The 72089-nt window shown below is 43.3% G+C and overlaps 2 protein-coding genes across 12 annotated transcripts; both read right to left on the reverse strand.

The window, feature by feature from the left end:
• Positions 1-1075: 1075 nt before the first annotated feature.
• On the reverse strand, positions 1076-6670 carry donson (DNA replication fork stabilization factor DONSON). Its single transcript, XM_040191017.2, has 12 exons — positions 6075-6670; positions 5652-5726; positions 5366-5566; positions 4181-4359; positions 3886-3961; positions 3657-3759; positions 3298-3391; positions 2687-2827; positions 2381-2579; positions 2229-2298; positions 1979-2109; positions 1076-1510 (listed from the first exon to the last, which is right to left on the reverse strand). Exons 1-12 carry the CDS (start codon positions 6522-6524, stop codon positions 1370-1372), a joined length of 1860 nt encoding a protein of 619 aa, XP_040046951.2. The 5' UTR covers positions 6525-6670; the 3' UTR covers positions 1076-1369.
• Positions 6671-9319: 2649 nt separating this feature from the next.
• runx1 (RUNX family transcription factor 1) lies at positions 9320-57572 on the reverse strand. Of its 11 annotated transcripts, none has more exons than XM_078104528.1 (10): positions 57096-57572; positions 54062-54155; positions 36642-36825; positions 31162-31310; positions 30973-31083; positions 28563-28719; positions 22928-23032; positions 21118-21321; positions 12388-12534; positions 9320-11091 (listed from the first exon to the last, which is right to left on the reverse strand). In XM_078104528.1, the coding sequence occupies exons 3-10, from the start codon at positions 36727-36729 to the stop codon at positions 10547-10549; spliced, it is 1506 nt and encodes a 501-aa protein (XP_077960654.1). In that variant the 5' UTR covers positions 36730-36825; positions 54062-54155; positions 57096-57572; the 3' UTR covers positions 9320-10546. The 11 variants fall into 11 exon arrangements, with proteins under 11 accessions (XP_077960654.1, XP_077960656.1, XP_077960666.1 ...); XM_078104530.1 differs by having other exon boundaries at positions 36642-36738; positions 57096-57503; XM_078104540.1 differs by lacking the exon at positions 12388-12534.
• Between the last annotated feature and the right edge of the window lie 14517 nt (positions 57573-72089).

Raw genomic sequence — 72089 nt, forward strand, 5'->3', positions numbered from 1 at the left:
TCTAAATTGATTACTTTTAAGATTTAAGTCTTGAGAAGAAAGAAAAACATTAATAACAACATTCATTAATCGAGGTGAATGAATTTCAAAATCTCTACTACTACTAATTCAGCGGTTCCCAAACTCAAGAATGCCGCGGCCCACTTTGAGATCTGAAAATCTTTTGCGGCCCACCCAAACCTTTAATCACAACTCCGATCAAAACATAAAACTAGGGATGATTAAATGACCTTAAGAATTTAATTTTGATTCAAAATGTATTAACCGACAATGTATGTTTTGTATACCATTTTCTCCGGAGCTCATGTGCCGTGTTTTCCGCACAATAAGGCGCATAAGATACTGCAGTCTATCAGCGCAAATCACTGTCAAAATTCGAGAGCGCAAATCAGGTTGATGCGCCACTGTAGAGAAAAGGGCACCGTCTCCCGCTCTTTAATCTCATGAAGTGCTCGGCAAGAACGACAGCTTTGTTTCTCCGACACGCCCTGAAACAAGCTCCATATCTCACGCGCTTGAGCGCCGCTCAGCATCTCGCCGTCAAAGACCGAGCTTTGTCATGTTTGGCAGAGCGCCTTGAGCGCCGTGTACAACCAGTATGGATCAACCAATTAACCAATCTGTTCGTTTAAATTGTTTGTGCTTCATCAATTAATGTTTCACATAACTAATGTGCCGCATCAAACATATTTTTATATAAATTTCAAACTTTTCAAAGTTGAAAATTAAAAACTTTTTATTTATTTATTGTAAATGACCTCTTGCGGCCCACCATTTTGGGAATCGCTGTACTAATTAATTAGATCTAAATCTATTGACAGCCCTAATTATTATGCAACTAAGCTCTGATTGGTCATCAAAGGTGCTTTTCTAGATGTTTTATACTTACTGAAGGACTGAAGTTACATCGATAACTCCTGATCACTCAAATGTGATGTCATAAGTGAGAAAGTTCAGTACTGTCACCATAACCATTTTTAACCCGGTGAATATTTAAAACTACCCAGAACACTGTCATTACCGTAGAATCCTGATATGGAATTTATCAACCCTTCAATTCTAGACACGGTATTAATTTCTTTGTTTCTGTCAGATGTGACAGTGCCGCAGTTCTTTAATATGACAAAAGAAAATCAAAACGTACACATTAGCTCTGTAATGATGCGCATATCACAATTAAAAACGAATTCTGAAGAATATGATTGTTACAAGACACTCAATTGAGTATTGGTTCAGACGCATGTGTCCTCTTAGCGGCCTCTCTTTTGAGTTTTAAAACCAAGTGGCCACCAGTGGCAGTGCAGCTCTGACCCAGAGCAGAACAGAACGTGCAGTTGTTAGAGAGCTGTTGGAAAACACCGCCCCTCAGTCAGTTCTTCCACATGTAGCTGTAGTTGCTCATGTTGATGTGAGTCAGAGCCGTCTTGCCGAGGCTAGAGGGCTGCTGAAGCTGCTGGATGGAGGAAGGATGGAGGCCACAGCTGGACAGGTCCACCGAGCCACCGGCACACTGCAGACACATAGAAACAGCTAGAATGAGACAGAATCTTTAATCCGAGGAGCCGTTCGCTTACGACGGTTCCGAAGGGGTGGTGACTGGAGAGAGGAGCAAGAAACATCTTTCTTTGCTCTTCCTCCAATGAGCTGAAGTTATTTACATTTCTATTATATAGACTATGATCTGCTTTGGGCTAGTGTGTGTATATATATATATATATATATTCTGACATAAATAACCTCGTGATGATCTCACTGCAGCAGGTGTTGAAGAGCAGTGGAGCTCTTGAGGGATACAGTTGGATACAATCTTTTTACATGATGGAATTATTGAGCATTTTGTTGCAGTTTTTCCTTTCAAAAGATGAATGTTGTTTCTTCATCACACATCAAAAAATTGTGTAATGTAAAAAAAACCTGTGTTGTGACCGATGTGAAACAGTAAGTTTCTGGGATCCCTTCATTAAATGTGCCTTCTTACCTGTGGCTGGGTGGTGTGTGTGTTCATGACAGCAGTAGGTGTGTGAGTGTAAAGAGAAGCTGAGAAGTTCCCTTTCTGCGCAGGCCGAAGGAGGGTGGTAATAGTGTGGAGGGAGGATGGGAGGATGGGTCCTAGAGGAAGGAGCGGAGAACGAGTTAAACCTCTCATTCTAAAATGCGCCCAACTATTGGTTGAGTAAATTAATAGGAAAATGCAACGTTTCAGTAGAGAGATGATGGAAGAGGGGTACCTGTTATCTCCAGACTGCTGATGTCCTGGTAGGTGGAACCAACCTGGCTCTTCACGTTTACACTGCGGGCCTGAAACACACGTACACACACAGATGCAGACCAAGCAACAGCAGGGTATGCGTTTACTATACGCACGCATGTGCACACACACCTTCAGTGTCTGCATCGTGGCTCCTCTAAACGCCCTGGGGGCCAGCAGTGTTGGGGGGAGCCCCGCCTGGGAACCCGTTGAAGCCACCAGGCTCTTACAGTTGATGAGGAAGTTGATGAGGGTGAAGGTGTGCGGTCCCTCCACACACACCATGGACTCCGGCTTGTGGTCCAGAGACACGGTCTGCCCTTCCTTACGGCTATAACGGGGGGTGAAGGAGCCTCGACTGGCTGTTTGTTGCCGATACAAAGCTGAAGACAGCGTGTGACAGACACACACAAAACACACAGAGCAGCAGGAGGATACAGTTGCATGGTGATGCTGTCTGGCTTCTTGATTTTGTCCTGGATGCCCATCTCCTTGAGCCAGGAAAAGCTGCCTTCTTCGTCGTCGTTCTCTCCTTCGTCCCCTGTCTGAGTCTCCTTGCCCTCTTTCAGCTCAGAACACCTACAATTCAAATCATCAGCCACAATCCGAAAACATGTCAGCAAAATCAATCGGTTTTTTGAATTGGGTTTGACCCGTGATACATGCAATGTTTTTTCTTCTTTCATTACATGCATTCAGCGTAGCCTCCAGAAGGTGTGATTATTAATAATCCACCTTGCCGATAAACAGAACTTTAGCAAAACAGGGTTGGACAGTGTTAAGGAAGACTTTTTTAGCTGGGATCGTTTTAGATGTCCGCAGAAAACAAACTCCAGAAAACTGAGGATGCAAAGTCCTGCATTTCCTTTCCCTGCGCTCCCTCAGTCTGTCTGTCACTCTCTCTCTCTCACACACACACACACACACACACTCACACACACACACACACCTCAGTACCTCAACTTTTTGCCTTCTAGCAGCATTCAGATGAAACTGTAATCCCCCCACTCGCACACAAGGGTGGTGTACAGGGGAGAGGACACACTTACTCCTGGTCTTCCTCGTCTCCCTCCTGCACGGTCAGGTTCTGCTGCTCCCTGCTCCTCCTCCTCTCTTCCACTAGAGGGAGACTGAACTCAATGCCTAAACAAGTACACAGGTAATAGTAAGCTCCAAGAGGAATATATTAATGATGCTGTCTCGACCAAAGTTTAAAACTAAATGTGTGCTTTATATTTGTCAAAATTACACAATCCCTGCTTTGACAAACCAGGAATTAAAGGAAACAACAGATATGTCTGGACCTCTACGTGCTGGGTCTCTGTCCTCTGGATGTATTTTACATGGAGCAACATGAATGACTATCTGAAGACGGGAAGCTGAAAGTGTAGGATTCTAAACGACTCACCGTCAGCCTTCATTGCCTCTCGGAGACCCCGGGTCGTAGGAGAAATGGCGGCAGTGATGCTGCTGGAGCCCCCGAGACCGGCTGCCCTGAATAGCACTGTAAACTGACAAAAAGGAACAGATTAGATTAAGGGAATCGAAAGCAATGTGCTCCTGGGAGCGATATGGGGAAAAAAGATGCCATGCACTGTGCTTCCTCCACTGTAAAAACAAAAAGCACCAACACGTACTTGATAGGAGCAGAGATAGAAGTAAGGACACAGTCTGGCCTTCAATAGACTGTAGAGAGACGACAGGCTGACTGACCTGAAGGAGACGAGCAGAAGAGCAATGTACTTGTTGCTTGTTGGTCCCAATTAGCCAAAAAAAGAGAGTTACCCTTCAAGTCTAACTGAAACTAAATTGCATTGTTTTTTGTTGCTTACTAGAAATCCCTTCAATGTGAAGACACACACGTTATTACTGTAGGTCAAATTAACACACCATGTGACTTCACAGAAAAGGAAGCTGGCGCTGCGGGCTCACCATTCACTCATGAGACTCTGCTGCAGGGCTCGGTCTTGTGCCCACGGGGCACTCCTCCCAGCGAAGCTTCTCTCCGCGTTGATCCTGGGAAACAGGGGGATCCAGGGCAGGGAGGGGTGCTGCCAGTACACCAGACTCTGCTGGAAGGCCTGACGGAGCTCAGAGCAAGACCTGGGATCCTGCAAGGAGACACGGGTGGGAGTGGCACCATCACATGTCATCTCCATACAACAATTATGTTTTCATGGTTTAAATTGTTTACTCGAACACCATGGAGGAAGAAGTACTCCTCCGTCTAATGCTTTAAGCAGTGTTTCCCCGTTTTATACAGAAGGGGTGTCATGTTTACATCCTGTCAGCTGTAAAGATGGAGCCGATTTGAACTCCTTTTATATAGGCTACATTATACTTATAACTAATATGTATTATTATGTAGTATATGAGTAGAGTTAGGAGACTGGTTTAACAAGATTATTATTAATTATCACTCACATCAGTGCATTTCTAACGCGTACCCCCCCAAAAAGTAGTATGCTTGCATACAAGCTCTTTGGAAAAGCAAAATTCAAATCGCTTTGGATTGAAGTTGAATATCTGGCTCTACCCATTCTGTACCTCCCCTGCGATTACTCTTATAGCCTCAATAGCAGATAGACTGCAATGGGACTATTAGGAATCACGATAGAGGAGAAGCAAAGAATATGAAGTTATTTTAAAGCCATGCGACTCCATACACAAAACTCTCACTGTGGTGAGCTATCAACCCAAAATCTATACAATGTGGCCGCTTATAATAAAATCTATACCCATCTGCTCCCCTCTCTCAGGTGTTTTTAGGAGGGTCATTTTATATTGCATTATTATTCTTTCAGCAATATTGTAAAAGAATTTCAATATTAATATCAAGATGTGAGATATATTTGCACTAAAAACATACACAGAATGGAGTACAGCGCTTCAGTAGCCTAGTATACTTTGATGGATTTAACTTTTAAATGTAAAACGTGTTTGCGTAGGAGGGCACGCCCCTGGACCGATGGATGCCCTGCTCGCACAGTCCAACACGGAGAGCCAAAGCACCACATTGAATGGCTGTTGAAGAAATCTCTCCATAGACGTGCTGCTACAGCGACACAAAAACACGTACGATTTTCTCTGCGACGCCTCGTGCGGACGACGGACTACCTGCAGGCTGTGAGGCAGAGTGCTGAACTGAGCTCTGCAGTGACGACTGAGCCCCGAAGCCTCCTCCTGGGCTTTGGGCTGCTCGGCCCACGACAGGGTGAGCGGGGAGGTGAAGAGGAGGCGGGTCTTCAGGCTCCAGTCCGCTGGATACTCTGTGCACACGGGGGGAGCTATGGAGGCCGGAGCAATGGCCTGCGGACTCTGGGAGGAGACATTTGTATACAAAGTATTTGAAGAGGTCGAATGCAAGCGGCTTTGCTACTCAGGGAAATGGAGAGGATGAAACCTTCAGCAGCAGGCTGCCGACATCATCTTCTTCTTCTTCAAAGAGAGAGTCGTCCTCAGAGAAAGTCAGACACTTCTAAAGGCAGATGACAGAAAGTATTCACACATCAGTGATATAGAAAATCATATCAATCTGACTTTAACTGCGTTATATGAAAACTTCATGCTGCATCATATTCAAAGTGAAGCCGGTGAGATCAACTAGAAATCATCAAAATATGGGTTGTTAAAGAAAATAAATAGTATCATTTGTAAATACCGCATTTTTCCCTCACGGCCCACAAACATTAATCATGTTAAAGGTGTTTTCTGGTTCTATGACAGTGTTTTTAGGGCCTGAACCGGCCTGATAACTCAATAGTTGCTATTAGAGTGAAGTGATTCTGTACTGATCCGGGACCCATTAACGTTGCCATAAAGCCACCTTGCTGTTGATGTCTTGGTGCTCCTGTAGTTCCGCCTCGGCCAACCGGTCCCTGAAGGCCACCGTTGCCCCCGCGTGGCGCTCCTTCGCCGCTGACATGTCCTCCTCCTTTTCCTCCTCCTCTCCCTCGTCTTCGCTCCTTCGCCTTGAACTGTCCGCAGCTTCCCCACTCCCGTCGTCGTTGTAAATGAGAAACTTCTTCTTGGGGCTGAAGGTATTCTCGATGTTGGCGAAAGGGTTCCTGCGCTTCGTCCCTCGTCCGGAGGGGTTCTGGTTGTTGAAAAGCGGTCCCGGGGAGAAGGGCCTGACGCACGCCCGCGGAGAGCCGCTTTGTCCGGGTGCGCTGGGGCTGGAGAAGACACTGGCGTCGCTGCGAGTTCTTTTCCTCCTCATTCGCATTATTTCAGCTGGTCGCTTGAAACTGGGTGAATAGCCTTCCTGTTGAGACATGGTGAGGACAAAAAGTTTCCCCAAAACCGCCGAATATCAAGGACTAAGTTGAGAAGCGCGGAACCGCTGTCGCTTGTTTTGTTGCGCCTTTCCGCACTGTACAAACTTCCCGCGCAGCTTGCTGACGTGAAGTCTCCCTCTCGTGTTGCGTTTACTTACATAGAAAAGAAAACGGAAAATGGAATACAATTTTAGAAGAAGTGTCTTATCACTTTCCAAGTGATATCACAAGATAAAACACGTCATTTTCACCCAGCAAGTGGCGTTATTGAAGAATAAAATGACAATTAATCACATCGTTGAATTGTAATTGAAAATTTAAATGAGTGGTATGTCTGGGGAAATCACGTTCTTGTTAATTATTACTATTAATTACTATTTTGTAACATCTGAAAAAATATTTTATTGAACTTGATCATTTGTAATTTGCCTTTTATCAAGATTTTTATAATTCACAGTAATTTTGTTTTCCTTGTCACCTTCAGTAATTATGATTATTAGGATGAGGATCCAAATGGATCAAACACACAATGCATCCATCCATCCATCCATCCATCCATCCATCCATCGTCAAACCGCTTATCCTGCACACAGGGTCGCGTCTATCCCAGCCAATCGCAGGGCTACACAGAGACACACAACCATTCACACTCAAATTCACACACCTACGGGAAATTTAGAGTCCCCAATCGACCTGATCCCCAGAGCATGTCTTTGGATTGTGGGAGGAAGCTGGAGAACCCGGAGAGAAAGGGCACTGGGCGGAGTCGAACCCAGGACCTTCTTGCTGTGAGGCGACAGTGCTAACCACCACACCACCGTGCGCCCATCAAACACACAATGTATAACCCAAATCTCTATTATTTTACATTTTATTTTTTTTATAGTTGTTACCCCAACTTTAAACTAGGTTAAAAGACTTATAACTGGCCGCCGAACTTATGGCTTAGTAGTAGACTTGAAACATAAATAATATAAAAATAAATGTCACCTCCACCTCCTCTCACAGTGATTAATAGGACATTATGTAAATGTTGTCTCCCTTGTTAATTTCCCCCTCGTTTGTCATTACTGCAGGTCATCAATCTTATCTGAAGCTCAGCCGGGCGTCAAATGATGGCCGCTGTTGGAAATCCATTCTCGTATGTGTTGGGCAGAAGAGAGAACTGGGGCTATAATAGTCTCTTTTCAATTGAGGGCTAACAATTATTGCACAGGGGTTCTGAAATGCTGTTATTGGTTTTCTTTAACTGTTATTGGAGTGGTAATAACTCACTTTCCCATTGTTCTATTTGAAGCGTGCTAAAGGTAGACACCCTCTGAGGCATCTGCTAAAGCCCAGCTGAAGCCCTTCTCCCCATGAGCCCCTGAACGTTACTCCACCTACAACTTATGTTATTAGGTTATTATTATCTCTTATAAATGTGAGAACCTTTAGAGAAAAATAACTCAGAAACTGCTTTGGGGCCGCATACTTGGTGAAAGCAGAATGCAGTGAGACCACTAGATGTCTCTGCTCCCCCAGGGCTAAATGACTCTGTCTCATCACTACAAACACAGGCAGCACTACTCTTGGATATTCACAATCTCCACACACAATACACTTGTACTTCTTTGAAGTAATTACATATGAATGAAATATCATTTTAAATTCTTTACATTTCTTTTTGGAATTTAAGGGGGATTTTGTAGATTAACTGATGTTAATCCAAAAGTGTAAAAGGGAGAAAAAGGTCACATCATCAAGTTCCATTCAAATTAAAGTGATCTTTTATCTAGATATTTGTTGATATGTTGAGGAGAAAGACTTCTGTCATAGTTAATACAAAGCTGTCTTCATGTTTCTGTGTGACCCTGATTTATAATGTTGCGGAATATTTCCCTCACAAAGGAAGAAACGTTACAATTAAGGATAGTATAATATGTTACCTGTTGGAGGAATAAATCATGTATTTTATAAGCTGCACCCGTTCCCTTCCCGTTTCACCCAAAGTAATTAGTTAATTTTCAAATAGAATAAAAGTCAAAGTAGTTCGCAGGGACCTGAAATTGAATTAGAGGCTCCATCATAGTGAACATAAGGCCTGGTTTCATTTTTTCAAAATAATACCCACTGAGTAACTTGAGCCATACTTGAGGTATGGCTGTGTTTCAAAACAAAGGCCTGCAACTCTGTATTTTGACAGCAATTAGGGATCAATCTATTATACATCTAAGTGTTTATTTAACATCTTTATTCATACCTCTCATCCCACCTCGTCTTACTCAGAACTGGTAATATTGGCTTTGGGATGCGCAAGTAGCAGGACATTTTGTTTATAAACTTGAAAATGATTTTTACAAACCTTTTTCCCCATCTTTTATACATAACAGTCCTGCATACTCATTAACTGTGTCTGAGCAGCCTTGTTGTCCTTGTCTAGAGCTGTTATTTCTGAGCGCCGAGGGGTGAACGGGTTGGCTGGGTCTGTTTCGGTATGTTCTTATCGCTTATTTGGAGAATTGTCAACACCCCAGTTTTTCCCAACCTTCTCCTGCAGGACATCATCTCTCCATACTGCGTATACTCTGCCCTTTATTTGGCAACTTGTGTGCGTCTGTGTGTATAAACTGGCAGACACAACAAGCTGGGGCTTGTCAGTTTGCCTCGTGAAATTCCTACAGGTTCAGGAATAGCACTGGATAAAAGTATGTGTCTGTGTGTGTGGCGGGGTGTTTAGGAATACTCATAGATACAGGTGGCGACATGCAGAAGGAAATTCTAGCGAAAAACAAAGAAACACACAGGACAAGCGTTTTATTTCCATTGCAAGAATGTTTATAGAAATCAAAACCAAATGTGCATTATCAACAATTCCAAAACGAACTCATTTGTGTGCGTGTGCATGTGTGTGTGTGTGTGTGTGTGTGTGCGTGCGTGTGACAGAGAGAGGTAAGAGTGATGAAAGCATGAAAACATGATCAAATCCAGGTCTTAATTACAGACCTGATTATATTTAGTACAGATCAACAGTGGATCATGGGTAAATGTGACACACATACACACACACACATGAAATGCTACTAAGATGGTATTGCAAAAATACATTAAAGGATTTTACGGGTTCTCAATGTTTGCAGAATTCTTTGTGCTTAGGGCCGTGAATAATAAATATGTAATCAATCGACTAGCTCAACCGTTGTAAAGCTAAGATTTGTGAACCATTTAACAGCGTTAGCCCAAATTTGTCCTGGCGGCGTATGACACACACAGTGAGCATCATGTTTCTTTCATTTCTTCAAGAGGAAATGGGCTGAGCTCTGTAAAAAAAAAAAAGCGAGAAGGAAAGAGAAGTGGTTAAGTCATGGGGAAGAAAGAGTGATAGAAAGACGAAGGTCAACACAAACAGGCTGTGGAAATGTGTGCCATGAGTCCAGCGATCCATACACAGCACCAACAACATTATAATGAGGGATGAAGGCTTCCTATTTTACAAAGGAGGCCGAGATCAGTCCGGTGCTGCTGCATGCACTTTGACCCCGCTCCTCTCTTCTCTCCACTGCTCTGTCCTGAGAGTGAGGCCCGGCAGGTTCCGACCCAGGTCTACTCCCCGCGGTGTGGCAGTAAGTCATTCTGCTTGTTTTACGCTGTTTTGTCAGTAGAAAGCTGAAATCTAGCTCTTGGTCAAGTGATGACGTTTTGTACTGGGTACTGCTTTTTCCAAATGTGACTGTGGTTTATTTTTGCTCAATCCCACATTAACCATTAACCGCCACAAATGATGACGACAGCCCCAAATGTAGATTGATCTGCAACTGAAAATAGTTCTGAAGAAATGTAGTAGGTTTGAGTAACGATAAAAACTACAGTGACCAGATGTGGTGGAAATTAAGCAAACCGTTATAAAACAGAAACCACCAATTATTTTGCGTTTACGTTTCCAGCAGTAATCGAGGACCACATAGAGTGCTGATTCATGTGTTCAGTGTCTGCTGTCTGCCGTCACCTAACCAGGTGGTCACTTTGCACTCCCTATCCGGGATCAGTAAGGTCTCCAGACCGCTTCGGCGGCCGCCATGTTTGTTGGGGAACTGCTGTGGCTGGACTCCACCTCCACCCCCACTCCTCCATTCTGATTTGGCAAAGAGGGGTGTAGAAGGGAGGAGCCTGTGGAGGCATTGGTGCACGGTGGCAGGATCCTCGGTGGAGAGCGTGAGTCACTGCTGCCTCCTCCCCCGGCCATCATGGAGAACTGGTATGAGCCGGCGGCGGTGGAGTAATACAGGTGATACGGTGAGGTGGACTGGAAGTGCCCGTTTTGAGCCTGGTGGGGGGTGTTCGCCGGATAGGGCGGAGGCAGGTAGGTGTGATACCTCCCTGCCGGAGTGGTCGCCATGGCTGTCGCCATGGTGATGCCGAGGGCGCCATTAGAGACGGCGTTGTGAGAGGGGGTGTAGGTGAAGGCAGCCGCTGTGGAAGGGTAGTGGACTCGGGGGTCAGAGAAGCGAGAGTCGGGCAAGGAGGGAAGGGAGGAGAAAGGCCGTTCTAAGGTCATCCTGGGGTCGCCAAAGGCCGTGAGGTCGGGACCTGAGAGGGGGCAAAAAGTCAGAGGTTACAACCCACTTATCTACTAGATTCTCTATGGTTGATCTGTGCACACAGGGGCAGACTGGCCAACAAGGATAGCGGGGAAATCTCAGATGGGCAGACGAGGTTGGGCTGGTCAAATACCGGCCCACCTCCATCACCAACCGGCCCTCCCTCGGACATTACTGGACCCTACTATATTGTGTGCTTCAAAGAACACTTTAAATTTACTCTTAATGGCTGAAGCAGTTAATCCTTGGCTGACATTTATATTGCTCCTCGCGATCTGTATGCACACTGATGCTTTCCATCTTCCTTACTTACCTAATCTCTTACGTCAGTTTAACTTTGTTTTAGGTGTCCGGCCCGCGCTACAATTATATCCGTCCCGCAAGTAAATATCATATGTCTTTCAGCCATTTAATAGGATGCACACGGCTGATACTAAAAGTCCCGGAAGGCACTGCATACTTGCGACAAGACAGGCGACTATCAGGTATCTTGCTATTCATGCCAGTTTTCAATTTTGGCCCTTTGTGATTGAGTTTGACCTACACTGCTCTAGCCTACTCAAAACTTGCGTCACCCGGTTTCGGAGTTTGGAGCGCGACCCAACAGCGCGGCACCGTGGAGCTAAAAAGCTCAGGGAGAAAAAGAAGAGAGGTCTACAGGAAGGTGAATAAAAATATTTAAATATTTACAACTTATTTGGGAAACTTGAAATTTGGGAAATCGACTGGTGACACAACTTGTTTTTTTGCTATGCAACTTCAACACCCCTACACACACATAGACACAATAACAGACCCAGCATGCAACACTACTGATACCACTGTTCACACCCAATCGTATGTTCTGTTCTCATTTCTACAATATAGTTCAAACTAATTCTACCCTCGAATTCCAGTGTTTTTATTGTGTGGTCTTTCTCTGTTGACATGCATTTGTCAAGGCTCTATACGTATAACCATCTAATACCAGCCCAGTTAAGCATATTCATCTAGCAAACTATACCTACATTAGAATGTTACAATAGCCTGTAACATTTTAGTCCATGTGTGCAGACTAATTGGTGCATTCGAATATTATTTTAAAAAAAAAGATCTAATTTCTTTTTCATGTTCCACAGTTATATCAAGTGTATGGGTATTTTCCAGGTAGGGCCCTGACTGGTCAATACAAATTATGCATTGAGTGTGCAACGCGCCCTGTATTGAGTGGGCCGTTCTGACAGTAACTCCAGGGCCACTCTTTTCCCGTAGTCCGCCTCTTTGTTCACATGCTTGTGTGCGTTACCTGCGAGTCGCGACGACAAGTCACTGAGCGACGAGCGGCCAGGCGATAGCGGATTGGATGTGTGGACACTGGGCGTAGTTATCTGACCAAGGTAGGGATAGGACTGGTCGTAGGACCATGACGGAGACGGCTGCATCTGTCTGGAGTCTAAGAGAGAGATGGAAGTTTGAAACGTTCAGAGCTGTGAGGGAAAGAGTTTTAGAGCAACGCTGCCTTCGCTTGGAATCAGACAACCGGCACGGGAAAAACTCAATTCAAAGCGGATAATGATTTGTTGCTTTGGTGATGCCATGAAGTAGTTAGAAAAAAATAGTTTTCTGGGAAATTCTGGCAAAAAGTAAGAATTGACTTTTACCAGCCTGCCTGATTGCATTTGAATGCAGTACAAGTAGAATGTTGTAAGATGAGTTGAGGCCGCATATAAGTGTTAACACGCTTACTTCCTCAATGGGCTATTTTAGAGATCTAGCATAACACATCATTAAAGTTGGGGGATGGATTCAAATGCACAATATGGAGCGTGATCTGTGCAGAATAAAGGCTGATCTAAATGAACCAGAGGAAGCCAAGCTTATTGGGGGGTTGTATGTTATTTCATTCAATCCAGTCTTTTTCCCTTCAGTCCAATAAATGACGCCGGTCATACTGAGACTCGCAGACAAGAGTGTGTACATGTAAGGGTTTGTGTGTGTGTCTGTGTATGTGCGGCCAGACGAGGACGCAAATTGTACACAGCAGCTAAGACGCCAATGAAGGCTTTTCAAGTCCAGCCAAGAGCTCTTTCCAGCATTGACATGTGTGTGTGTTTCTGTGTGTGTTTGTGATGGTGAAGCCTAAGGCCCTGTGCCAAGCCCCCTCCTTTTCTGGCGTCTCTTAACACCTCCACACATTGCCATAACGGTTCATGCTGTGCTCAGTAGGCCACATTACTATACTTGTTTTACTTATACACTTGCTGCAGCAAAGTTCACACACACTTTTATTTCATGGAACTAGCTAGTTGGCTGTTGACAGTCAGTGGGATCGACAACACGGGATGAACGGCATTTAACTACAGGCAGTCCACTGGTAGCATTCACGGATTCAGCTGCCAGTTCTGTTTTAAGTTGATGACATAATTAAAGAACCAGCGTAGTGATTAAAGATCATCCACTTTGCCGAACAGAGACACACACACACAAGAAATGATGGTGATCGGATAAGGAAGCTGGTCACCCCGGTGTGCTGCAGTATCGCTACAACCAAGTTATTTTTTAGGTAATTACATGCTTGTTCAAGTCAGAGCTTCCTTATATGCATTCATGTTGTAGGTTTTGTATGCATGAAGTGTCTGCCTGCTATTCTTTATAGTGTTGCGCTGGCATTTATTCATGTAGAAAAAACATGATCCTATTTTCTTTGAAGTTTACTTGTGTTGTATTCTATGTAAGACATCCACCCCCAGCCGCTCTCTCCTCTACCTTCTCTTTCAGCCACACACCCAGGCACACTGGTAGGGGTGGTGGCACAGGTCTACTCATTTCACCCAAATGGAGCTTTTGTCTTTACCCTCTTCCACCATCCACCCAACTGTCTTTCGAATTCCATGCTGTAACAGTTACTCACCCGGTGCAATTAACCATTGTTGTCCTTCACCGTCCGCCAGGCTCCTTGGGTCATTTCCTGGAAGAACTGGACATTCTCCTGTCCAACTTCCCTGACCGGTCTCTCTTCTTCCCTTTTTGTCCAAAACTCTTAAACGTGCGTTTTTTAACCAACTCTCCTCCTATCTCCACCATAACAACCTCCTTGACCCCCACCAGTCAGGCTTCAAGGCAGGCCATTCCACAGAGACTGCTCTCCTTGCTGTCTCAGAGCAACTCCACACTGCTAGAGCCGCCTCTCTCTCCTCTGTCCTCATCCTTCTGGACCTCTCTGCTGCATTTGACACAGTCAACCACCAGATCCTTATTTCCTCCCTTCAGGAACTTGGTGTCTCAGGCTCTGCTCTCTCCCTTCTCTCGTCCTACCTCGACGGCCGCACCTACCGGGTAACCTGCCGAGGATCTGTGTCGAAACCATGTCCCCTTACTACGGGAGTTCCTCAGGGTTCCGTTCTGGGCCCCCTCCTCTTCTCGCTCTACACCAACTCTCTCGGCGCTGTCATTCGCTCGCATGGCTTCTCCTACCACAGCTATGCCGATGACACACAACTAATTCTCTCCTTCCCTCCCTCGGACACCCAGGTGGCGGCACAGATCTCTGCCTGTATGACTGACATCTCTCAGTGGATGTCCGCCCACCATCTGAAAATCAAGCCCAACAAGACTGAACTACTTCTCTTTCCAGGACCTGACTGTCAACTTTGGCAACTCAGTGTTAACGCTCACTTTAACCGCTAGAACCTCGGCGTCACAATCGACAGCCAACTCTCCCTGACTCCCAATATTACTGCAACAACACGATCCTGTAGATACACTCTCTACAACATCAGGAGAATACACCTCTTCTCACTCAGAAGGCTGCCCAGGTACTGATTCAGGCTCTTGTCATCTCCCGCCTGGACTACTGCAACTCCCTCCTGGCAGGTCTCCCTGCCACCGCCATTCGACCTCTGCAGCTCCTCCAGAATACAGCAGCTCGACTGGTCTTCAACCTTCTGAAATTCTCCCACACTACTCCACTCCTCCGCTCTCTTCACTAGCTACCGGTGGCCGCCCGCATCCAGTTCAAAACATTGGTGCTCACCTACCATGCTGTGAATGGATCGGGTCCAGTTTACATCCCAGACATGGTGAAACCCTACATTCCGACCCGCACTCTGCGCTCTGCATCTGCAAAACTGCTCGTCCCTCCCTCACTGAGAGCAAAACACTCGACTAGATCACGACTCTTTGCTGTCCTTGCTCCGAAATGGTGGAATGAGCTCTCTGAAGACACCAGGACCGCACAGATTCTTCACATCTTCTGCCGCAAACTAAACACACACCTCTTCAGACTCTACCTCGACTAAAGACTAACAAATTGTAGCACTTAAATTGTACTTATAACGCCACTCATCTATAGCAAATTGTAAATTGGCTTATTTGAGGAAACGTTCTTGTTTCTTGTTCTTCTGAGTTTGTACCCTATGGTTGAATGTACTTATTGTAAGTCGCTTTGGATAAAAGCGTCAGCTAAATGATATGTAATGTAATGTAATGTAAAATGTATACATCTTTGGATCCTGGTAATCTCCTTATGGGTATTCAGGGATGTTGAAGGCCTTGTTTAGACAACCAATATTGATTCTACTATTAGTACAACATACATTACATTGAAATGTATCATATCCAGTGGTGGACAATACTTGAAACTAAAAAGATGTTTTTCAAATTCTGACGGTTATACGTTTTCTTTTCTTTCTTTTTTTTTTACATAGTAGCACTTCCTGACAGCTGACTCTCATTTCCTCCTTCATGACTTGCTTCCTCACTTACGGACACACGCGCGCACACACGCACACACGCACACACACACACACGCATAGACATAAAAAATGCACATACTGCGTCACTACCACTGAAGGCAGAAGAGGAACAGATACTGTATTTTTGTGCCTCATATAGTATCCACGGCAACCGCAACACACACTCTCACACACATACACAAACACGCACACACAGACCACAATGGATCTCACTAAAACCACAAGAAACGTGTTTTATGCAAGCTGAATGCAAGAGAATGACACACAGTCACTAGAATGTGAGTTAAACAGAGAAAGAAAGCAGGTTAACATAAGGAGGCGATAAAAGGCTGCCTTTACACCTGTAGTTGGGTTCATTCATCCAGACGAAGGGAAACAATGACAGACTGACAGGTAATAAACAGATTTCACAATTAACTGATGGACATAGTCCTAGTTTAGCTTTTGAGATTGCACTTAAATCACACATCTGTTATCATGCACGTTGGTGTCACAAAGGAATGACACCAGAGAGCGGACCGGGATCCACCATTTCAGGCTGTGCTAATCAAACCAAACTGGGTAACTGTGAAAGCATCCACAAACCAAAGATTTAAAAAACACCAGGCCCAATATCACTCCCGGGAAACACATAGAGCAGTGCTCCCCAACCACCGGGCCGTGGACCGGTACCGGGCCGCACCACAGAAAGCTTATATATATTATATATATTTTTTTTGAAAATTGACCGGATTTTCTCCTAATTATGTGCCCTCGTCCCCTGACATATTCCCCACACGTCACCAGCCGTTTTTCTTCACGTTTACAATTGTGTCCTCTTACCGTGCACGGCAGTTTCGCCCACCAGCGAACACAGAGCGCGAGTACTACTCCCCCCCCCGTCGGACCTTCTCGACCGGTCCGCGAAATATTGTCTGACATAAAAACGGTCCGTGAGGTAAAAAAGTTGGAGACCACTGACATAGAGAATAGAAATGGAACACGGGGACTGTGAAATCTATCGGCCATAAAGCAACACTAACCTGGAACCACAGACAGTTTTAAAAATCCTGCACAAGACACATACAGTGCATCCGTAAAGTATTCACAGCGCTTCACTTTTTCCACATTTTGTTATGTTACAGCCTTATTCCAAAATGGATTAAATTCATTATTTTCCTCAACATTCTACACACAACAACCCTTAATGACAAAGTGAAAACAGTTTTTTGTAAATTTTTGCAAATCTCTTAAAAATAAAGAACGAAAACATAACGTGTACATAAGCATTCACAGCCTTTGCCATGACACTCAAAATTTAGCTCAGGTGCATCCTGTTTCCACTGATCATCCTTGAGATGTTTCTACAACTTGATTGGAGTCCACCTGTGCTAAATTCAGTTGATTGGACATGATTGAGAAAGGCACACACCTGTCTCTATACGGTATCACAGCTGACAGTGCATAAACCAAGCCATGAAGTCCAAGGAATTATCTGTAGACCTCTGAGACAGAATTGTATCGAGGCACAGATCTGGCGAAGGGTACAGAAAGATTTCTGCAGCATTGAAAGTCCAAATGAGCACAGTGGCCTCCATCATCCGGAAATAGAAGAAGTTCTTAGAGTTGGCCGCCCAGCCAGACTGAGCGATCGGGGGAGAAGGGCCTTAGTCAGGGAGGTGACCAGGAACCCGATGGTCACTCTGACAGAGCTCCAGCGTTGTTCTATGAAGAGAGGAGAACCTTCCAGAAGGACAACCATCTCTGCAGCACTCCACAAATCAGGCCTGTTTGGTAGAGTGGCCAGACGGAAGCCACTCTTCAGTAAAAAGCACATGACAGCCCGCCTGGAGGACTCTCAGACCATGAGAAACAAAATTCTCTGGTCTGATGAAACAAAGATTGAACTCTTTGGCCTGAATGCCAAGCGTCATGTCTGGAGGAAACCAGGCACTGCTCATCACCTGGCCAATACCATCCCTACAGTGAAGCTTGGTGGTGGCAGCATCATGCTGTGGGGATGTTTTTCAGCGGGAGGAACTGGGAGACTAGTCAGGATTGAGGGAAAGATGAATGCAGCAATGTACAGAGACATCCTCGATGAAAACATGCTCCAAAGCGCTCTGGACCTCAGACTGGGGCGACGGTTCATCTTCCAACAGGACAACGACCCGAAGCACACAGCCAAGATAACAAAGGAGTGGCTTCGGCACAACTCTGTGAATGTCCTTCAGTGGCCCAGTCAGAGCCCTGACTTGAACCCGATTGAACATCTCTGGAGAGATCTGAAAATGGCTGTGCACCGACGCTCCCCATCCAACCTGATGGAACTTGAAAGGTTCTGCAAAGAAGAATGGGAGAAACTGCCCAGAAATAGGTGTGCCAGGCTTGTGGAATCATACCCAAGAAGACTTGAGGCTGTAATTGCTGCCAAAGGTGCTTCAACAAAGTATTGAGCAAAGACTATGAACACTTATGTACATGTTATGTTTTCGTTCTTTATTTTTAACATTTGCAAAAAATAGCAAAAAACATTTTTCACTTTGTCATTATGGGTTGTTGTGTGTAGAATGTTGAGGAAAATAATGAATTTAATCCATTTTGGAATAAGGCTGTAACATAACAAAATGTGGAAAAAGTGAAGCGCTGTGAATACTTTCCGGATGCACTGTAGATAGCACAGGGGTAACTCTGCTAGCATGCTAACAGACTCCTGTCCATCAACAGATCCAGAATCTACCTGTTGCGACAGCTTGGACCGATAACATGGCAGCCAATAAGTTCCTATGCAATTGGACAAATAGCTGGGATTGGCCTGTTTGAATCCAAAGTAAAGGACTGTAGGTCATTTTACAGGCTGGTCTCGCATAGTTCTAACAACAACTTTGCTATTATAAATTCCCGGATGTAAATTAGCTAGAGGAAAAAAATATATATACAGCATATATATAGCCAGTGAGGAAATGTCCCTCCTGAGATGCTGTAAGTTCAGGGCCCTTCTACTTCCGATTGGTTCACCGATTAGTCTGGGTATCAAGGCTGCACATAAGGACACTACAGAAGCATGCTGTGCCTTTCTGTGTTGGAGTCTGGTTTGACAACCCACTAAGCTGGTAGGTCGTTTTATCCTCCATATCTCTAGAAAAAATGATTTGGCTATTTGTGACGGTTCTGGTTTGTGCCCCAGACCCAGAGCCTCAGGGAGGCCCAAACCAGGTGGGAGACGGCCCAGGTGGAGAGAAGTCCAGCCTGGGATTAGATTTTCTCTCATATTTTTTTCTGTTTTGTTTTGTTCAGTTAGTACTTTTTGTTGGTAGGTAACTAAAATTGTGTTTTTTTTTCCCTCAGGTTATATTCTATTAACTAAATCTGGGTCTTTGTTTCTGTTTAGGAGTGCTTGGGGCTGGCAGCAGCATGGCTACCTGGCCGGTGGTCGGGCTGGTGACTGGGCCTTGCTCCTCACATTTTTCAGTTGACAGTATTTTCTCTCGTTTTCCACGTTTTCTTAGTTTCATGCTTTTGGCTTTGATTCATATTGTTTGGCGTGAGTGTGTGTTGCGCATTGGAGCCAGTGAGGGTCCTGTCCCAGAGCCTGTTTCCCCCCCTCTCTTCTCGGCCCGTTACAGCCTCGCCAAATAGTAGGAGGGAAATGTTCTCGTGGCCCCGTAGATGTCCTTCACTCAACCATGCAAACACAAGCTAACTAAGGCAGAACTGTTTTTTGCAACTGACTATTTTAAAATGGGGTTATTTTTAAAACCTTAAACCGTTGCAAATTCCCGCTTGGAAGGCCGCCGGCGACGTTAGCAGTGTAGACCCGTCATAGCAAGTACAAAAACGAATGCTTAGCAAGTGTTACAATAACTCCGGTCCCATACGAATACCTGTCTGACTTACCTGTGAGTCCCCTAATCTCTAGAAAGAAGTGTATTAGTTTCTAAAGCCTGGTTTATGCTTCTGTGTTTTCAGAGCCCCCCCCCCTGTGTGTCCCTTGTGTGTTTTTCTAGGCTTGCGCTGAAAGCAAGAGAACGGACCAGATTGAAGAGCTTTTGTCGTAAGAAATGCGTAAATATGACCGCTTATACAAGCCGTCATTGGCGGACGGCCTCTGATTCATGGAGGGAGATCTCCGCAAACGACGGTTTGCCAGTAGAGGGGAACAAAGTTGGGAGGAAAATAGGGGACAAATGTGTCCGCGACGAAAAGTAGCAGTGGCGATGCACGGGGCAATAAAGTCTATGATAAATAAACAAACAAACCAACAACTTCCACACACAAAGACGTGACTCTCTAGGTCGTCTTCAACAAAAACACGTTACTCCACCTATTGTTCTGGCGGTGAACTGCTCTGTAACACATGCAAGACTTTAGAACCATGAATTGATAAAAGTATCTGCTGTATTAATGTAAAGCACTCTTGGGTTGTGCTCGGTATTATAGATGGTTGGGAAAAGACTAAAGTACCTGAGGCCTGGAAAAGTACCAGGAGAAGCATTGGAATGTACAGTATTGACCTATACCTTATATGGGGACGTCATTGTAAATATATATTGACCCCTACCTTTATCAGGGTTGTCATTTTAATGTATATTAACACATACCGTATAGGACATTTCATTGTATATGTATTTTAGCCCATACTCTATTTGGGTGTGTTGTGAATCAATTACTTGCTCCTCCTGTTAATTTTAGAAGATCATTAAAATTATTTTATTTGGTAGCATTGCCCTAACACGGCTTTGAGCTTTGTGTGTAACAATAAAATAGGGTTATTATGTTGAAACCGCCTGATGTTCATTCAAATATCATCAGTACTAGAAAGTTTGCATTGTAAAAATTTACCAAGATCTTTGGGTGTGACAAACTAAATAGAAAATTAGGACTTTTATAAATTTAGCAGCAGAATAAGTAAACTCCGTAGATGACGAAGCAGACAAAGGTACTGCTTTATTCAAATTATTATGACTATTTTATTTAACCAGAATGCCTAAAACCTTGCTGGTTGACAGGACAGGGACACTGCAACTTGTACACCTCAAAATAAACTATGTACACGTAAAATGTGGCGATCTAGCTGCTGGTAGTGACCATAACAATACAGTGCAGTTAGCTTTGAACTGCTCTATGAACCCATTGGTCTACCGGTCGATTACAAAGTAGCCTCTGAGGGCCACCAGCAATATTTCTACGATAAAAATGTGTTACAGAGATTGGTCATGGACAGGCAGGAATACCGAATCATCTTCTCGGCTAATTTCCTTGATTAAGGCAGATAGGCGGCGTAAGCCCCCTTGGGCTCTTACCAGCGGTTATCTGAGCGTGTGTCGGACTGGAGAAGGTGGCCGAGTTGAGAGCTGCAGCTTGCCGGGTGTTAGCGGAGTGTTGATGGTGATGGTGGTGAGGAGGCGTCCCCCTCATAGAGCTCCGTCTCAGCTGCTCAAGCTCTGTTAGCCTCTCCGAAAAAGCCAGGGTGCCGGGTTTGACTTCGTCCATCTTCTGACGATGACCTGGGAGAGAGAGATGAGATGGGGTGATATCTACATATGCAGTATATTGCTCTTCCAGAAGAAAGTCCCAGAACCGTTTGCTTCAGAAGAGACCTTTTGAAGAGAAAGCTCTCAAGGGTTCATCGTGAGACTAAAGGTTTATTAAAAAACCCTCCGTTCAAAAGTGTCCTGGCAAGCACCTTTACTTTAAGAGTGAGGTATGATTGTCCCTCACTTTTGATTGAAAAGTACCTGTTACTATAACTAAAAGCTGTGCAGCACACAGTAGTGAAGCGATAACTTGTCAGCAGATTACTTCTCACTTGTACAAAGATGATATAATCCAGGGATTACAGTAATAGTTACAACCCAACACAAGCAGCAACAGTGGGCCGACATTGATAACACACTCTGTCTGCTAATGTGTTCGGGAATCTGACGACGGTTGCCGCATAGGGGTATGGTAGTCTTCCTGTGTGTGTGTGTGTGTGCGTGCGTGCGTGTATGTACGGTGGTGGTCTGTCACGCTGTCTGTGGTGTTGGCTGCACTTCAAAGTACTGAGACCGAGCTCCAGTTACAGGCACTTCCTCCCAATGGGGGAAGTGTGCATGTGTGTGTACTAATACCGAATGTATGTGTGTGCGTGAAAGTGTGTGTGTGTGTGTGTGGGCGAGTTAGAGACGAGTGATGGTTATTCACAGCTGAGCGGAGATCGCAAGATGCTTCCTCTCTTTCTATCACCTCACGTCTCTTCAGACCCATGTTGCTCAGTTCAGTACCATATAACGTATATTACAATTATTCATACGACACACTATATATAAATGTTCTTTAGCACTCTTTTTCTCCTGTTTTCATCTGCCATTAGAAATCCCCATGTTGCATCACTCCGGGTGGGAGAGGAACTCAGTATTGCATCACGTTCCTTACTGACGCACTCTACTGAGAGTTTATTTCAAGGGATTAGAGGTGTGTCTTCACTAACTATCTAGTCTGTAGATCCACATGTTTATGAAATACTTATTTCAGCAAAAAAATAAATAAAATTATTAAATGTGTTAAATGTAAATAAAAATGAATATTTTGATAAAGAGTTTAGTTAATACCCTAATCCTAATCTAATGACTGTCCCTCAAAATACAACTCCATCTTCAGGCAACAATGTTGGAGCGATTCTGCAAAAGACCATTTTACATCCAATGCCAGCATTTGAACGTTCTCATGGGACATGGTCACTGAGGAATGGACTACGGTAATAGCAAGATCATGGTTCTGGTTTACTGAGCATGGCTTTGGATGTTACTTTGTTAGGTCTTCCGGTATCTTTTAAAGGGACTCATGGGATGAACATCTATATTCTCTAAACTATTCTAAACTAGTTGTCTTCTCGCAGTGCCATTTGTTTGTGTAAATTTGGGAATAATTGGCATTAAATGCCATTAGTAGGAATTGTTGAAAGGGATTTTGAAAAATGATGTATATACTTCATTCAGAATTCCTCCGATCGTTGATGTTCGGTCAGAAGATTGATGATGCTGCTGCTAAAACTCAACATACATGGATCATTGGTGGGCGGCAACCCTGTAGGACTCCACATGTCCACATTTGTGTGTAAGTGTCACTCACGCCGGGGCTCTCTAGGACCGTCTACTGTGATCTTAATGGCTCTCTGGTACGTGGCCACCTGAGGAGGGTTGGTGAACACAGTGATCGTCAGAGTGAAACTCTTCCCTGGAGAGAAAAGGAAAGGACAACACGCAGGGGATAGTGAGAGAGAAAGGAAAAAGAAAGGGGGAAAAAAAAGTGAACATTCACGATCAGGATCTTTTTTGAGTCATACACTCATTTCAATTGTTCCACTACATGTCTCCCCCTCCCCTCTGGGTCTGCTGAAGGCATTAAGTCGGATACGTCATGAACCTCCAGACAGGAATAAACTAGACGCCAACACACACTCACGCACAGAACAAATGATTCCTCCAAATACTTCCAACAGGAGGTCTATGACTATTTTCAGCAAGTTTCACTCACGTTAAGTAGCATTAACAACTCTGATATACACACACACACACACACACACACACACAGCTTGGTTATGTAGTGACAAACATTGCTAGGTGACAAACTACTATTGGCGGCAAGCTTACAGCCAATGTGCTATCAAACAGAAACATGCGTTTGCTATCTCTTACATTCAGGAGTTACTGAAGAGGGAAAAAAGCTCTCCAGGGTTGGTCGCTAACTGGAAAAGATGATTTATTCCAGATGCATTTGTGGCATGAACTCCTGCCTCTTGACTTCTGCCTGAAAACACTATATTTTTTTTATGGAACCATTCCACTTGTTTGTGCGACACTACGGAGGAACCGCCTGGAGCGGTGTTTCTATTCAATGTTCATGCAAATTTTGAGGGAACTTTGGAATCGTTGCAAACAAAGAAATGTGAATGTGGGTTATTTCCACCAGTTTAGTCAGAGGTTTGCACCACAAATGATGCAAGGCTGTAATGGTCCAGTACACTATCATAGAAACAAAAATATCTAACCACGTGTTATTGTTCTTGACAAGTATTCATGCACTGTGGGAATACCTGACAAGATGCTGAAAAGGGAAAACAGCTGATTAGTTGTATGACTTCAATGTTCCCTGCTTTTCCATAACGATATTCCATAATTCTTTATGTTTTTTTTGACAAAAACGTGACTGTTATATGTTAGGACTGGTGATGCATGATGACAAAAGGAGCATGAAATTAATAAAGCAGCAAGTACCGGTATCTAAAAACGCAATTGAACCTTTTGTGTACTACATGTTTATGGGACAAAAGGACTCATATCTGTGTGTAAGTGTGTGCATGTGTGTGCCAGCCTCAGTTTTGAAATTAGAACTCACTCAACACTATGCCTGCTGCAAACACACATTCCCCCCCCACACACACACACACCACTGTCGTTGTGTGCCAGGACCGGAGTAAGGTTTCCTTATGCAGACAGTCTGATGCCACACACACACACACACACACACACACACACAGCAGACGATTGTGGGTAATGCCAGGTGTTACTCTCACTTCTTTTTGTTTTCTCTGAACATTTCTCTTTTACATTGTTGCAGAACTTGTCATGTTTAACTTGCCATAAATTATAGATATCTAATAAAATCCCAATTCAAAGAATAACAATTGAGACCAAAAGACCTGTATAATGACAACTACAGTGTGTTCTGTAGCTGTCATTATACACAGCCTGATTAAATACTGTTTCCACATAATGTGCATTAATATATAACCATTGTACAATGTTATTAAATGGACAATGTAGCTTGCAACTGTGCCATCTATAACTTGCTGAGCCGCATTATTCTCATTTTCCATTATTTTGTCTATTTTATCATGGATATCGCTGGATAATAGTTGTGGGCAGCATATGAAAGCAGGTGACGCTGAATCAGCAGTAATAATCTGCAGGGGTGGAGATGCAATCTTTTCTTCAAGCAATATTACTATTAAACAATTTTTTGAATGCCATCTACAGGCTAGGTTTGGAAGAGATTGTGGTGGAGGTATGGTTAGCGGCATCTATACAACTTACGTACTTAAGGACTTAAACTTACGTTTAAGGAAAGATGTGGTTATGGTTACTATTAAAAAAACGTGCGTTACAAGGACACATCCAGTCATTAGTTTGGTCCCAACAATGCAGTGTATGTACACATGCTTCTAAGCAAGTAAAAGAGTAAGGTTAATCTTACCATGATGTCAAACAGAGGATGTGATTTCACTCATCCCAATGATACTAACATCTGAACTTATTGTTCGGCGTATGTGTTGCTCTCCACAGTTTGCATGTTGTGTGTAGTACAGAGCACACAGAAACCCTGAGAGCTTCTCTGTGTAGCTCGTTTACAGAGACAGTTTACAGTAAGAGATCTTGGCTGATAGAACGAGAGACAGGAGGCAGAGAACAGCTGAGGTCGTAGTGTGTGTTATGTCTATCAGGCAGCCACTGGCATCACACACACGCCCACAAACACGCACACGCACACACATGTATATCGCAAAGGCGTGTGTGAGTCATGAACACACGCCAGAGTGTTTTCTCTGTAACTTTCTCTTTATACATCCCTATGTCTCTTTCATTTGTGAGGTGTGTGTCTGCGTGTGTGCGTATGTGTGTGCGCGCCATGTCAGCGCCTGTTGAGTTCAAGCTTCCCAGTCTTCTCACAACCAGCCAATCAGAGAGTGAACGTCTTATTCAACAAAGCAACGTGTGTGAGTGTAAGCGTGTTCCCGGATTAAAAAGGTGCTAAGTGTATGTGTGTGTACGTGTGTGTGTGTGTGTGTTTCCGGGATAACAAGTTGGCGAGTGTCTGTGTGAGTCTGTGAGGGGGTTTGTCTATTCACAGAGTCAGATATTGTGAAAGAGAAAAGTGATGGTCCTGTTTAAAAGGGGAACAAAAAGAGACAGAAACCTGGTCACGCACACAAGCACTGAAGAATATTAGTGGTACGCTACTTTGGACGAAAGCTCGTAAACGTAGATCCACCAGATACTGGTGGACGGAGTCAAGAGGAGATTAAGTGGACTGTTGTTTTGGTCCAACATGGGAAAAGGAGTCCCTGGTCCCGAGCATAGAGATGCTCAATACTGAATCACCTGACCAGGTGAGCAGATCCACCAGTACTAAGCAACACATTGTCATCTTTAGTTCTTTTTACTCCAAAAACCAGCAACGCATGGCAATGTCTGCTCCGGTACATGAATACAGTCTTAACAGCAGTCAACTTAGGTTTAGGAAAAGATCACGGTTTGGGTTAAACAAGTTAAATAACAAATAAACGTCAACTTCTCGTTGCGCATAAGGAACAAACAGAAACAAAAGATTGCGGTTACATTCACTAAAACCAGTATGCAAACTGTAGTAAAAAAAGTGTATGTTGAAATACAGGATTTATTGTTAATAAGTAGGGACTCCTACATCCAGGGTACTCCGACCACCCTCAGGAGGACATTCAGAGATGTGGGGGCCGGGCAGGATCCAGCGGGAGTTTGTTTAAAAAGAGGATTCATTTAAGTCATTTCTTAGTAGCTTCAGTGAGCAGCTACTAATGTGTAAATCCGCACAGCAGCTCTATATTGACGCACGAGGACCGTATGAAGTGTGTCGGTGTCGCCATGTGTTGGAACTAAGTGCTTCTACCAAACAGGTAACACTGACTGATGATGAATGAACTCTGACTCCACACCCCCCGCACACACACACACACACACACACACACACACAGAAACCGCCAGTCAAACCACTAAACCATACATTGTGGTTGGCAACTAAACTGACCACTTCCCACTCCGACAGTTAATGACATTTTGGAGGTTTTAGATGGAGAAGCTGTTCTACAGGTGTGGTTATCAACGTTACTCCAGAAAATCTGTCTGCATTGCACGTTTCTCCAAACCGCTGGATTTGTTGCATGTCAACGTTTTAAAATGAAACTTTGGTTAAGGTTGGAAAAAGGTCACGGCTTATGTTTTAATAAGAACAAAGTAACTTGGGAACGTAACCCGACTACTACGTAACATGGTGAGACGAAGCACGTAACAGAACTAACAAGAACCATGTAACAGTCACTGTCTCTTAAAAGATGTGCTGGTAAGTGTCCCAACACAGGACCCTTCACCAAATATCATTTCACACCTGTCTTACCTCGAGTTGGAGACACTGTCAGGAAGCCAAATGCTAACACACACATCTTCTATTCGTCCCCTTTTGTCATCAAATACCAAAGCAGCAACATGCTGTGGGCCCTAATGAAGTATTGTCTGCATCAAAGCGAGATGTCGCGACTTCCTGTGTGCCATGGAGCTCCAATAAAAACACATCAACGAGTTACTTTCTTATCATTTTTGTCATAATTCTTCTGGGATGCTGTGGATATCTAATCTAATCTAACAAACCGATCTTTGTTTGCTAAGACAAAATGTGTTTTTGCTTTTGTGTGATTTCTCTTTAAAATATAACTCAAATGTAATTTAGTGCAACAACATTGCTTGCTTAGGAATGATGGACAGACGCTATTGTCCTGCAGCCAAAAATACTCACTAGAGCACCTAACGTGGATCAATCTACAGCAGAAATACATATACAGCACCAGTCAAAGGTTTGGACACATTTTGTCATTCAATTTAATGACAATGTGTGTCTTTTGACTGGTACTGTGTATATATAGGTAATAATTAGACCGAATGAGGTTGTGGAACCTCGCATTGGCCGTAGTGATCCAGCAGCTTTGTTTTGTATGTTAATAAAATACTCTTCAGATGGAGTAATGCTGGCAGAATGGACCTCATTGTATTCTGTGCAGTTCAATTTGCATAAAAACAAATTTTTACACATCAACTTTATTCATTTGAATTCTACTGCACATTAATTTGTAGTACGCTGTTTTTTTCAACGGCAGAACGGTAGAATCAGTCAAATATTGACAGTTATTTTGACGTTTCCATTGAGCTGGGGATTACTTTTATGCGAGTGTTCTGCCAGCGTGTGTACACAGGACGCCTGTTTTAAATAGATTAGTCGGGACATTTGCCTGTGACTGATTTAGTGTAACTGTGGTCTAGTGTGTCCGTTAAAAAGAGGGAGGAGGGGGGGCAGAGCGAGTTGGACACTGAATGGAGTGATACGGGGAAGTTGTGTGAATACTGTTTATATTCATATGAACTTCCCCTAATTTATCCGCTGCGTTGTGTGGTTGTTCACGACACACATATTAAACCCGAGCCAGAGGGGGGCCGGCTGACACTGCTCCCACTCATATTTGGGCCGATGGCACTTTGGATCATATGGTTGTGATCTTTGAAATTAGACCAGGGGAAAGATTCTTATGTCAGACTACAGCGAAGATCAGCATTCATATGCTCTTCCTCTTTGTGTTGGTGTGTCTTCATGCATGTGTGCAGTCACATTGCAGTCTCAATGTTTAACGTCCAGCAACATGTCAGAGAGCCAAACGGCTCGACTGGCTTCAGAAAAACATTGTAGTTCAAATAAGTTTGTCACATAACTTAAGCAGCTAAATACGGAACTTATGAAACAAAAGCAAGTTGTACATGTAAACGTGTCTGACCTGGCGACCTCTACTTCCTCTCCATGTGTGCTGTGTTGCTCTTTAGACTGCTCCGTACTTATACTGCAACCGCATAAGTATGGGGACTGAATGAGGTGTGTGTGTGTGTGTGTGTGTGTGTGTGTGTGCACATACCTCTTCCGCTGCGGCCCACAAAGCGCAGGTCGTTGAACCGGGCCACTTGGTTCTTGATGGCGGCTGTGGCGTTGCGAAGCTCCGCCGAGTAGTTCTCATCGTTCCCGGCCATCACCGTCACCAGGGTGCCGTCGGGGGTGTCGCCCAGGGCAACCACCTAGGGGAAGAAGGAGGAAGGAAGGGGAGACCGTGTCAGTCAGGCTCACATGTCGTACATTTGGTTGGTCATACAAGTTTTTTCTGCCCATGGTTGTTGGAGATTTCCAAATAATAATAATGAGTTACTTAGTAACTTATACATTTGTGCATAGGTGTCAGTCAAATGGTTCGAGGTTGGTATAACAAAGACAGATAGTGATTGATTTGGTCACTTTGGTTGTTTTTTTATGATGAAGATGTTTGTCTTATACTCCTAGAGCCTGCTGCATCCAAAGTAAACAAAGGCGCTGCTGTTATAATTTTGAATAAACACGACGAGAAACACAACAGCTTCAAAGCTCTTTGTCTGCTCAAATTTCATTTAAAAGATGCAAATGATGAAATAAAAAAGGGAAATCATTTTCCTAAAACAAATGTGAAATTGAAATATGAAACACTCAGTGTGCTGGGGAGCAGGTTCACCACAGGAGGTGATTTCCATACCTTCGCTAATCACACCCAGCCCAGCCTGGGCTCACCTCTCAGTTCAAGCCACGACTTCTATTGTTCACATACGTCGCCTTGAGTGTGACTTGAAAAGACTAACATGCCGATAATCGGCACGTGATCGGAAAAAGTTCTTCTGCGTAGTGAAGCAGCATCGTGGCCGGCTTGTAGTTAACGCTCAAGAAGCGGGAAAGGAGGAGGGATGACACACACACACACACACACACACACACCCATACAGACACACACACACGATCACGGGAAGACAAGAGTGGGACTGGCAGAGAAGGAGTATGAAAACAGTCCAGCAGAGAGAGAAAAACATCTCGAGCCTCAAGCCAATGTGTGTTCTTTAAACACATGCTTGAATGTACCAAGTTTATAATTATTTATAATTCAATATTTTCATTATATCTTTGATGTAGTTTAGTTTCAGCCCCAGCTGGTTTAGCCGACCTGAGATCAGCAGCACGGTTCAGGATTACAGGATACTGCTTGTTATTCAGGTTTCCAACATTTCACCGCTTCCTCTGGTTTTAGTTGATGATAACCCTGTTTACACACATAGTACCTCTGCGTGTGTATATATATATATACATATACATATACATTTGCTCCTGATCATATTTAAGTGGTCATGAAATGTGTAATTTTGCGTTTGTCTTCATGTATATGAGAGAGTGCGTGCATCATAATAGTCCTCCATTATCAGTAAAAGGCAGTGACATCCGCCCGTGACACTAATAATGAGGCATAATGCACCAAACTCACACTCTCTCTCACACACACACACACACACACACATGTGCAAATACTAATGCATAATGCTCAATAAATCAATCTACTGTGCGTTCTGCGGCTAAAAGCTGCTTTTCCACAAATGCATTTTGTCTCAAAGTGCAGGGAAGCCGACCTCATCCCCGGATGTTGATACATACGGGAACGCATGAAGAAAATCATACCGTGAAAACACACAAGATGGATGAATGCTAATAAACTGCTTTAAAGCCCCTAAATGATTATATTTATGAACAGAGGTTCTTGCATAACATTAATTAGGAATATATTATAATAGTTTATCATACAAGAGATGGCTTAAAAGGAATTGGTCGTAAGTGTAAATTAAAATAAACAATTTAAACACCCACTGAACTAAATTTTCAGAGGGCCGGAGATGCGTCTTATGGTAAGAAGAATATTTAGAACCTGAATTATGATGCTGAAACATTCTTGCTCTCACTCTGTTAAGTGAATAAAAGGATCGATACGTTTACCCCCCTTTACTCCAGATGCTGTGAAACGCCTCCATTAGCTGAGATCGGTGCTGAAATAATGAGTCTATGACATAAATGAAACTAGAGGCATATCCATTTAGAGAATTGTGTGAGTAATAAGATTTTCTTTAGATTTGAATTATTATTACTTGTCTGATTGAGTAAAGTACATTAATGCAAAGATCTCAGACTATATACATATACATAATTCTCCCGGTTGAAATACTTATCTGTGTTATCAAATAATATTTTGATAATCACTATTATAATTAAATATAATCACTTTCATAATTAATCATGGCTTTAAGTCACTACGTGAAAAATATAATTAAATCTGCAAAAACGACACGGAATACGTGTAAAATAAATACATAGATGAATGACCTTGTGTAAGTGTAAAGCATGTTATTATTATTATCTGTGAGTAACGATAACTAATAATGAAGATATAGCGGTGGGTTAAATGTAGGCGTACGAAGGGAGACACTCACCTTGAAGGCAATGGGCAGCGTCTTGTTGCACCTCCAGTGCGTGGGCAGCACCGAGCACAGGAAGTTGGGACTGTCCGTCTTCATCAGCTCGCTCGGATGGTCTGAGATCACCTGGAGAGACTTCCCGTTTACTCAACGGAACACTTAGATTGGGGGGGGGTCAACGTGTTGACTTGCATGCAACCGTACCTCCACCATGCCGCGGTCAGCCATGCGCAGTTTGCCAACCAGAGAAGCCCCTCCGGCCTCCTGAGTGCCAAGAGGCAGGGCCTCGGCCATCTTCCCCCCCGAGGCCAAGGTGGTGGAGGGGGGGGTGTAGCGCCGGCCCGGGGCCGGGTCTGTGAGAGAACGCATGCGGGGGGTTAGTCGAGTTAAGAGCTCATCTGCTCTGAAGTTCTGCCGGTGTGTCCATGAATGCGGATTGATACAAGAGAGGGGGAACCTCACAGCTGGTCCTAACCCTACGCACAAAGGCTCCAAATGGGGACATGGTCCCAGTCTGTAGTGAGTGATTCTGAGTTTCTGGGTCTCTGGGTCTGTTAGTTGGACAACACAACACATTAGAAGACCTCCAATTAGGCTCCTTAAGGGATCCTATGCCAATGTTTTCTATTCAACAGAAAAAAAATGATTCCCAATCACATGAATTACGGCAATGTTGATGAAAGAAAGAGGACCCGGGATAAGCAGGCGAGCACACAGATGAGAGTAAAAGTTATGCATGTAGAGTATGTGTATGTATGTGTCACTAAGTGAGGACAGCAGCAGCATCAGAGAGAAGAGGAACGCCATCCACAAAGGAGGAGTTGGTTCATGTAAACCCATGTAGAAATGCTCAGAGGAACTGGGGTGAACTGTGTGTCCGTCCCTCTGTCTGGGGCTCGGCTACTTTGTCACTCAGCCAACCCACAAGCGGAGCCACATGCTGGTGGTTTTCCAGTGTTATAGAAACACTGCATTTCTGCTCAGACTCACGTGGCAGGTTTCAAAACAGGAGTCCCGGGTAAATGCAGGAAGACCTCCTACTCACCTCAGTCAATAGCCATAGTTTATAACTACAGTCTGCACCAGAGGAGATCTGGCCTAGCAGCAGCTGGTGTGGGATCACATGTGCGTTACGTTGGATCAATGTTCTTTATGTAAGATAAATGTTCCTCATGTTAGGGAAATGTTCTTTAAAAATAATTGTCCATCTTCCCATTTTGTGAAATTAATGTTCAAATTATTAAATAAATGTTCTTTGTTACTTTTTTTTCTCCAAAATATTAAATGAAAAAAATAAAACAAAAAAGTAAACGAGCAGTTAACTAATAAAACTAACAAAATTGAGTTAATTATCAAAATCTGTAATATTTTAAAAACAGTTTTCTCTCATTCGAAACAATCTCCCCATACGTCCAAATACATCTTAAGAGATGGGAATAATGAATGAATTAATAATCTTATTAAATTTGACAAATATGACTAATGCAGTATTCAGGTAACTTTTATAGTTCAAATGATATTTAACTTTCGAAAATATCTCTGTTAATATAATGTACTATAGAAAACGTCACACTTTTCTCCAAGTACTTTATAGTGGATATTAGTTGATAGTAGTACTATAACCGAAAGCCCCAACGGCACACAAAGCCAATTTGACCACGAGCAGACGGGTCATAAAGGGGGAGAAGGTACAGAAATACATGTATGTGTATGTACGTGTCTCTGTGAAGACACTGGCATAATCACGCGTCAGAGAAACGGCTCGTACCGTATTTTGCGTCCCACAGAAACACCATCTGTGCGCCACAGTGCGTCCGCAGACACGCGGCCGTCCCGGTGTTCGCCGTAAATCTCCCGCTGGGTCTCAGGGACAGCGCGAGCCGCGGGTTGTTTCTTCTGTGTACGGGTCGAGGGTTCTTCTTGTGGACCACCCGTGAACCGGAGAGGAGCAAACGGCCCGGTCCGCGGCGCTTTATCGCTTTCGGAACGTTCGGTTCGTCCCGAGCGCGGCTCCGACCCCCGGGAGCAGAGCAGAGGAGACGAAAGGTCCCGCGGACCTGGGATGATGCCGGGCAGCCTTCAGTGCGCCTCGTGCCTTCTGAAGCTACCGCGCATGTTTGGCCCCGCAATGGAAGACAAGTGGAAGAACACGGAGGGAACGTGCAACCACAGCTGAACTAGTCTGAACTCTCAATTTCACTTCCTCCTGATTTCTAACAGAACACTTTGGTACCGTTAGAAGCCTCTCTCTCTCTCTCTCTCTCTCTCTCTCTCACGCTCTCTCTTTCTCGCTCTCTCTCGCTCTCTCTCTCTCTCGCGCTCTCTCGCGTGCCCGGCTATGTCTCTCTCCCTTCGCGCAACATGAATTGACATCCCGGCTGTCGGCACTGAGCTCCTTACCGGCAGACCTTTGCTTCCCAGCTCTCAGCCAATGAAGAGGCTCACCGCCGGCTGCCCTGGAAAGGGATCGACCAATCGGCGTTGTGTCCGTCCGACGGGAGGCGGGGTTTAAGGGGAGCGGCACTTCCTCCTGCAGAGACTTCATCTCTGACTGACAACTCTTTCCCCCCAATTAAATTAAAATAACACGTCACGGTGAGTAAAAGGAGAAGAACTATACCGACGCTCCCGAGATTAATATTCACACTGAGATGTTAAGCAGAGGAGCATATTTCTGTCCTCAACGAGAACCAACCGGCTGTCGGTACCGCAGACCGACGATAGGGGGCAGTCTGTGCTCTGGATCACATCGTGGATTCACCCATCATGTTGTTGGTGACCAACAGTCACAGTTATAGACGGACAGACAGAAGTTTGTATGTATTCTTTCCAATGGGCTTAAGATACTGTTTACATGTTTGTTTACATCGTGGTAAGATCAGGTAACATATTGAATATTATTATTCCAAACCACGCTATGAAAAGGAAAGACATCTATGACTTAAATGTATTTTATTTTAAAACTGTGTAGACACACACCAAAAAAAACCCTTCGAAAATTCAATTAAAATAAATACTATAAATACTGTGAGGGTTAAATAATATTGAAGGATCGTTTCTGTCATTTGATGATACAGATAAACTATTAATACCAAATAGTTAAAGTGAATCAGAAGATGCTAACTGAAAATAAAATATCTTCTAAAATATGTTCAGCCATGTTCTATTTTTTTTGGTTACTTTTCTGAAATCCTATAGAAAAACCTAAATTACTGTTTTAATAAAGGAAGAAGACAACATTACTACTAATAAAAATACACTGAGCTTTACGGCTTCATCCATTGGTCCCTCTGGTGATATGAAAAGCTTTAGAAGCAGGGAAAGGCCATAATGGTGGTTAACTTCAGAAGCAACATGACGCTACAACTATGATTAAGTGAAAAATGATATACCACTGAATTTGAAAGCACTGTTATATAATATATCTAAAATTGTGGTTTAAATTCCTCTCTGAATTTTCCAGTCGGCCATTTCATTGTAAAATAAATCAGAATGAATTAGATTTGAAAGAATCAGAAATTACATATTAATTTAGTCTGGATACATTGCGTTGATGCAGGTCTTTTTCTTCCCTATAGTTTGGATGTTAAGGTTAAACATCAATTTAGCATCATTTTAGTCCGATTTCCCTCTTATTTCAACTTTATATCAGCTGATATAGTTTAGTCATTAGCATTTTAGGTCATTAGCATTTTAGGAATTCTGGACACCTACATTTTCTCTTTGAATTGGCAAACCTTAGAAATAAATGTAGTCTAAATTAAAACATATAAACAGTCAATTTAGTGAGACCCATGACTGCATGAATTCACGTTTTCAAATTCCCATTGGGATTTTAGGAATTATGGACACTTACATTTTCTTTTTGAATTGGCAAACCTTACAAAGAAATGTAGTTTGTTTTCAAAGTGCTTACAAATATTATAAAAAGTACTACTATTGCAATCCCATTAGTCAAAGCTTAACAGGGTACATTGTTGTGAGAGGTGTTTCATAAAAATACAGTACTTTGGTACTTTGGTTTCCACTTCACAAAACCATAACACTTTTTAACCCTTTTCTGGCTGAGGGTCTACCTGTGGCCCCCGCCTGTTTCATAAGGCCTTACGCTGTCGGATGAGCTTTAGCGAGACGCCAGTCTACCCCTGCATGCATGCCCCTGTAGCCAAAGGGGATGATAAAAAATGTAAACGCCTGCTCTCTCGTCCCGGACTCAGATGGACGTGACGTGATTTGCCCTTGGAAATATCTATCTTTCCCTTCCTCGTCCAGTATTCGTCTTTTTTTGGACTTGTTGTCTCGAGATCAGTTATGGACAAAGTCGAGCGCCTCGACCTCGCTGGCAGAGAATTCTCCGATGGTCAGAGATTGTGAAATTTGATAGAAATCTGGATAGAAGAGGAGCAATGGAGACATGCCAATACGCTTGCGTTGAAGCTGCAGCTAAAGGACTGTCAACCTGCAGCTTCATCAAAAAGTGTCATCAAATCCAACAATGGACATTTATTCCTCATAGCACGCTTATAAATAATTCATCATTGGAGGATGAAACTATATATCAGTGAGGCCAAGTGTACAAAAGGAGTTTAGACGCCAGTTGCGATTCATATAGTTATGCATCATATGATCCACATATTCATGCGTATCATACATCTATCTGTGTCCCGATAAGCTGCGCTTTGCCACAAAATGTCTGAAAGTTTAATATTCAGATGAAAATGTGTCATGAATTGTTGACATGAATTCACATGTAAAAACATAAATTCCTCTGTAAAAAATGTGTTAAATAAAAAAATATGTTCCATATAGATGTAAAGTCCTTTACCAGGTTACATGTTAAAAGTACTTCACAACAGACAACATGAGGTTAAAATATATTGTGTGTTGGGTTAAATAATCACAGTGAGATGTGAACGTTTAAAGGCACCAATAAAGCCGAGGCGGATAAGGAAAGAGGTAGAGGAGTAGGATTTCACCCAGCCAGCGCTTCCCAGCGACCGTTTGGCAACGTGAACCGCTTCTTGTCCTCTGATCCATAATCAATACCCAGTCACAATTGCCTATCAAAGTTATTGAAGGTGGCACTGCTTCATAGCTTCGGCTGCAGTATATATACAATTTTATTATTTAGAACTGATGATCCACAGGGGCTTTTCAAGTATTATTCAGTATTTAGTATTATGGATACTTTTAACAAAGGATATTGAACTTGGAACTAACGAAAGACATAAAGATATAGCTTTTTTCAGCATCATCCCAGCAAATATTGCTACCAGCCTTCAAAAGCGCAAACATTTCCAATCTTTGTTTCCAAACGCAAATCTAGAATCTAGTGAAAGTCGTTATTATTTCCTGTGTGAAACGCTCAAATAATCACCAATCAATCAAATCCAAAATATCAGAGTATACAGGAGAACCCATCCAGAACTAGTGTCCCTCAATTATAAATAATTATATCTAAAGTCTGTATTGTTAAAGTGTTTACAATATCAGCAGAAATATCCCGTGAGGAAAAGTAGTATCCCAATTTCTACAGTATGACAAGCGTCTCGAAGAATGAAGTAGCCACAAAGATGTTCGTGGATCATCTGAAAGTAACGTTTCTACACCCCAGATGATTAATATTGAGTTAAAAATAATAAACCGGACATGATGGGGACGGTGTGAAGAAGAGAAATCTTTACCAAAAAGTCCGCTGCCTGTCCGGCCCTTCCTCATCAGGTACATGGCCCAGGACAGGGGCCCGGAGCCGGAGAACGTCCCAGGGTTCATGCTTCAGTCCTGCGGGCGGAAGCAGCAACAGCTGGGGGCCAAGATTCCAACACCCAGCGGGAAGGGAGCAGAGATACAGAGAAGCGTAAAAAACGGCTAAGAGGGAAAACAGCAGGAGGGGAAAATGGGAAATAGAAAAAGGAGAGGAAGAACAAATAAATAGGGTGTTTTTTAAACTTTTGGTTTTCCAGGGTTCCAAAGTTGAAAGTCAACAGAAAACACTTAGGAAAGAATCAGAAAAGTAATTTGACAAAGAAGAGCTCCAGCCTGTGCTCACCTTCGCATTGTGCTTTTATACCCCTCATTCACCCCCCCCCCCCCCCCTCCTAACCCTACATATTAGTGGAAACCAGAAAAGAGTGAGGGAGCAAGAGGCGAGGAGCCAGTCAAGCGTAATTCATTCCCTCCTTCTTTAAAGCGTAGCCACGGGGGACACGACTCCACTTTGCCCCCAGGCTCTTCAAAGCTGCTAATTTCATTTAGCTACTCAAATGATTTTTTTCTCCCGTTTTCTCCCTCCCTCTCGGCCTCCCCTTCTTCTCTCTATCTGGAAGTTTTGGTAGAAATTGAGGTCACACACTTGAGTGACATTAGCAGGTTTGATTCAGCACCGAAGCTGCCGTTTGGATGTGTGTTCATGGATGTGATGGATAAGGATGCAGCTAGTATTATAAATGACAAGCTGGCCTGTTATCACTGTTATTATTGTTATCATTGACCCCTGCTGAGAACTCAGCCCCCGTGTCCCACTGAGGTCTAACAACAATAGAGATTGGTTGCTTTACTCTTCTAAGGAGTTAGCTGGAAGAGCTGAAAACCAACAGACAGTCCAATCTTAAACTACAGCGTGCGTTACATAACTAACTAAGCTGGGAACCAACGGTTAACTAAGGCCAATGGCGTTACCTGAGCAAGGAAGGAGGAAAGGAGAAACCAAGGAGAAGGGTTCCCGTCTTTCACTACAAGCTGACTGCTAACATACCTTTTTCTACAGCAGGCACTGTCAGAGAGGGACGCTGAGACACCAGGGACCTGGATGTCTCACTATCCTGATATTAGATTAAACCTGATTTTAGCAACAGAAATATGAAACGTTGAGGATGAAATACCTGTGGATCATTGCTGCATGGAGGATCCAAGCCAAACCTTTTGCAAAGTCAGCAGGAAATAAGCCCTACATGTATTCAGACTGGTCCCCCCAAACCCTAATCTGACTCGTCTTCGTCTGATATACCGCTTCCATAGGAGTTTATTAAGAACAAGGTTTTCTCCCTCAGAGATATTGTTAGCACAACAGTTGAGATGTAAAACTAAAGTCGAATTGTGTTTCCATTGCTCTCTGCTGGTTCAAGATGCTTTACTAAACCTCAAGGTGACCACTGCACAGTGTGCACACACACACACACACACACACATACTGGTGGACAGTGAGCTCCCCGTAGGGACTCTCCTGGAGGTCTTCTGCCCAGTGACATCACCACAGTGCTCTGTGTGTGTGTGTGTGTGTGTGTTTGTCTCAGAGTGTGTGTGTGTGCATGTGTGAGCGACAGCCATGTAACCCTCAATGGCAACCTCAGACCCCCAGTGTGTGCCACTGGCTGGCATTGAGCCGCGTGGTCGTCTGGTGGAGCCCAGAGCCACAGAGCTCAGCTGGCCCCGTATGTGGTCCCGCTCTGGTGGGCCGACACGTCTCGCAGTGCGGCGGGAGCTTTTTAATGACCATCCTTTAGATGAATAAGGACTTTAGGTGTTTATTGGACTTCAGGGACTTCCATGACGAAGATGACCCCAGAGTATTACTACGATATCAGGCCTATATGTACATATATCCATGCAGCCTTTTTTTATTGCTAACATGTTTTGTATGAATACGGAATAAGAGCCCTCGTATTAAGCTCACCTGGGACGGGCTTCAGTGTTTGTAGTAACCTTGTTAAACTTTATGTACAAGTGTGTCACATCATTTGGCACAATAATGGCTTTTACAAATGTAATGATCGGTGTATGTGACCCGGCTTGTCCTGTTTGTAAATAATGTAAAACAATGTGCTATGCTTGATAGCGGTGCAGTTTATTATGAGCACAGGCTACAGAGTCTGGACACAGCCTCCGATCGGAGTCCCTATTTATAATAATATTAATAGTCAAAGGTTATACTTCATGTCCCGAGTTTGACTTGTACAGGCCATGACTCATGAAGGGGGAGAAAGAAAGTGGGTGAAAAAGAAGTGCCCCCCCCCCCCCCCCCCTCTCTGCCAGCGGCTGTCTGTCCCTGTCGTCCCTTAGCTGAGGCCACCCTGAGGCCAGTGACAGTGGCATGGTACGGATCAATAGCACACACACCCGCACACAACGCTGCCACCCTGAGCGAGGGGATCGATGGAGGGATGGGGTGAGTCTGGGGAAAAGAGGTCCTCCTCTGTGCTAATCTCCGCTTTATCATCAGCATCTTTCTTTCACACTTTTTATGAACATATATCCTTAAGATTATTAATTTCAATAAAAGTCAGTTGAGGTGCTGTCTGTTCCCTAAATGAGGTAACACAGGGGGAATGGCGGGATTATTGCAGTGTTCACAGCATTATGAACTGAGTGTCTGTGGTGATATTCGTTTTATGATATTTAACTTTTTTATTGTGAGGTGCAGTGTGATGGATGGAGTCTGATCTTATAACCTGCCGGTTGTGACTCCATGCGTGCTGTGGGTCAGCACCAAAGAAACCCTGGATTCACACATTTTTACTAACTAATTTTTACTAATGAATTGTACGGATGTCAGGGCAACAGGAAAGTTATGGAATTCATTAGGTAATAGAATACTGTAATGGTAAAGACAAATTACGCAATTTTGAAAAAAATCAATTTACCTCAATTAACCTGTAACAATTTACATTATTCCTTAGCTTAATCCAGTATTAACAAATTTCAAGAATTTGCAATGAAAGGTCGATTTGACTAATATCTGTAACATCTGGCTCATTGTGTCAACGGTTGTTGTCTCTCATATTTAAGGTTTCCCTAATTTACTCAAATTAACTTTGATTAATTGTGGTTTCAATGTGATATCAACATTTTTATAGTTTCATGATTTTTAAGAGCTTTTTATGATGGTAATCATAATTTATAACAAAAGACTTGTAGTCAAATGTGGCATATAGTCAATGTAATTTAATATCAACGAAAATGTAAAGGGTTTCCTTGTTCTTATTTTGAATTACACACACACACACACACACACAGACACACACACACACACACACACACACAGACACACACACACACACACACCATAGAAGCAAACATTGATGAGCCAGTTCAGACACTTCAGAGCTCAGTAGATTTGTATCAGAGCACTCTCATCAGTTGATCAATGACGGAGAAGTTAGCAATTGTCTCTAGTTAACAGAGCAACCGATTGTACCACACACACACACACACACACACACACATACTTCGTCTATAATTCATGGGGTGTATTGCGGGGATGCAGTTAGCTGCCGCTTAAAAGTAATTAATTGATTTTCTGACATATCAGTTAGCAGCAGCACCAAATGACACACACGCACACATACACACACACACACACACACACACACACACACACACAACACACCTACACACACAGAATAGAATGCAGACTTGCGCAAGAACGTGGGCTCGCACGCTGACGAAACACACTAATATTCATGCTGTCCCACATGCATACGAACGCACACACTGAACACTGTTGTATACAACATACACACACACACACACACATACACAATACAGGTCTTCTAAATAAAGTGTTTATTGTTAATATTGTACATACGTAAAATGCTTCATTTGCAAAGACAAAACATCAGTTTGTGTCAGTATTTATGTCATTATACATTGATTTGTGTGTTTTTACCACACTCTTCCCTGCATGGTACCACTCAGCCTGCTTGATTACTTTATGGCACAGAGGGCTGTTGCTTTATGGCATTTACCATGAAGGGGGGGAGCCGTAAAGCTTTCAGTCCTTCTAGCGGCAGATGGAGGAAGTAGTGAAAGGGTGATTGTCACTAAAGGTCAGCAGAGGTCACCATGGGTAACGGATCATCACTTTTACATTAAGGAGACATCCAATGTCCTGAAGAAGAACTGTGAGGATAAGGGAACATGATGGATTCAAAATAAGTTTCTCATTCTGTTGATCTCTCAATTTGTCTGTCCACACACACACACACACACACACACACACACACACACACACACACACACACACACATAAACAGATCAACCTCCCGTCTGTCAAATTAGTCGTGAAGCCAACATACCATTTAATTTTAACATTGATAAACATTCAAGTAAAAGTTGGTCTCATTGATCCTTGCTCCGTAAACAGGAAGTAGCCGTGTCTAATATTTGACCAATAGGTAGAGATCCACCCTGCTAACCAGGACTGAACTCCTACAGCTAAACATCTGCTCCACAAGCAGTGAAAAGCACCCTGATACACTCAGATGTTTGTTCAAAGATACATATTAAAGGTACATTCAGAGCATTAATATATCACCAAACATCCTCTATGTGTAGATATGGAGAAGTAATGGTTTCCTGAGCAGAGAGAAGTCTTGTGTGCCGTTAGCAGAACTTCTCCTGTGTTCACGCTTGCCTTTAGATTGTGCATGTTAGTGCACATGGGTGTACCACTTCTCACTCTGAATCTGCACTACTACTGAGGTGTAACATCCTGTCAGTGTAAATTCAAACACTGACAAGAAACCAGACAGCAGTGAGCAGGCGTGTCCATGTTTTTCAGGTAGGAAGACATTTCGCGACACAGGTCAGCAGGAGTCCCACGCCTGTCCTCTGATTGGCTGCAGGTTCTCTTTAAAAACTTAAACTTCACCAGAGAAAGCATCTACAACTTTTAGTCTGGCTGCACGGAGCTTGAGAGGCGGTTGCATGGCACCTGTTTACAGCATTAGTTCTTGTGTGTGTGTGCTGAATTATTCAACCGATCTCTGTGATGAGAGGAGATGGGCTTATTCCTGCTAAACTAAAAATTGATTTTCTGACACAAGAAATGACAGAGAGAAAGAGACAGAAAGAGAAGGAGAGAGAGATGGAGACAGGCAGAGAGTGAGAGAGAGAGAAAGCACCTATGTAACCATGCACACAGTCAAAGCTATTTGATGTTAGTTCTTCCAACGTAGAAACGTAGAAATGAAAATAGACAAAAGTGAGCAGTGTGTTGAGAGAGAGAGAGAGGCAAGATGAGGCAGAGAGACAGGATGACGGATAAAGAGAGGACGACAGAAGAGCCTCAGGCTGTGTTTAGTGCAGTTTGAATGGCTAAGCAGGTGCATTAGAGCAGAAACATTTAACTCTCTCTCACACACACACACGCACACACACACACACACACACACACACACACACACACGGAGACACACACACAGACACTGTTAGCTGGACAGTGAACACTGACGTCAGAACTGATCACAAACATGTACTGTGTGGACGTCCAGTTCTGTCCATCCCGTGTGCTAAGTAGACAGAGGTAGATGAAGTGACATCTCCCATCTGGCTTTTACATAAAAAAAGGTTGTGGACTGATAAAAGGAAAATAAACGTGTCTTTGAATGGTCCCAGGACCAGTAAATAGGACATAAAATAGAATACATACGGTTACTTCAGTTTGCAGTGATCATGAGAAGCCAACAGAAGCAAGCCTGAGAGGAAGATGGGCTCACCTAAATGTAGATACCAGGAGGCAACATCGGGTTCTGAAGAGTCAACGCTGTATGTGTTAAAGCTGCATCCTTTCTCGTTTTCACCAGGGCAACTCCTCTGATCATAAGTCCATGAGAAAATGACTCTACTTCTCAAAATTCAACGACCAAATTCAACGGCCAAGCTAGCAGCTCTTTGAGGCACAGTGGCGCTGTGAGCTAAATGCTTACATCGCGGTTCTCAGCATTGGATGCTGTTTTAACAATTATGGTGCAAGTAGCCTTACCTTTAAAGAACACAGCTTAACCACCACCTTCAAATTCATTCCAACCCCTCCCAAATTTCAAAATGACCCCCACGTCCTCCCTTCTTCTTTTGTCCTCCTGTCTAAACCCAAACACTTTAGATGTTTTAAGGGCCACCAAGAATGATTGTTGCAACGCCTCATTGTGTCCCAGATGACATCATATATTTTTTGTGTTTGGACTTTGGAAGTGAACCAAACAGCTGGATTTCTATGGAAAAGAAGACCTTCTGTTGCAACGCCCCAAGAGCAGGAGGATCAACAGTTGAATTGAGATGCATTGTGTCGGGTAGTCCATGCTGATCTGATCTACTCACTCATTAGAGTGACTGTGGGTGAGTGGGGAGCACGGTCGTCCTCCAATCAGAGGGTTGTCGGTTCGATCCCTGGCCCGGCTAACCCGCATGTCGATGTGTCCTTGGGCACGACACTTAACCCAACATTGCTCCTGTAGCTGCGACTACAGTGTGTGAATGGTAGTTACTGATGGCAGGTGTCACAGTGTATGGTTCTCCTGTCATCAGTGTATGAATGGGTGTGAATGGGTGAATGATGTCATGTAGTGTTAAAGCGCTTTGAGTGGTCAGAAGACTAGAAAAGCGCTATACAAGTACAGGCCATTTACCATTTCAACACCTGGCCAGTCACTGCGTGGCTGTGGGGATTTTATTTGGAAAGGTTATTGAAGGCAACCCTCTCCTGACCCTGACCCTGATGAAATGAGTGACCTTCTTGAGCATAGTGTTATGTTCGCAGTATGTGTGTACGTACACAGGGCAGCAGTGGGGAGGGATGAGAGGACTGAGGAGGAGACCCCATAGGCGGCAGGGGCTGGAGAGAACATCAGCAAATTAAGACTCGAGATGCATATAGTCATTATGGTAAATGTTATGTTCATTAACGGGACTGAGCAGGTGTATTTGAGCTGTAAACTAAATAATGAAACTGTTCTTCGATGAAACACAATGGTTGATACGGTTTACCCAAATTGATGTTTTGGCGTGATTTGAGTTGATTTTTCCCAGGACTTTGGGGCTTTATATTCTTCAGAACGAAAAATACATTTCAAATCATGGTCAACATCCTCGGTCAAGATACTTATCCCCGAATTGATTGATTGTGTGATTGTAGTTACAGCGCTGGTGAGCTGGGAATGAACTCAAAGCTTCACCCCTCCTTAAAACAGACTGTTGCCACGGTTGTCCACCCGACTGTGGGACCAGTTCTTGGAATGAAATGTTCATTTCGAGAACCCTGCTCTTTACTAACACTGTAGATACTGAGGAAACACCTCGATGCACCAGTATCCATAGAAATCAATGGCTGTTCGCATAGACCCTTTCTGACTGTCATTCACACCTTTTTGGCTTTCGTTACTTTATGCTCCTTGTAGTGTGCACGGGTGCATGTGCACACGTTTGCATGCTAAGTAACCGGGCAGATTCTATAAAACAAAAGAGTGGATCATCAAAGTGGAAGGAACCAGGCAAAAGATCCAATCAGACAGCCTGAACCCGAACACACAGGGACACACAGAGTCCCAAACGAGCCAATGAATAAATCAGAAGGCTAAGTCGCTGGGCGGAATTTACAATACCAAATAGGAGGTCGCTAATGGGTACGGGCCACACATACACACACATTAAGGCAACACTTTGCATTCACTTGTTAACCACAATGTGGGGACAAATGGAGATGGGTGGGAAGAAAAGGGGTGAGGAGGAGTGAGAAAGGGGTGAGGCGACTCTGCATGACTTCTTTGTTAACCACAGGACTAAAGGGACCTCGCACGCCTCGCACGGGACACCCGTCCCGCCAGACTTTACACACACGCTCTCGCCCATTAAGACTGAGGGGAACCAGTGCGGTTTGCAGTAAAACGGGTGGGAAACATGGCAAAGCTTTGGATGATCAGAGGCCCCATCAATCGTTGGATGGCTCTTCGCTGTTGGCGGTTTCTTCAGACTTCGGAGGAGGTTAGAGTCAACGGGGAAGTGTAGCGAAGCAAAGAGGGCGACCAAAAATAGAGATGCCTGACGACATCTTTCCAAACCAACAATCTCGACATACAGCAATGTAGTGAAACTGCAAGAAAAAATGAGAGGTTTGTCTCTGTAAGCCTTTTCCCACTGCCAACCTTGACATGACCACTGACTGCCAGGCCTTGCAACACACACATACATGTGCAGCCACCCAGGCGGCATGCACCCGGCTCTACCTTGATGCCTGAGATTGTGGAGTATGATGGCACCACTGCATTATTTGTGGGGAAAAAATACATCAAGCATCAGAAAAAAAGAGGAAATAGCTTCACTTGAGAAACTATATCTGTGCAGTCTTACAAGACGAAGTTCAGCAGCCATTCAGATATTTTGGTGGATATTACATTTAAGCGATTGAGGAGGTCGGTCGGAAGGAAGTGAGAGAGTGGGAGGAGGAGCGATGAAGAAAAGAGGAGAGGAAATGAAGGATCTTTATTGAAGCTCTGTCTTCCTGCTGCAGCAGAAAAAGAAATTCAAACCTCATTCAAGACCTCTTTTAAATTATTATAATTTTTTGAACCATTTAATCAGCAGCAGTGTCAGTATCTACTAACAAGCACTGTGTCTGTATCACTACCTGATGTTTGCTCTTCCTCTCAGCCATAGAGCTCCGTCAGAACATTAAAACACATAAGGCTGACATTAAGTTGAACACACTGTAGGTTTTATGAACTCACATTCACCGGAACAAATACAACAAATGAGGATTAATCCACCTCTGAATATGGTCCCAAACTTTTGCCCTACTGCCTCCAGTGTGCTGTTTTAGCAAAGTAGGGAAGACAGCAATTTGTCACATTTTTAAAAATGTTTAATCTCATATGTTTCAGGTGTGAGAAAGTCACGGTAATAGAGGCCTGTCTCATTGTATTTAGGTTTTAGGGAGAAAGACTGCATTTCACCATCATTCCAGATCGTATTACTGATACATTTAGAATTAGCACTGTTTTCCGATTGGAACATTGGAATGAATTAAATTCAACCAAAATGAAAATAAACTGGACGGTGTCCAGTTTATTTTCCTCCCGCTGTGTGTGGACATCTTTTTCAGGGGGAGGTACAGGCATCTAACAGTAGGGCCCAACTGTATGTTGTGTGGACAGATATGCCATATGGAAGCCACTGCATGTGTAGACCGTATGTGTAGCGTGCGTATGAGTGTGTGTGTGTGTGTGTGTGTGTGTGTGTGTGTGCAATTCGAAAGGAGAAGATGGATCCACAGAAAGCGTTCTGTGATTATTCCCAAACTTCAAAAAGAGAGTCAGAGATCACAGCTGCAAAAATGACCCAGAACACAGAGGCGGGTGTGGGGTATTATGGATTGTGTTTGTGTGACTCTGAATCTGTTAACATCCAGAAAATGACATGTATGTCCAATCACGGCATGATGTATCATGTTGTAAAAGCACAGAAGATGTTTTCCAACTGTGAGTATAGCGGGACCAGCTGATGACAGTAATGGGAGAAAGGGATCTTTTAGATTTGTCAGCCCTGCTGTGTGAACACAGTGGGACCGGTTGAGAAATAGTTGTTCACATTCAATTGTGGGAGGAGTTTCTGGTAAAACAACACAACTAATTTCTCAAGTCCAACCTTCCTCTCTTTCATCTACTCCATCCCTTTTTCCGTTCCCTTCTCTCTGACTTCCCAACATCAGCAGCCTGCTGGAAAACATACTTCATCTCCTTGTGAGCAAATGCGTGTGTGGCAATCAAATGTGAAGGTGGATGATGGTATTCACTTACTTACATTTATACATGCTATTGTATACTATACTGTGTCATCAGAATATGTCATCATAATATCTATAACATATAACAGCAGAGAACTATGTACCAATGTATTCATATTAAAAGCAAGTAATGTGTGTGTGTGTGTGTGTGTGTGTGTGTGTGCGAGGGAAAGAGAGAGGAGGGGTTATAATAGATAGAGGAGATAGTGAGAAGGAAACGAGGAGGATGTGTGTGGCAGAGCGGCCGTTAAAAAGACAAGGCCTCACACACACACACACACACACACACACACACACACACACACACACACACACACACACACACACACACAGCCAACAGACATTTTGAAAGAGTGAAACAAGATTAAGCAAACTGCACTGTCTTCTTTAAAGGACCATTCCAAACTGTTTCATCCACCTAGCAGTGTAACTGACAAGCAAGTAGTTGTGAAATTCATCTTTCATCTTCACAATAATTAAATGGTTTGGAACGTAGTTTTTATTTCCTCGCAGACATAATTTTAAAATGCTCGTTTTTCATGACATTTTTACGGATGAGTTTCATTAAATCATATATAATAACTATAAAAATGTCGTACTAATGTTCCTGTGACTATACATGCTACTTATGTTTAACGTGGTATTTTTGGTGACCTCTTGTCGTTGGTGACATAGACAAACAGATGGCATCTAAAGAGAAACAGGCTGATGAATATAAAATAATACTCACTTAATTAGTTGTTAATTTAGCGGGGGATTGAAGTTCTTTTTTTTATCATGCTTTCCTGCTTTATCTTTTTTCATATAGTTTATTATTATTGGTTATTATGAATGCTCTATTATTATATATATTATTCAGATCAATAAATTATTAATACTAAATATTATACTAAACATGTATACGTATGTATAATTATATTAAAGTATTATTAGCATTAATAATTGTTGAAATCATCCTCATCATGTATTATTATATATATATTTCTCCTTTTTATTATCGTTTCGATTGTAAATGCTAAGTCAATCGAATTTTAAGCTTTTATTCAGTTGGTGATTTGGCCAAAACAAAATCTGACTTTTAACAACGTGCACCGTGTGAACTTGTGGCTGCATCAGTGGAACGTCATGATCTGATAACTAATGAATCACTGGATGATATCCATCTTCTGGAGCCTGTGACTGATATGTGACTTTGCTACTGTGGAAGTGACCTCCACAACCCGGCAGTTAGCTCTTTATCCACCGAAGTGGGCTTTGACACGTCGATAAGTTATGAATGTGAGAAAGCCCATATATTAGTGTTGTGTGAGAATATATAAGTGCTCTGTAAACGCGAATGGGGGTCCCGCACGGACACTCGGCCTCCGCTCTTTTAGAATCAGCCTGAAGCAGACCTGTGGAGTTTCCTCTGTTCCGCTTTGCCGCCTCCTGATAACACACTCTCGCTCTGTCTCCGTCACACACACTCAGCAGGTGGAGCCTCCAGATAACCAGAATCAGCTCTGGACAGGCGTAAAGCCACAACCAACCAAAGGCCAACAATATAGTGGAAAAGAGGCTGATGCAGCGTGATGGGCTCCAACGTTGCAGAAGGAGTAAATTAAAGGAAAAAAGAACTCCTGCATCAAAACCCATTGGGAAGCAGCTTGATAGGTAAACAAAGCGAAGAGAACAATGTAAATGCAACACGGTGATGATGGAAACTACTCTCTGGTTTTCAGCCAAAAATGGATGGAGATATACTGTACTCTAGCCCAGACGTCTTCAACAGGTGGTGCACGAAGGTACTACAGGGGGAGCGCAACATTTTTGGTTGATAATGTTTTTAAGATTTTTTTTCAACCAATTTTTTTCCCACAAATGTCTCCAACATATAGCGAACGGAAAAATTGATTGAGAAGACGTTGTCTTTCAACGCACACATTCAGCTACCCCCAGGAGCTCTCTCAAGCTGGGCACCTGTTCATTCACAGCACCTTTCATGCAAATACAACAGCACAGGCACTAGACAATCAGATCGCGTTTATGCTCACGTCTGAAGAGCGCAAAGCTCAAAAATAAAAGATGGCGGATAAAAATCCGTAGAATAGGGGGTCCCTGCTCCATCTCGCCATCAGTTTGGGTGTCCTTGGCCTCAAAAATGTTGAAGACCCCTGTTCTAGGCAGCGGAGAAGGAGGGAGAAGACACAAGGGACTTTAATATTAACACACCAACTGATGACCAAGTCATGACCAACTTCTATTTTTATTCGTATCAAAACTACTTCATTTTCTACTACTTCAAAACAAGTCATTTTTATATTAGTTTTTAGCTTAAATGAGTACAAACTATATAACCTTACAGAGATAACTTTTCACTTAACATATTCAGCATCCCGAACCAAGGTGCTGTCTGATTTTTCAGGATATCTGCTTCAGTTACCACTTCGTCACCTGGATCAGAGGTCAACAAGATGAAGATGACGATAATTGCGAAATACCTCTCAAAAAATCTTTAACCTCCACAGAGTTGGAGGAACTACCCAGTTTTAAGGATGCTGTTGATTTACTTGTAACTTTAAGTTTGGTCCAGACAGAAATAATTAAATGTAGGTCTTATTTCAAGAAACAGAAGACTCGCTCTCCCACCTGCTCCCCGATAAAAGCACCGGATCACCGAATGCCCCTCGAAAACTTGCATAACAGTAAGCACAGTACAGTAGTGTAGAGACATGCTTCAACTTCAACCCCCCTAACCCCCTCGTACTAAATAAGAGGTGGTTAAACTATGAATTTTGGGATCAGACAACTCTGCAAGGCCGTCCTGGCTATATTCCATTATGTTAAAGTAATATCAAATTAAAGAGTGAATACATTTTATTGTAGTCCGTTTACCAATCAGTTTACCACTAAAGCCCTGCTCCTACTTGTGTCTAGTGACAGATAATGAAACATGGGGTCCTGGTTAGAAAGGACTGAAGTTACCCTTTAGAGATGTTTTAACTCTTACCTTCGTGGGGCAATTTGCCCAGAGAAGACCAGCTCTGTTGTGCTCATGCTAATGCTCTTCCCTAGACATATTGCAACATTGCTAGATAGATTTGCAGATGGTTGAAAGTAAGAATACAACTCCAGTATATGACACTACGGCTTGTTTGCCATTTAAAATGTTGGAAGTGGGTTTGGGTTCATTGAGGGCATCATTTTCTGTGTTTATACATGAGTCATGTTGACTTCAGTTCGCAGTGGAGTGCTTGGGTCAATTTGGAGTAAATGCAGTTTAAAGCAGGCTGTAAACTGTCTTGTGTTGCATATGAACAAGAACAGATAAATCAGAGCAGATAATCTCCACAAAAGAACAGCTATGATAACAACACGTACACACACACTCACTGAAGTGGAAAAGAAGCAGTGTGTTCAGTATGTGTTCAGTAGATTTTGTATGAGTGATAGCTGGAGGAGAGTTAAGCAATGAAAGCGATAACTCATCAAAAATAGCATGGCAAGAGGTGGAAACCAATCAAATGAGTTGCCTTGATTGTTAACCACTAAGGGGCTAACCACATGTGATTTGATCAGTTCACACTGCTGTAGATGATACATGCTGTGGTTTGATTTGAGTTACACAAACTGTGCTGTGTTCTTTCATTGAGCTGGGACTCAGCGGGCATGAGGTCCAATCACAAACACAAACAATCTGCCACACCAATGCGGTTATATTTGTGCAGGTCCCAGTGACTGAGGGGGAGAAAAAAAGCCTGTTGTGTGCAAGCATCCGGTGTCAAACTGGTGCTCACGCGCCTCTCCGACCACGCAACCACAGCACACGAGCGGGGAACACGCAAGCTCAACTCCTAGAACTTGTTCTTCTTACTTCAGAGTGCATTGCATTGCCCTTCATTCCCCTAACCTTAGCAATAGCTTAAAACAAGGAAGCAACTTCTTATCCCCCTTGAGTCATTTTCATTAGAGCTTTCTTTACAATCAGAGGACTCGGACCCTGCTGGTTAGTAGAGAGAACTCAGGTTTAAAGCATTTTATAACATTGGCGCTACTATGCAGATGTTTAGCAAGTATATTGTTCATCGTGTTCACCATCTAAGCTTTGTCTGTTAGCATGCTAACAACTAGAACTAAACACAGAGTACAGCTCGAGTTGATAGGAATATCAATGGTAACATGGTGAAAAGTTAGGGCATTGCCTCAAACGTATCATGATACATCAAACAATAATCACAAATGCTGCAGAAGCAGATAAGTGAAAACTTAAAGGGGATCCTGTAATCTTGATTCACCCTCATTGGAGCAACTGATGGCCCGTCCAAACTGCTCCCAGAGAGAGACCTTGATGTCGTCCAAACAATCGGATTGATACAAACTGTTGCTGACAGTATTTACTACTTGATACATCCGGCCCTCTAAAGGTCCGGGAGTGAAAAAACACAACGTCCTTCAACAAGACACAAACACAGCCGTAAATGTACGGTAGATGGAGGTATTCAATGTCTTAGTTTTGTCTTGGTGGACAGCGTAAGGATTTATACTTGGCGGGTAGTTGGATGGACCTTCAATCAATCAAACTTCTACTGAAGCAAGTCAAGAGAAGCCTTCAGTGTCCCTCTTTGCTCTTCTTTCACTGTGTCAACCTGGACTGGCTGACTACCCCCCTCCGTGTACCGAACTGTTTTGGAAGAGGACCTGCTTGTGTATGACCTGGTAAAAGAAGACGACGAGAAGGGCTTGTGAAGTGGTGTTGAGCTTAGGTGTCGTGAAACACTCCTAAGCCGTGGCCAGAGCTGCTGAAAACCCTTTACAGGACTCTGGATCTTTGTAATTTCCTGATTGTGAGCCTCCCCGATTCCTTAACAAATGTATTTTAAAACAGCAATTAACCATGAAGTATACTGTAATCTGTGAGTGAGAATAGAAAACCTGTATACTCACTAATTTACAACATGGCAGAATGTGATGGCAGACTTTGGTTGTCACACCTTATTATTTACCACACTCATAAGCTATTATAAACTTTTCCTATCTCATTAAGTGAAGAACTACAAATGTTGTGTGGAAAGTACTAATACAAATATAGATTAGAATTGGTATTCAGTGTAAAACTGAAGTATCAGCTGAATACTATTAATACCTGTGGTGAGAGCAAAGTGAGTGTGCCGTGATCGGTGATCAGGTAACACACATTTCCTCATGAGACCAATCTGTCTTCAACACTCACTCACACACTGACTGTGAAAAATATGTCACTGTGCACGTCACATACTGTACATTGGTAGGATGAGGTGTAGCACTATACCGCTTTTAACCAAAGTGACTTATAATAAGTACTAAGATTCAACAGGAAACGCACGCGCGCACACACACACACCTACGCACTCTGTGTCCTTGACAGCTTCCGCAGCAAAGACAACCACCGCCGCAGACAACCAATACAGGGTGTTTGTAACAGTTTCTCCCCAGACTCTATCAACCACCGTGGTAATTGTATTAAAGCAGGTCCTCAACGGACTAAAGGTCCTCAACAGTGTTTTCCACCATCTGGAGAAACCTCCACTATAGCTCATGTGTTTAATGTTGTGTCACTGTATTAATGAAAAGGTTGGAGGAAACACCACGTGGGAGTTAGCGTTAGCTGCTCTCTAATTCGCCAATCTGCTGCTATACACCCGGGTGGAGGAGTACAGTGTTGTCCGGCCTACATAGTAAAGCAATGACCTTAAGGAGGCTGAAAGCCCCATGTGCTGATCATGACTTCCTGGTTGAGCAACATAGGGGCAGCCAGTGGAGGGAAAATGAGGCAGACGAGTCATTCCCACAGCTGCTGGTTGATGCAGCAGGAAGGAATGCTACATTCCTCACCCTCCTCCCTGTTCTCGTCTTCCCTGTCAGCTGTGAGGCTGCAGGCTCCCACAAACAGGCGTGAGATCTGGAATTCTCTGCTCCGGGATGTTCTCTTATGCTAGCAACACACCTCAGCCTCCAAATGCACGGAGGGAGACATCTCGAAACAATACTGCAGCTCATACCTTTTAAACTTGACAGACAGGCAGCTCTGACCAGAACCTCTCTTTCAGTTCCTACCTTTCACTTAAAAGCCATAGTGTATTTGTGTTGTTTATTCTCTATGCCAAAATACTTCCACTCCCTGGATGAATTGGCCTGTGGCTATTCCATCAGAGCATTGTCTTCTGGACCTGGGTTGGAAAATGAATTAAATCCATGAATTTGTGAATGCCATGGGCCGCTCCACTCCTTATCACAGATGCAAGTTAGAGACAGTGCTCTGACTTGCAAATAGAACTCATAGAAACTATACAAAAGTACTAAATACTGTCAGCAACAGTGTATATCATATTCCGGCACTTCCAACAGCATGTTGGTGTCGTATATACTTCTGCTGCAGACTATTACTGTCTGTCTCATAAACTGTTACTGTTACCTGGTGTCTTTTTTCTATGCTGTATATATTTTCATGTTGTATGTTCAGTCTTGTTTCTCCTCTCTTCCCTCTGAGAATTAAGTGAATCAATAACTGAGCTGTGGGTCGGGCTTGAATCAATTAATCTGTCTTTTTAAATACTTACATACATACAACAGTTCTTTTGCAAAGCAGACGCAATTCAACAAAAACATGAACACAAAGGTTTTCACATTTAAAATCAATGGACGTGCTGATATTAGTGTAGTATTTGTAGCTGTAATTATTTTTGGCATAGAGGCTGAAAAATCCCTTTACGTAAGTCCAACTGGTAATGAAATGGTGAATTAGTACATTTAGTAAAATCACACTTCTTTCTAATAGATCCCATCTGAATGAAGCTTTAAGCTGAACTTACCCCTCAATAAAAACGACTAACCACTGAACTGAACACTGTGCCGTGTGTGTTCCTGTTAAATGGTTCAAATATAGGTCAACAAACTTACACCTATTTTCACTTACAAATATGTAGAATTCCTTCAGAAAGAGGCTAAACAGAAGCTCAAGCTACAAACTGAAGAGTTGCTGCGGTAAAGAAGGCCCATCAAATGAGATACGACTTTAAGATATGAGTATTATAATATAACAGGATCGTTCAGACTGTTTATGGGTTTGATGCACGGACGAGATGAGAGTGACTATTGGTGCGACTGGATCATTCAACGACAAAGACCCCCAGCTTGACTCAGCAAGGTGCAGAAGGAAGAGTGACAGGGAACTGGGGAGACCCTTTTGGAATAGACTTCTAGTTTCTGGAGGACACCTTCCGTAAGTACTGTTAAAGAAGGGTGTAAGGTTCAAGAGCCCCATGATATTTGTTCGTCTTCTTAAATGTTCTAGCATGTGAAAGCTTATTGCCATAGCACCCCCGTATTGTTCTACCAGCCCACGGATCTCTGCAAAGTTCACAAATAACCCTCTCGAGAAACATTCAAGAAAGTATTTCACAGAGAAACTTCAAAAAGTCAACATTCCACGTGATACACAGGTGAAATTGTTTACATATTATGAACCCATGAAAACCAAGAGGGACCCCAAACAGAGCAGGTTCACATGAAACACAGACATAAAACAACACTTACCTCGTCTGAAAGCTGACTGGTGGGATGAACGTGGCTCAAAGATACTGTTGGAGGCCATGAAACAATTTCTTCCTCTCCACCCTTCTTACAAAAGCTGTATAAGACAACATTTACACAAACACACATAGAATGAAAGGTCAAGAGGACATTCTGCAAAAGCTTCGACATCAACGACATCACAAGGTCATTTCCTCTCTATTCTCTCAGAGAATTGGAAAGTTTTCTGATCTGAAGTCAGTTTATAGGTTGCTAATGAGGTGGGCGGCTGATAGCTCTCCTAGCTGATCATTGCTTTCAGCAAAAAGGGCTGTGGTTCTGCTTCAGAGTGACCTCTGTTTGGCGGCACGGTGGTGTGGTGGTTAGCGCTGTTGCCTCACAGCAATAAGATTCCTGAGTTCGGCCCAGTAGCCTTTCTGTGTGGAGTCTGCATGTTCTCCCTGTGTCTGCGTGGCTTCTCTCTGGGTACTCTGACTTCCTCCCACAGTCCAAAGACATGCTCTGGGGATCAGGTTGATTGGTAACTCTAAATTGCCTGTAGGTGTGTGAATGGTTGTATGTCTCTGGGTTAGCCCTGCGATTGGCGACCAATCCAATCTTCCCTGTCTATTGCCCGAAGTTTTCCCCCCGCAACCTGTGAAGGATAAGAGGTTTGCAGATGAATGGAAGTCTTGGTCGTTTCACCTAGAATCCTTGTCAATCATTTCTGACACTTGAGTAATGACGTTAAATAATTGCGGCAGTGATTTTTAAACACTGCAATACGATAAGCAATCATCATACCAGCTTTTCAACAAAGGTCTTCCTGAGGAGACAGGCTGCTCTGTCTGAAAACTGCCCAACGCATCACCGGTTCCTCACTCCCCACCATTGAGGCTGTCCAGAGCAAGGGATGTCGAAAAGGACAGCTCTCACCCCGGCCACAGACTGTTTGCCCTCCTCCCCTCTGGGAGGCGCTACAGGGTGCTCCGTTCCTGGACCAGCAGGTTCAGGAACAGCTTCATCCCTGCGGCTGTCACTCTACTGAACTCTGCCCCCCCTGAACTCTGAACTCTGCCCCCCACCCCCACACACATCTCCCTCAGTGACTGTACTTCCCCCCCTCCACCCTGGCTTGACTGCCACACCCTCCTCCAGCCACCGAACATTTGCACTGTTATTGTATATCCATTTCTTACTGTTCATATTGCATAACTATTTCTTACTGTACACATCTATTTATTCACTTATTACACTTTACATATGCACATACTCTGCACTTTTTGCTATTTTGCACTTCTGGTTGGATGTTAAACTGCATTCCGTTGCCTCAGTACTTGTACCCTGTGCAATGACAATAAAGTTGAATCTAATCTAATCTAATCTGATGTTGTCTTTGAAGACAGATTTACATAGAAGCCAAACGATGGAATTACATTACTTTTGGGTTCTCTACGAGATGCTAGAAGACCCTAACCCTGAAGATCAACTTCCCAGTTCAAACACTTGAATAGACCCTATTTATATTGACAGGTCCCAAAAGTTCCATCCAGAGTTATTGTCCTTCCTCCATTGAATGTGAACGAGAGTGGAGCGAGGGTTGTGATGTGATAAGGATAATTATGGTCCCTTTATACCAGGAGAGTCAAACCTTTTTGATTTCATGTGCTACTGAGCAAATTTTCATAGGAAAGACCAGGACGCCACATTTAATGAACGTAGCTAGGTAGCTAGCTTGCCATGTAGGAAGATAATAGTAGCCGAACATGGACTGAGGAAAAGGCAGTATCACTTAGTATCAAAAGTGCAGGTAGGTAAAGGTGACATACGTGCAGGTACAGTTAACATGAATTGAGCTGGAGGACTGATGGGAGAGTAGGGACAAGTGAGCAGGTGGCAGGGGAGGGTCAGGTGACCGCAAGGCTGATTAGAGAAGAGGGAACAGGTGGTTAAATGGGTGAGGCAGTCCAGGGATGAAGAAATGGCGAAAGGTGCGCATAGAGAGGACAGAGGGACAGACTGTAGCCACGTTCCAAATCCTTTACTTTCCATTTTATACTTTAGATACTGCAGATGAGCTCACTAAGTGCATACCGTTGCATCCAGGATGAGTTCCATCGTGCTAACTACTCCTCACAACATGGCACCTTAAACTAGCACCTAGCTTTCTCGCACACATATAATACGGTGAGTGGGCTTTCGAAGGCACTCACACCATGCTCTATCCATAATGAGCTGTGATTGGCCGACATTTTCTGCAAATGGTAGACACAGCAGTAAAAGAACAAAAAGTGCAGGAAGTAGAAGTACTGCGTCCTTCAAGTGCCGTAAAGTAGATGAGACATTCCAGTAATCAAGGATGGAGGATCTTTCTTCTCTTCCTCAGAACACGAGCCGTGGATAGATTACAGTTTTATGTTCAGATGTGCAGATCTCTAAAACTCTTGTAGTTTGTCCAGCATACACCAAGCCACAGGGACAAGTAAAAAGTAGCACGCAGATAGTGGTCACCTTCCACGTGGTCTGTCAAAAAAACACTGTGACATGCAAATTTTGTTTTGGAGGTAAAGTTTGCCTGATCTCGCAGAAAGACATGAAATGACAAGCTCTTAAAAAGACTAAACTAACATGCAGGAAAACAAGGCGAAGAGAAAGGCAGGAGATTGGGGTGGACACATGTGTCCAATAGAGGGCTTTGTTGTGTTCTGTGTAAAGTTGGTACCAGTTTATATTTAAATATACAGTACAATAACACAGGGCACGACATAATCTGTTCTTCTCTAATATCTCATGGGCCCACACTACTTTGACACAGTGCCTCAATTCGAACAGGCAGTTGACAGGCTTTGTTAAACGCTCCGCAGCTCCATCTGTGATTCCCCTCTGCCCCTTACAAAGTGAGGAGGGGGGTGACCAGACAACGAGGTGTCCAACGTCAGCACTGTGTTAGGGAATCACATTCAACAGCAGAAAGTTCTATTTGTGTGTAATAGAGCAAGTACAGAAGAAGGTTCTTTAAAGAACACGCACAACAGATGAAGAGGCGTAGTACTCTTACCCGAGCCGAGGTGTCACGGTCCTGGGTAGGTGGTAAGAAAATTGGGTTTGTAGTCGACCAGTCACTCAGATGCAAAGTAATCCACCAAACTCTCTCCGTCTTTCTACATCCACTTGACGTCTCTTCCTCTCTCTTCACTTGCTTACACTTCTTCTCTGCTTCCGCTCTTCCTCTCTGTCACCGTCCACATCTTCCTTTATCTCTTTGTGACTCTGCCTCTCTCTTCAGTTTTGGTATGTGCTTCTCTGAATCCCTTGTCGATGACTTTTTGTCTCCGGAGTAGTTTCTTTCCCCGACATTGAGCGCCACTCAGGAGAGATTGATTTACTCTTGCATTAATCTGGCACTTCCTCTTTGTAGTAAGCATGCATCTGTGGATGTTTTGTTGTGTGAGTGTAATCATACTAACCACCTGCCCCCCTCAGCCAACAGTTTTACCGAGGAAGTAGCTGTGGTTAGAGCAAGAGAAACGGATGGAGAGAGGGCGTTGTGGTGTGTGTTTTTGAGCGCCCTTATATGCGTTAGTGGTTTGGTGTGTGTGCGTGTGTGAGTATCAGAGGGTTGGACAGTGAGTCACCTTAACTTCACAGAGACTCACTGCAGGTCAGACTGTTAGACCGCCGTGAGCAGGATTCCGTGTGTGTGATAAAGCTCCAGCACTGAGATTGTTAGTGATAGTTGAACTGTTGAACTGTCATTATGCTCGATAGTCTGTTGGACATGTCCACTAACGCTCATTCACACACACACACACACACACACACACACACACACACACACACACACATTCACGCACACATACGCCAATGTCAGCCTTTAAGAGGTAGTATCTGAAGGACTCTTCTACTGGATGAGACATTGATCAAACAAAGAGGTGGATGACAGTTCTTCCTCTCAGCGGGGGTCACCTCTCATGGCCAAGAGAGGACTCCTGAACAGGATTACCGAGGGTCCGGGGTGGATGGGTCAAGGACTTTCAGGACCCTCACCAAGAAGATGGGTCCAGTGTGAAACCAAAAGTTAAATAACTTGCATCACATGTTTGATATTTTTACTTTTTTAAACCACAAGCTTCCTGGAACTTCCCAAGTAGTCTTATTACCTTGCCAAACTGTTTCCTGTGAACACATACATTTTATATTGAAAGGACAGCGTATGACACTAAAACTTATGCCAGAGGGGAACCTGGTTTGAAGACCCAGCTGGGAGAACGTATCGGCACACAAGTGTGTGAGTGTGATCATGGTTTATCACCTGCTGGTTAAGTATCTGTTATCACCTTTTTGATTGGAGCGCAAAGACACACACACGCCCCAAAGGGGCAACCTGACCCATAGTCCACGCCTCTTTACACCCCGACACCTGCACCGACACACTTCTACCCCTCCCTTACTTTACTACCACCACCTCGACACACCTACCCACACACACATACACATATGAAGGGCAGCTGTCCCCACCTGGGGAGGTTTAGGTTTCTGTCATGGCAGAACATGGAACGTTAAAGAAACGTTTTCCTCCCTTTTTCCTATACAGTGGATGAAAGGACCTGGTTTGTTGGTGTCACATCTCGTACTGTGGACTCCCTTCTGTCTTTCCAAAGAGAAAAGAGTTGAGGACTGCGTTGGGAACACGGCCGGTGGATGTTCTACTGTAAGTCCTGGGAGAGCTCAGTGGGAGGCTGCTCCCTGCTGACCTGTGACCCCTCCCAGACACAACATGACCTCCAGCTGCAGCTTCCTGGGTCCAGCTGGGGTCAGACAGCGACACAGGGGGCTGAATCAGCTATCATTGTGAGGAAGAGTAATGACAAAGATTATTATTATTTCATTTCCCAGTTGATGATCCTCTGGGGCCGGTATTTCAAAACTTGTAATCCAGATCAGAATGGTCCGGATAACCAAATCCTGTCCTCAGCCACGGATCAACTTGATCTATCCCGGTATTTCAAAACTTTGCCGGGTTGGATCAGAGTGATCCTGATACCGGCAGATTGGGATGTCCAAATCCAAGCAGTGTTTTATCCGGATCAAAGGCGGGTTGGATTACCAAATCTGAATCTGAATCTTCAGGATCACATTTGCTTTGAAATACCCGTTTTTAGGATCTGATCAGGATTTAATCCAATCCAGGAGGATTAATCCTGTGGGATCATTTTGAAATACCGGCCCCCTGACTCCTCATCAGGTCTAAATGTGTCCAATATTTTGCTTTGTGACCAAATGAATGGCTTTCCCATCAGCCTTTTGGGTCCACCAGGGTGGGCAGTGATCAATCAGAGCATCACTGTATCTTTACTTTCTCGTTAGGAAAAAATATACACTTTTTTTGGAGGTGTGTGTTGTAAGCTGGGTTATTAATCAAATTGGACGATTAGACTCAACAGTTCATCTTATTTTTCTTCTGCTCCTCTTCTTCCGCACTTTTTCTACCCCCTCCTTCCTTCATCTCCTTCGTCCTCCTCTGCCTCCCACAGAGCTCCCACGACATCAAGTCCCATCATGTCTAGACCCCTTCTCCTGTGTGTGTGTGTGTGTTAGTGGGTGCGTCGATTTGTGTGTTCTTACCAGCTGCTAAAATACAACAGTTGAAGAGGCCTTTGAACTCATCAACAAACAAAACGGAGAAAACTGGATTCTATTCATGTCTAAATCATGGTTGGGCTAAACGCTGAGTCATCACACCCCAGTCATCTGTGCTCACTGGGGTTCCTCGCAGAAGGCGCATTTAGTTTGCTGCTCTGAGCTTCATGAATCCTTTCAATCTGGAATGTAGTTGCCTGTATCCTGTTTAGGCTATATCACATACTTACATTATGTATTCATTATTGGTTTTTATAATACGGGTAGATGAAATCCAGCGTTCTGATTGGTTCGTAAATCCCACAAATGATCGGTTTCGGGCAATGCAAGCTTTCGCAACCGGACAATTAAGGTGGACGTCATGAGTGATATGAATGAATGAGATGGTGCGGGACCCAATGCGGTTTACGTGCACGTACGGGGACTATTTTTTCTCCAGACTACTGAAATGCGATAGGCAACGTTTGGTGGCTGATACTATTTTGCCCTGAAAGGCAGCTATTTACTCACTAATTATAATTTCCCTGGTAACTGTATTATAAAAGCAATAAGGCACTTGAGGCAGTACTTTATCTTCAATAATGTAACTGTTCGAGGGTTACTGCCCCTCCGCTCTGCGTCGGGCCTAACAACACCCCCGAACTGTTACATTATTGGACGATAAAGTACAGCCTCTTGTGCCTTATTGCTTTAATATTTTCAAGCACTTTGATCTAGAAAGGTGCTACATTGATACATTGATACATTCATTATTCTTATTATTGATAAGAATAGGAATAAGCTTGCTAACATACGGGAGCTATACAGTTGGCTTCTCATTCTGAGTGAAGACGAGTAAGAAGGAGTATATTATTCATTATGAGGTAAAATGACTTCTTAACACCCCACGTGTCATAACGAGATGCTACCACAGGAAAAAGTTTAACTTTAGAATGATTTGTTTAGGTTTGGGGAAGAAAAAAATCATGGTTTGGGCTAAAATGGATATATTTGTTAGTCAGTTTGACCTGAATAGTTTAAAATAAGTCAGCATTGACTTTTAATTTCACACAGGACATGAACAACCGTCACCTGGGTGAAAGTCCTGTTCCAAAAAGACCGCAGGCCCCTGTCGCAGAGTTTAATTATAGATAATTTCTGTTGAATCTGAGAATTTGTGTCCAATGATTCTAATTGACTTTTCATTTGCGTTGTTTCAGTGGACAACGTAATTGACTAACTGACACATTCAGATTCATTTCATGATTTTGTTAAAAACGTCAAACGTAAGGGCCATTTATGATTTATATGTTTGGATGCTTGGTGGTTATTTTTGCTGTGGTTTCAGCAAGATTTGACGTGAGAGTGATAGAGACGCTCGCTAGGAATACCAATAGAACACATGTATGATTATTTTGTAATTACTCTCCCTTTATTTGTCGTCATTTCAAATCAAAATGGTCATTTATTATTGACATTATTGACCCTATCTAGCACTGCACATTCACAATCATCCATTTTCTCACCAGGCGTGGATGAAATGACATCTGTGTTTAGCTGTGCCGCCAAGGAGATCCTGTGGTCAATGTCTTCAAATGGACTCGGACTAAAGTCAGACAGTTGGAGAGAATGGAGTATAGAGGGAGTAAAGGGAGTATAGAGGAGATACAATGGAGGAGTAGATGGAGAATGAAGGGAGGCAGGGACAATGGAGGAGGAGGAGGAGGAGGAGGAGGAGGAGGAGGAGGAGGAGGGAAAAGGAATATGAAGGAGAGATAGAATAGAGGAGGAGCGGAAGAATGGAAGCGAAGTGGGAGTAGGAGAGGGAATATGAAGGAGAAAGGAAGAATGGAGGGGTAGAGGGAGTAGCGGGAGGACAGGGAGAATGGAAGAGGAGAGGGAGAATTGAGGAGGAGAGGGAGGGTAAATGTGCAAACATACTTCGCAATAAACCGATCCCAGTTGTGACGGCCCTCCTCCCGTCTAGCCCCTCCCTTTCCTCTACCCTCTCTCTCTGCTGTTCTCCTTTAGTTTCAACTACCCTGATGATCAAATTTCAGAATCCATCCACTATATTTATTAGGAGGAGACCTTGTGTCTCTGGCTTTGCGATTGTGGTTTTTAAACAACTTACTGCACGACTTATTCTGTGTATCGGCCTGTTGGGTCCAATCAGAGCAACAAGCGCACGCACAAAAACACACACGCAAACAAACTCACACACAGACAGACACACAGAAGGACTAGAGCAGATACCGAATGGAGTGCTGACCATCACATCAAGAGATGTGTTAACTGGGTCTAACAGGGGTCAGACCTCTTACTGGGATGCACACACACACACACACACACACACACACACACACACACAAACTGACTTGGCGAACGGGGCACTTCTATTTAGCTTTGATGATGTCACGGGTAAGCGATTATTTAACCACCCTGTTGCACACTGTGCGTGAGCGTGTGTGTGTCAGTGTAACAGATGTCAGTGATGAGGCATCGTCTGTGGTTGAAGGACCAGTAAGACCTCTTTTGTTCCACCACTGGAAAAACATAAAGTATAAAAACTATAAAGATATGGAGGGGAGGATCATGAGGAGACATACAGTAGACTACTGTGATCGTGTCTTTGTGTGTACTTGTCTCGCAGAGAGATGTGAAGGAGATTCCATCACCTTCATCTGGATGACTCAGCCACAGAAGGTGGATTCTTCCAGTAAAACACCTCCTACCGAACACACTCACACACTGACACACACGCGCAGTCCGCTTTTGTTCACACAAAAACTCATACACGCTAGTAGAGAAGTGAAAAATATTCCCCCCTCCCACACACACACACCCACACAGACACACACACACACACACACACACACACACACACACACACACACACACACACACACACACACACACACACCACAGGGAGTCACAGACACAGCTGTCATTCCTCTTGTTCATTGTCAGTTAACATGAAGACAGAATATGGACATGAAGCTTCAGAAGTTTATATTTTATGTAATTATTCAGTGTATTCAATATTGATCAAGACAGAAGCGGATCAAATATTATACTTGGTTTATTAGATTGAGACCGACCAAGATTAAAAACACACTGGACAGGCAGGATATTAGAACTGTGGAAAGTTTAGCTGTTTCATCTATCCACATAATACGTAATCAAACAGTAAAAATACAGCGTCCACGTCTCTGATATGAGCGTGTAACAAACATACAGCTCCCTGCCGGTCACCATCATTGTCAGAGACAATGTGAAGTACATGGACACAATACAGAAGGCATGACATATAGTTTTAATAAACACACACACACACACATACACACAGAAAGAGGTATTCTGCCCTCTCAGGCTAATGAGGGGACGACTGTTTCTCTCTCTCCCTCTGTCAGTGCAGAGATCGGGGGTTGGCAAACCGAGCATGGCAAATGTGATAATTGGTCCCATGTGGTCTGCAGGAGTGCATTAATATATGTGTGTGTGTGTGTGTGTGTGTGTGTGTGTGTGTGTGTTAAGGATCTGTTTATTTGTTTGTTTGGTCTCATTGGAGGAGAGCTTATTCGCTTTGTTTGCTACCATAGTACTTTTGAGTAAAAGTTTTACTCCGCAAAGTTGACTTGGTTTCATCGCGGTATCTAAAATATAGATAGTACGGGTCCACAAGTTGACCTATGTTTGATCATTTAAATATATATATACATACATACATATACTGTACATTGTGCAGCATTAAAATCAAGGTTTAGCAACATGAATATCCAGCTTTATGTAGCTCGGCTGGTCTCCAGCTGTGAACATAACGACACGTTTCCTCCTTACATCCTCTGAGCAATCAACAGCCCCCAGAGGAGCCGGCAGCCTGATAGATATATGCTTCGGGGCCGAAGGGACAAGAACTCCCTCCTCCAGTAACCGACGCTCACTGGTGACGACCACTACACGTTGCATGATTGACATTTATGACGTAACTGCTAATTCTAAAGGCCAGGCAGCTTTGATGACACTCATGGATGCGTGTGTGTCTGTGTGTGAGTAAACGCTTGTGATATAACGGGGAGGTTTATAACAAGTGCACTCCTAAAGCGTGTGTGTTTGGTGTTCATGGCCTTATTAGGCCTTATTTGAAAGGGACACACGACAGACTGACACTATACTGCTGTTGTTAAAGCCACATTAACAACCACAACCACTACTGTAAATGTCTGATGTGTGTGTGTCTGTGTGATGACTTACCAACATTACGACTTCACATCATCAATAACCCAATAGTATTGGTGACTTGGAACATTTAAAGTGTGTGATACAAGTCATTAATGGGTTAAAGGCTAAATTGCACCAACAGACAAACACATACTCTCTCACACACACTCAGACAAGACTTTTAGGAAGGTTTAAGACCAGTCGAGCTGCTGCATTCTGGATGAGCTGCAGAGGTCGAGTGGCGGTGGCGGGGAGACCTGTCAGGAGACAGTTACAATAGTCCAGGCGTGAGATGACAAGAGCCTGAATCAGTACCTGGGCTGAGTGAGAAGAGGACGTATTCTCCTGACGTTGTAGAGCGAGTATCTACAGGATCGTATTCTCGCTGCAATGGTGTCAAGTGTCAGACTGAGGTTCCTAGCAAAGTGGGGGTTAACGCGGAGTTGCCAAAGTTTACCGTCAGGTCCTGGGTAGGAGAACCTTTTCTCGGAAAGAGAAGTCGTTCAGTCTTGTCGGGGTTGATTTATAGATGGTGAGCGGACGTCCACTGAGAGAGACAGTGAGACAGGCAGAGATCCGTGCCGCCACCTGAGAGTCCGAGTGAGGGAAGGAGAGGAGGACAGAGAAGCAGTTAGCCAATCACTGATAGAAGTTAATGAGTGACATTATAATTTCAGCGTCCTAAAATATATTGAGATTTGGGCTCGTGATGCGCCGTTTAACAACATAACAAGAGCGACGACGAACAGTGTCCTCCCAAGAAGACGCGACCCAAACTCGGTATGAGAGAAGAACTTTGCCGGAGAAACTAAAGATAAAACAGCTGGATCAGCTAGACAATCAGTCAACAGACCAGTGTGAAAGGGAAGGTGCACATACGATGTGCGATACGATTCATGTTCTAATCAATTTTATATATATTAACAATATAACTACAATATCGTAACTATTATAAATATCATAGAATAAATATATTATATTAAAGGGTAAATATATTTATATAAAATATATATATATATAAAATATATATATATATATATATATATATGCATATTATATATAGTTAGTTATGTCCTTAATATGTTAAACTATTGGAATAAATGTTAAATATTTAACTACAAATGTAATAATGCGTGTTTGCATTGAAATCATACTGGAATATTTACTGAAACTGATTGATTACCAAAAAAGAAATCCACCAGCCGCCACTGCTCTTGCCTCCTTCAGAGAGTTGGGGAAACAGCCAGATAACAGGGAAGTGTTAATAAGTGAGGAAAGGAAAAAGGTCATGAGCGATAGATTGTAGATCATTGTAGGTCAGGACCGATAGATTGTAGAATATGGGATGGAATGGGGTCAAGAGGACAGGTGGTCAGACGGGCAGAGGATTCAGGAAAAATCTATTTGGGTATTTAGACATATTGAAAACTCAACCTGACAAAGCATATATTTTGCTTATATATATATATATATATATATATATATAATGTACAGTCCTTGTATCCACACATTCATACTTTCATTCATTGCAGCAGGGAGGAGTGAGAGTGACTAAACAAGGATAAAACCAACCAGCTATCCCAAATATCTCTTCCACTGGCTCGTGTGAATCATTTTAAATTGACAGATTTGTGGATTATTGTTCTCATCAGCCACTTCCACCTCAAACACTTCGACGAGAGACTCTACTTCAGAGTCAGTCCCACGATGAAAACCTCTTTGTCTTAATCTTTTATCCACAACAGGACACACACGCCATGCATTACGCTGTGGTCTGCTGCATGCTTGGCTTGGATACGCCTTCTGCATCTGTCTTCTGTGTCCTTGTGTCCGTCTGCCTCGTTAGATCAAAGCTATTCATTATCAGCACTCACAAACACACACACACACGCACACAAACGCACACGTACAGCAACCTGATCATCGGCGTCTTATTTGCAGACTTCTTCTGACACAAGATCGCCACGCTACCTTGAACACCATAATTATATAATTATATAATGATTATATAATTGTCAGTGACACACACACACTCTGGTACACAGAGTGTGATTACAGGTAAGAGGAGCTAAGAGGTGCAGCAGGTGGCTGCTATATCATATTCTGAACCAAACTCATAGGGAAGACCTCCGGAGCTGCTCCATCATCATTCAGTGCGGCATGCAGCTCCCACAAACATATACTCAGATTTCTATCCAGACAACTGCCACTAGAGGTTACCTGAGAATGCACGTAGATCATAAGCCGCCTGTGCTGTTGTTTCTTAATTATGACCTTTAACGTTAGCCGTTAGCCGCTTGCCTGGTTACACGGTGTGTAATATGCCCCTATGTCTATAGAATTAAAAAGATATCACGCATAGACGTTCCTATTTTTCCCGTTTGAGAGGGTGGCAATGGTTGATGCATCTCCAATTACCGCCAGATTTTTAGATTTAATTTATACAGCAGATTACCACATATAAATAAAATAAAGCAAATATGCCGCCTAGTAGTTAAAAAGATGATAACTTGAAAATATGTCCTTTACCACTTCTTTTTCCTAATTGTTGCAGGTGTGTATTTTTTAATCAATAGGGCACATAAATATTATTCAGGCTCAATTTGGCTCGGACCAACTGATATTATTTAAACTCCATAAATCCATCATACGCATCACAAGGGTCATCAAGGGGAATTCAGGTGTATTAACATGTGCAAAGAACCCCAGCAGTACCAGTAAGATGCTGTAAAGAGGAAACACAGTCATGCACACACACACACACACACACACACACACACACACACACACACACACACACACACACACACACACACACACACACACACACACACACAGACCACAGTGGTGAAAGGGGGGTTGAGGCCACACTGGGAGTGCCAAGTGGTCTGTGGTGAGTGGCTCGCCACAATGTTGGACCGGCCCGAACACACAGACACACTGTGGGATTGTAAAAAACCCAAATAAAAGATGTGTGTTTGTGTGGGATTAAAAAGTCCACCAGACTCCAGCCCACGCTCCTCTCTGCTCTCAGTACAGCATTCACTACATTTCCCAGAATTCTGTATTTAGACAAAGGCAATTAAATCAGTTTTTCTACCATCCCAAGATGCCACTGATGACGCTCCACTTCTAGAAGAGAGAAGGCGATCTACGGTATCCCATCAGCCACAGGGACAAGATGGGGTTCAGGGTTCTTGCTGTTTGCGTTTCCTCAGGCGAGTTCTGGCAGGGACTTCAGGTATTACTGGAATATCCAGTTGTTAGCAAATCACACATCTGCTTTCAATATTCTCTGAGCTGCTACCAGCTAATTGATGAGCCAAGGATCGGCTTTAATGGCAACCACCAACTGGTGCTGCTGTAAATTAAAGACGATACGCACACACTTCTAGGCAAGTACACGCACACACACACACACACACACACACACACATTTCCAGAAACACAAACATCAGAGCTTGGTTTTATGAAACAATCAGGGTTTATAAGCTTATTTAAAGCAATGTTCATTGTTTCCCATTCCTTTCCCTCTCTCTGTCTCCCTGTTCCCTTCAACCCAACTAAAGTCAGGGATGAGTCTTCCTCATCCCTGACTGAGTCTTACTCATCCCTGACTTTAGTAAACACACTGGTTGTGATGCAGAGAAACACATGTATTTCATATCCATGTGTATGTTGACTCATGCTGCAGGCACAATAATGTCGGCTAACGGTTGTTGAGCTGTGTGATTCATCCCGTGTGTGACTCTCCTTCGCAGCATGGATTGGGTTTGCAGGGACACCTACAGGAGAAAAAGGACATGGCAGTGTCATATGTCAACGATGACTCCCATTACGGAAACGAGATGGACAAATAAAACCCTGAAACAAACAAACCTGACAGGAGTCAAGCTTTCTTTGTTCTTGTTAGGGGGCAGAATTAATTCTCAATACTCCAGTGATCGGCAAAGTATGAGTCCAGTGCGGTATGAGCGGAATATGATTCATACATATACAGAACAAATCTGTACTGAGAGTGTAGACATGTAGTAGAAGATCTAAATGTGTCATAAATGTGACAACGTGCGGATATCTCTGAATGTGTGTTAATGTTTTGACGTATGTATTCATAAACGACCTCATCTCTGGTACTGCTGTTATTTTACTGTATTGTATAGTAGTGTGTTGTACTATAGTGTTTGCTGTTAAATTGTTCAAATAGTATTAGATTGCTAATTTTGAATAACCTGCCCAGAGACCAAAGAACAATATGAGCTCTAATTCTGAAATGTGACTCACTGTCCCGGTCAATAGATAATAAATCGAATAAAAAAAATATAGATTAGAACAAGTTGGTTGCTGAGTTGAAGCTGACAGCTGTCCAGATTTTCGTCAGCCATTCATGTTTTAAATATTTGTTTACACATTTACAGTGTAAATACATTGGCCAATGTGAGGATAGATCTTTACAAATTTACTAATTATTTCAATCCACAAAAAAAGTCAAACTTGATGTATTTGACAAGTAGTTTATGTACTTCTATCGTCATGGCAACCCAAACAGTGATGGCTGAATAGTTTTGTCTAAAGTTAGTTAGAAACGAATGTCATATACAGAAGTTGACACTGGTTTTCAAAGTACACACAATTCATTCTTATAAAAATATTTTAATGGGACGTTTCAACAATTGTCACTAGTAAGAATTCCAATCTCACATAATGTTATATTTTCAACGAAGAAACATACAATGAATTTCTCTTTAGATAGAATGTCAATAACGAAGCCTGAAGCATGAATGAATCAACCACAGAGATCGTGGAAATGTTGGTTGTAGATATCTGTAACCATAAAAACCATTTGGGGCTTTTTTCCGGCCTGCGCGCATCTTGAAGCTCTAGTCTACGTTTTTACTTGTGCATTGATGTAAATGTGTTTTTTCCATATCTGGGCTGAGTGCAGTGAGCTCCTCAACCCATTCGGTTCACACAGGAAGAAGAGAATAACTCTGAATGTGTGCCTATTGTGAGCACTGACAGTTATATGATGCAGGATGAAGGGCAAACAACACAAAACAACAGCAGCACAAAGACACGCGCGTGTGTGTGTGTGTGTGTGTGTGTGTGCGCGCAACCACAGACAGCATGTCTCTGTGTCTGCCGCTACTCTAATAAATTCTGCGCTGTTGTTTTTCCACTAATACAACTCCTGGAACAATCAAATATATTGACCAACACGCACACACACACACACACACACACACACGCACACACACACAAAGAGACACGTCTGCGCTGTCATGCACTTGAGATGTGTATTGGTTGAGGTCTCTCCAATTGGTCCGATATGCAACATTATCTGGTCACATACTGGCTCCACTAAGATCACACACACACACACACACACACACACACACACACACACACACACACACACACACACACACACACACACACATACTTTATTATTTAAAGACAAACAGTGATGTACAGATGCACACTTGGATATACACAAGAAGTGCGGAACAGTAGACACAGACACACACACACACACTGACATCCAGTACACACCCGCCCCAGCTCTGCGTCTGCTGGTCTAGGCCCATTGATCCCAGGTTCGGTGCCACAGAGCTTTGAAGCCAATGCTGATAAGAAATACCCACACACATACAAATACACACACGAAACACAGACTCCAGCCGTAACGGTTGCATTTGTAATCGTTTCCAATGATGATTTCTCTGGAACAATTGATGCCTCGCTTTGTTCACACAAAAAGAGCTTTCTTGATGACTTTTTGTTGACGTTTTTTCACAGCTGTCACTATGAAATCTTTTTTGTTCTCGTTTACATTCTGGTCCCAATGACCTTGGGACCGGTACGACACTGCCAGAAGATTTAGAAATCGAAAAATACAGGAATTTGAATTTGACTTCTCCGTACCGAGATCCGTTATATGGAGTTTCTATTTTTTCAATGCACATTAAGCACTGAGCGAATTTTAGTATTAGATTAGCTGCTTGGACACCACTTTTACTGGACCCCAGGGTGAACTTTTCTCAGAGCACAACTTACAGCAGTGTTTCTGATTGCAATACTGTCTGTCCTCACATGGAGGAGGGAGTGAAGACCGAGAGACTGATGGCATCACTCCTGTCCCCCCCTGTCCGTCCACCCACCCCTCCCCCAGGGACAACTGGAACCCTTTTAAGGCTTGTCTTTCTCTCTCTCCCTTCGCTATCTCCCCCTCCCTCTCTCTGTCTCCCTATCAGGCAGCGGGTTCTGCAGTCGATAGGGCCATTAGTAAATAACAGATACATAATTTATTAAATATCGTTAGATACATATTTCAGCATCAAATTACCTGGCATGGTAGAGAAGGGGGGAGAGTGAATAAGTGAGAGAGGACATGCGGGAGAACAGTGAAGGAGACATGGATATTTAAATACTGTATATATAGAGAATAAACCTGTGTGTGTGTGTGTGTGTGTGTGTGTGTGTGTGTGTGTGTGTGTGTGTGTATATATATATATATATATATATATATATATATGTGTATGTAAAAGTGAATATGCATATTTTGGTCTACTTTGAACTTAAAATCAAATGATTTTAGAAAAGTAAATGAATGAAAATTAATTTTTCTAACATTCTTTTTAATATCTTTAAAATATCGTTCATATAATGTTCTCATATGCGGTATACTAACTACATGACAATTGTCCTAAATAGATAAAATTGAGTTGTGTTTTCCTCCAAAACACCTCCAAAAATTTCCTCCAAAATGCAGCTAGAAGCTCTTTTTACGAGCCCTCCTCTATCTGGTGAATGCCCCCATCATCCAATCCTGACAGCTAAAGCTTGTAACGCAGACCCTCGGAGTCAGAGACACAACAGAATGAGCAACCCTGTGGGCCACATTGAGTTGTCACTAAGACGTTTAGGTATGAGACAGTCCCTGTGAGATATTTAACTGAAAATGTATTAAAACAAGGTTACCTCCAACCAAATGACGGTGTGAGGCCTCTAGAAGATGTCAGCTGTAGGAAGGTGGAGCCAGGGGGGCCCAATCAGTAGAGGGCCCTCTACTGTCTGCCAGAGGACCACTAGGGTAGCCTGTGGGACAACAGATTGTCCTTCAACGTGAGACGAGCCACCACTCACTAACACACCCACGCTGCAGGAGTAGAGTTCACCTCAGCTCCACCAGAGGTCACGTCTGAAGTCAGAGAGAAAAGTTTTACGAAGAAAAAAGTTCCTATGATGGTAGAAAGATGATAAGCCCGCGGTTCATTGCACACACCTTTGCATCTGTTGGACCTCCACTGCAGCCCCCCCCATCCCCTTCACCTACTAATATGTGAATTTTTATTCACATTTGATGCCACATAAGATGAAAATCGATGAGGTAATCAAGTCTCCGGGGCGTTTTGCATATTTGCTGCCGCTCACATCATTAAAAACACATCCATCGTCGCCATCGCCACCGACCGGCCTTTAATTAGTTTGAGCAAACATATTGAGCCGTGTCTCTCACACACACACACACACACACACACACAGTCCAACTAACACGTTGAACTCTGAGGATGTCTGCTTTGCAATAATGCTGAATCGGTATAATTTTCCCAGAAGTGCTGCGTTTGTTGTGACAGAAAGGGATAGCAAGCTGATGTGTGTCCAAAGGTCACCTGAGGTCAACTGTCTAATCTGGCCTGAAATTCAAGAGTTGTAAAGGCCTCGCTGTTTGGAATATTACAATGAATAAACAAACTTGATCTCCAAAAAAGCATATGAATCAAGGTCGGAAAGTTATGATCAGCTCTTTAATTCCAAAGTGATTTCGAATTCAAAAGTGTGCGTGTTTTCCTAAAAAACGTATTCCTTGTGTCAATGCACCCTCATGCAACAGCATGATCTTTTTAAAAGAAGCATCCGTCTTAGCAAAGGAGATCAGAACCTGTTCAAGCAAAGAAACTACTTGGTTAGGTCTTGTAGTTTGGGTTAAAATAAGCATTTTAATGTGTGGCAAAATAAAAAAATGGTTTTACACAGGACAGGATTTCTGTCTCCAGGGTGAGAGTCCTGTGTTTGTTGGAGCTGTTAGCAGCTCTTTATACTACATCACCTGACTTAGCACTGTCCTATTCTGCGTTAACAGAATAATAACGGCAAAAGGTCAGGGGCGACTGTGACTCAGTGGTGGAGCACGGCCATCCTTCATTCAGAGGAG

The sequence above is a fragment of the Gasterosteus aculeatus genome, chromosome 1, assembly GCF_964276395.1.
Source record: "Gasterosteus aculeatus chromosome 1, fGasAcu3.hap1.1, whole genome shotgun sequence".
In the NCBI taxonomy this organism is placed as follows: Eukaryota; Metazoa; Chordata; class Actinopteri; order Perciformes; family Gasterosteidae; genus Gasterosteus; species Gasterosteus aculeatus.

What these genes read in the sequence shown, in the direction of transcription:
- donson (XM_040191017.2), bottom strand. Translation starts at nt 6,524, where the DNA reads ATGTCTCAACAGGAAGGCTATTCACCCAGTTTCAAGCGACCAGCTGAA. An exon ending in ACCAAGACATCAACAGCAAG is followed by an intron (nt 5,727 to 6,074) that starts GTGGCTTTATGG and finishes ATCTGCCTTTAG; the next exon opens with AAGTGTCTGACTTTCTCTGA. An exon ending in AGAGGCAATGAAGGCTGACG is followed by an intron (nt 3,392 to 3,656) that starts GTGAGTCGTTTA and finishes GTACTTGTTTAG; the next exon opens with GCATTGAGTTCAGTCTCCCT.
- runx1 (XM_078104518.1), bottom strand. Translation starts at nt 31,533, where the DNA reads ATGTGTTGTGTTGTCCAACTAACAGACCCAGAGACCCAGAAACTCAGA. An exon ending in ACACGCTCAGATAACCGCTG is followed by an intron (nt 12,535 to 21,117) that starts GTAAGAGCCCAA and finishes TCTCTCTCTTAG; the next exon opens with ACTCCAGACAGATGCAGCCG. An exon ending in CTTGTCGTCGCGACTCGCAG is followed by an intron (nt 11,092 to 12,387) that starts GTAACGCACACA and finishes GCCCCCTCTCAG; the next exon opens with GTCCCGACCTCACGGCCTTT.